General features: G+C 44.3%; 1 protein-coding gene and 1 long non-coding RNA gene across 2 annotated transcripts; one reads left to right on the top strand and one right to left on the bottom strand.

Moving 5' to 3' along the window:
- The first annotated feature begins 16790 nt into the window (after nt 1-16790).
- LOC149320269 (uncharacterized) lies at nt 16791-29095 on the top strand. Its single transcript, XR_016272695.1, has 4 exons — nt 16791-16977; nt 18246-18399; nt 21637-21928; nt 28586-29095. It is a non-coding gene; the product is annotated as an uncharacterized LOC149320269 (long non-coding RNA).
- Nucleotides 29096-34156: 5061 nt separating this feature from the next.
- Nucleotides 34157-60492, bottom strand: LOC149320270 (vomeronasal type-2 receptor 26-like). Its single transcript, XM_089499265.1, has 4 exons — nt 60384-60492; nt 59312-59603; nt 35377-35503; nt 34157-35073 (listed from the first exon to the last, which is right to left on the bottom strand). The coding sequence occupies exons 1-4, from the start codon at nt 60389-60391 to the stop codon at nt 34157-34159; spliced, it is 1344 nt and encodes a 447-aa protein (XP_089355391.1). The 5' UTR covers nt 60392-60492.
- Nucleotides 60493-62603: the final 2111 nt, after the last annotated feature.

Below are 62603 nucleotides of genomic sequence, written 5' to 3' on the forward strand. Positions count from 1 at the left end.
TTGTATCCCAAGGTGATGTTTGGTAAGAGTTTGGGGTTCTGGTTGATCTTCTGAATGGCAAGCCAGAAGGCCGGGATCTGCATCCTAATTGTACCCGAATAACTGCAAATACAGAAAGAAACAAATGAAAATAACTCACCTTTTGTTTCCATAATTTGAAGGATTTGTCTTGGCAATAAAGACCACTTGAGCTAACTATCACAGTGAAACAGGTTTGAGCAGATGGCTGATCAGTTTTTGTGCATCAGTGTTTTGCAAAATGCCAAATATTGAGGGCACCAGAAGGTCTTGAAATACTTTGCTTGAATCCAGCCCTGAATCAGAAAGCGTAAAGAAGGGATAGAAGGTGTGAAGCTCAGGAACATTCCAGCGAAGAGGACCCAGAACAATGGATGCAAGCTCCAAGAAAAGAGATTCCACCTCAACATTAGGCAGAACTTTCTGTTTGACAGGGAAGAAACTACTTCAATGGAGGAAGGTGGCATCTCCTTCTTTAGAGATTGTTTTTAAACAGAGGCTGGATATGGCCATCTGTTGGGGATGCTTTGGTTGTGAGTTCCTGCATGGCAAAAAGGGGTTGGACTGAATGACCCTTGATCTCTCTTCCAACTCTATGGTTCTATGAAATGAGGAAGAACCATTTAAAGCAGATATTGAAGATATCTAACGGGGTATTCAGAGAAGAGAGAGCCAGTTTGTTTTCTGCAGACAGAAACCAATGGACAGTCTTACCCTGACTCACACAACCCGTCCCGTAAAGATTGAGTAAACAACCACTCTGAGATAAGGGTGAACTGGTAGCCAATAGTCATCCCCAACAGGCCTCCTAAATGAGTTCCAGCTGGGCTAGCCCACAATTTCTGTCCTGGTGTATGCAGATACCTTTTCATGTAGATAAAAGGAGGGCCTGCAAAGGAGTTGGGTCCAACCGCAGAGTTTGCAGCAGGCACAATCCCACCAATGAGCTGATCTCCTGGCCTGAAAAAATTGAAAAGGTCTGATGAATCGCTTTCTAAAATCAGAGGGCACTTGGCCTTTGCAGTCATTCCCCAGGATGCAGAGGAACAGAGAAAGAAGTGTAGAGGAAGAATAAAGACCATTTGGGCCATGAAGATGCTGCAGCATTTGAATCTTGGCTGCTGTGGAGAAAAGCAAGTCAGCAACCAGGGTCTCTGCTGTTGCAGATGCAAGTCCAGCCAAGTCTTCTGACCCAAAGGGACTGGATTATATTAGCATAACAGCACCAGTACTATCTCAGCCCTCCCTAAACCTCAATATCCCCCTGCCCCAAGTCTCCATGGTGCAAGTAGTATTTATCCTTTCTTTCTTTCAGGCTCATTGCAAGAAATTGCCTCCTCTTGCATTAGATTCTGATTTGTAATCTCTGGGTCTCATAATCACTGTCTTGGGAAAATCAACTGAAGCTAAATCTAAATCAACAAGATAATTATAGTGGGGGAAATAATTGGCTTTGCCATGTCCAGGTATCTCCAAACGCAAGTGTACAGCTGGAGGGGAAAAACATGTTTGTCAGGTCCAAAGAAGTTTCAGATGCTGAAAGTGGTGCTCATTTCCATAGATTATATTGAACAGGGGAACTGAACTTTTTGTTCCACTCAACTCTAACTTCCTTAACATCAAAGGCAAAGCTTTCCAAAAAGTATTGGTAAACTAGACTTATTGTTTTGCCTTAGAATCATAGAATAAAAGAGTTGGAAGAGACCGCAAGGGCTATCTAGTCCAACCCCCTGCCATGCAGGAAATCCAAATCAAATCATCCCCAACAGATGGCCATCCAGCCTCTGCTTGAAGACCTCCAAGGAAGGAGACTCCACTACACTCCATTGAGGGAGTGTGTTCCACTGTCGGACATGTCAGGGATTTGAAGGGTTAAAACACAGCACACAGGGAAATGCTTGTGTGTTTGGCCATGAGCATTCAGCAGAGCGGCAAGGTTGATCAGCACAGCTGAAGCTCATTGGCTCAAGGACACTTCAATGCCCAAGAGCATGTAGCCATGGATGATGAAACCATGGCCTGTTACAGACAGCCAAAATAAAGCTGCTTTGAGTCACAGTGGAGGTATGGTGTTTCAATGATGCAAGAGTCCAGAAGCCACACCAAAGCCATGCTCCAGTCCTTAGGGCTGGAGCGTGGCTTTGGTGCGATTTCTGGACTCTTAGGACGCATGCATCATTGAAACACCATACCTCCACTGTGACTCGAAGCAGCTTTATTTTGGCTGTCTGTAACAGGCCCATGTGTCTAAATTGCACAGGAGACACATGACATGGTTACACACCTGAACTCACTGGGTTTGAGAGACCACATGGTCTGGAGACTATATAAGCCCAGGGGTTGCAAGGGTGTGGTGTGGGTTTGTAGAAGGAGTTGGATTGGTGTGGTTTGGAGTTTTAGAGATCTGGTTTTGTATAATAGCACTGTGAATAAAGAGCACTTTGGGAGACTTAGTTTCTCGGGTGGTTTATCAGAAGAAGCTATATCATCAGTTTGCTGTGTGTCCCCGGAGGTTCCTGCATTGCTGCAGTTCCTGGAAGACATCCAGTTGCTGTCATCCCAATTGGACTTTGGAGCCACGTTTCTCCTTCTGGAAATTTGCCAGCTCTGCTCCAAGAGTCTGATTTAACTCCAGGACTCGTGTGAGTTGCTGACAGTGGTTGTTGGACCTGACAGGACAGCCCTTACTGTCAGGAAGTTCCACCTAATGTTGAGGCGGAATCTCTTTTCCTGAAGCTTGCATCCATTGTTCCGGGTCCTAGTCTCTGGGCCAAGTGAAAACAAATCAGCTCCCTTCTCAGTATGGCACCCCTTCAAGTATTTAAACAGGGCTGTCATATCACCTCTTAACCTTCTTTTCTCCAGGCTAAACAAGCATGGTTTCCAGACCCTTCACCATTTTAGTTGCCCTCCTTTGGACACTCTCCAGTTTCTCAATGTCCTTTTTGAATTCTAATTGAACTGGATTGAATTGAATTCAGCACTGGACACAATATTCCAGGTGGGGACCAGAGCAGAATACAGTGGCACTCTCACTTCTCTTGATCTAGACACTATACTTCTATTGATGCAGCCTAAAATTGCATTGGCCTTTTTTAGCTGCCGCATTGCACTGTTGACTCATGTTCAACTTGTGGTCTACTTGGACTCCTAGATCCCTTTCACACGTAGTTTCATTCAGCCAGGTGTCCCCGATCCTATATTTGTGCTTTTTATTTTTCTGCCCTAAGTGCAGTACGTTACATTTCTCCGTGTTGAATTTCATTTTGTTAGTTTTGGCCCAGCTTTCTGATCTATTCAGGTCATTTTGAATTTTGACCCTGTCCTCAGGGGTATTAGTTACTCATCCTAGTTTGGTGTCATCTGCAAATTTGATAAGTATGCCCCCAATTCTGTCATCCAATTCATTGATAAAGATGTTGAATAGCACTGGGCCCAGGACAGAGCCCTGTGGGACCCCACTGGTCACTTCTCTCCAGGATGAAAAGGAGCCATTGTTGAGCACCCTTTGGATTTGGCCAGTCAGCCAATTACTCATCCATGTAACAGTTACTTTGTCTAGCCCAGGGATAGGCAACCCTTTTGAGCCGGGGTCCGGGTTGCTGTCCCTCAGACAACTGGGGGGCCGAAGCCAAAAATTAAATAATTAAATAATTTTTAAAAAATTAAATAAATAAATAAACCAGGACAAATGTAGGACAAAATTTTCAAATGGAGGGCACTTTTTAAATAAAAAATGGAGGACACACGAAAAAATTTGCTGATTTTTAAAAAAAGTTAAGATAAATGCATGTTTCTGAGGCTTCCATAGACAATTGCCCCACCATGCCCCTCGCGTGAGACGCCAAAGGCCCCGGTGGCAATCGGCGGCAGGACCAGGCTGGGGCCGGTCCCAAGGCCTTGCCGGGCCGCATCTGGCCCGTGGGCCGCAGGTTGCCTACCCCGGTCTAGCCCACATTTCACTAGCTTGTTTGGAAGAATGTTCTTTGCAGAACAGATGACTACAAACTCAGAAAGGAGTTTGTGATCCTTGTCATAAGGAAGCAGTGGTTAGCCCACTCCTAAAAAAGCCCTCCCTGGACCTCCTGGACAGAACTAATTATGGGCCAGGATCATTCTTGCCATTTTTGAGCAAGGTGATCGAGAGGGCAGTTGCTAATCAACCAAAAGATGTCTTGGAAGAAACTGATTTTCTGGATCCATTTCAACCCCGATTCAGTGTGGGATACGGAGTTGAGACTGCCATGGTCGCCTTAGTCAATGATTTTCATCTGGGCATCAACAGAGGAAGTGTGACCTTGTTGGTGCTCTTGGACCTCTCAGCGGCCTTCGATACCATAGACCATGGTCTGGAATGCCTGAGAGAGTTGGGTATCGGTGGCACTGCATTGCAGTGGTTCTGTTCCTTACTCTTGAGTAGGTTACAGATAGTGTTGCTTGGGGACAGTTGTTTGGCCAAGAGGGAACTCAAATTGGGCCTCCCTCAAGGCATGATTCTGTCTCCAATGCTGTTAACATTTACATGAAACCGCTGGGGGAGGTCATCCGGAGACATGGGGCGGGGTGTTATCAGTACACTGAAGACACCCAAATATATTTCTCTATGTCTCGGACTGATGCAGTGACTAAGGATGGCATCTCTCCTCTGAATGCCTGTCTTGGGGTGGTAATGGACTGGATGAGGGAAAACCGTCTCAATTTGGAGCCAGGTAAAACTGAGGTACTTGTAATAGGGACCTCTGATCTGGGAATGGAGTTATGTCATCCAGTTCTGGATAGGGTAGGACCAAGAGATAGGACTGGAACCACTGCAAAGCAGAGCCTCTAATTCCCAACTCCCTCAGGCGAGCACCAACAGGGTGACACTTCCAGAAGGAGATCATCGACTAAGGAGACTAAGGCCGTCTTAATTCCATAGCCCGCCCTATTATCATTATCATTATCATTATCATTATAATAATAATTATTATTATTGTGATGGATGACTTCAACTATCCTGATATTTGCTGGAAGTCAAACTCACTTACCTGGAAGACAATTTCATTGTCCAAAAGGTGGAAGACGCAACAAGGGGGTCAGCTATTTTAGATCTGATCCTAACCAACAAGGATGACTTGGTTAATGGGATGCAAATGATAGGATCATTAGGTGGAAGTGACCATGTTCTCCTCGAGTTTGTTATACAATGGAAAGGAGAAGCCAGGCATAGGAGAGCGGATTTCAGTAAAGTTAGAGAAGTATTGAGGGTGATCCCATGGTCAGAAATACTAAAAGATAAGGGGTTCAAGATGGATGGGAGCTTCTCAAAAGGGAGATTCTGAAGGCACAATTTCAAACAGTTCCAGTGAGGAAGAAACATGGGAGATGTCTCAGGAAACCAGGATGGATGACTAAGGAACTTTCAGCTGAGCTAAGATTAAAAAGGGACATGTATAAGAAATGGAAAAAGGGGGAAATCACGAAAAAGGAATTCAAAGAAATAGCAGGCATTTGTAGGGGTAAAGTCAGAAAAGCTAAAGCACAGCCAAGGAGAAGCCAGGCATAGTCAGACAAGCATTCAAAATTTTAGGAAATCTGATTTTAATAAACTTAGAGAAATACTGGGAGTGATCCCATGGTCAGGAATACTAAGAGAGAAGGGAGTTCAAAACTGTCCCCTCCTCTTGGTTGAAGCATTGGTCTACAGCCCTGGAGACCAGGGTTCGAATCCCTGCTTGCCCTTGAAACCCCCCCTAGATGACCTTGGGCAAGCCACACTTTCTCAGCCTCAAGGGGAAGGAAATGTCAAACCACCTCTGAACAAACCTTTCCAAGAAAACCCTGGGATTGGTTCACTTCAGGGTCACCATAAGTTGGAAACAACGTGAAAGCACACAACAACAACATGCCACCAGGGAGGCTTTTATAGGGTGTGTATGTTCTGTTCACGTTTCTTTAACCTTTGCATTTTTAATACAATTTTATACTCTTTTAACGTGATCTTTTAAATGTTTTTTAATTTGTATTGCTATTTTTTAAAAATCATTTTTTTCTGTGAGCCGCCTTGGGTGCCTTTCTGGGAGATACATTGCCTATAAATAAAATGAAAATATTAAAAATATTAATTAATTGAGGTGTGTCTGTATATCTGTATGATGCACACACAAGCCAATATTTTTGCAAAGTCAAACTGATTTTGCACAGTTTTGCTTTTCACAAATAAAGAACGTGCAAAATAACACTTTTACTTTGTAAAAATGTTGGATTGTGTCTGCATTCCACAGACATAGTTGTTGTTATTGTATTTATTTATATCCTGCCCTTTCCTTAAAGCTGGGACTCAGGGCAACTTGCAATACTAAAACCAGTATAATTAAAATCATACAAAAATGAAATATTAAAATAGAATTACAGTCGTCCCTCCAACTGCCATTCGCGGTTTCGATTATTTGCGAATGGCAAGCCTGCAGGACAACTCCTCCCTCCTCCCTTATCTTACTGAGGCAAGGCCTCAGATGGCACGGCCTTCTTTGTTCCGGCGCAGCCTTGCCTTGGCTGAGGCAAGGCCTTCCTTAGGCCAGAGCGGCCTTCTTCTGGCTGGAGTGGCCTTTGGCTGTGCCAGCCAGAAGAAGACCGCGCCAACCAAGGCGACCTTCTTCCGGCCAGCACAGCCTATTTCCCAGCCGGCGCGGCCTTTCCTCGTCAGGAGCAAAGTGGCACCAGCTGGCTAAAGGCCTCTTGGTCAGAAGAAGGCCACTCTGACCTAAGGAAGGCCTTGCCTCGGCTGGTGCAGCCATTTTCCCAGCCGGCATGGTCCTGCTCCGGCCAAGGCAAGGCCGCGCCAGCCGGAGGAAGACTGTGCTGGCCGAGGCCTTGCCTCTGTAAGGGAAGGAGGGAGGGAGGACTTGAGACTTCGCAAATACTCAAGTTCCCATTGTCCCCAATGGCGGCACACCATTGGGGACGATGGGCCTTGAACATCCACAAAATTTCAAATTCGTTGGGGTCCCTGGAACAGATCCCTCACGAATTCGGAGGGATGACTGTAAATTATTACAATATTAAAACAAATTACATCTTAAAAGAATAAAATACAGTTAAAAAGATTTTTAAAAATGTGGAAAACACTTTAAAGCAGTTAATATACCACAGTTAATATATTTTATTAATAGTATAGTAATAATAAAAGTTTGAGGGTTTTTTTTTTACATTGTTGTGAACTACTCAGTTCTTTCCTACTAACAGAGCAGCACTTTCTGGAGAGAGAATTAATTACTGTTTTGAAAATTAACCTGAGCATTGAGTTTTATAAAGTGGCATAAAAACTGGGTTTATTGTGACGCAGGTGTTTAAGAGAGGAAAAATCCAACTAATGCTCTTTCAAGTAAGAGAAACTCTTCAGGGAAATTGCAAGGTGCCAGAGAGCGCAGGTGTGTGAGAGTCTGCCACCGCGAAAACAACACTTAGGATCTTTAGAGATTTGGCGAATTGAAAGAGATTATCAATTAGATATTTGCAGCAGCTCTGAGCTGATGTGAGGAAAGATTAATCTGCTAAGAGAGAAACAAATAAGACAATATGTTAGAGAGATCTTGCAGCACCTTTGAGACTAACTGAAAGAAAGAAATTGGCAGCATCAGCTTTCGTAGACTTCAGTCAGCTCCCTCCGATGCATTTGGGGGAGTGGAGCCTAATTGCAGGACTAAAGGTCATCCGACACAGGGAGCGTTTCCTGAAACTGGCAGGTGGATTTGCCCCTGGGACGCAGAGGGAAAATGAGGTCATTCGAGAAAGAAACGCAAATGCAAAAATGCCCCGACAAAAGATGTTGAACTGAATGTGTCACTTTTTGCAATCAGTTAATCAATTGGTCATTCAACCTGCTGGGAGAAATCATCCGCAGACATGGAGTAGGGTGTTACCAGTATGCTGATGACACCCAAATATATTTCTCCATGTCTCAGTCATCGGCAACGACAACAGATGGCATTTCTCCCCTCAGTCAGTATCTTGACGCAGTAATGGACTGGATGAGGGGGGAAAAGCTCAAGTTGAATCCAGACAAAACAAAATAGGGCTCCCTAAACCAGGCATCTGGGTGCAACCTCCAGCCCTAGAGGGGTTCACGCTCCTCAAAGGACTGTGCTGACATTCTGGGGGTGCTTCTTGATCTGTCACTTCACATGAGAAATCAGGTGAATGCAGCAATGGTCAAGAGTGTCTGTTATCAGCTTCGGCTGATACACCAGCTGCACCCATTCCTAGAACCGGGTGACCTCAAAACATGCACTGGTAACCTCAAGACTTGACTATTGTAATGCAGTCTAAATGGGGCTACCCTTGTGCCTAGTCTCAAAGCTGCAACTGGTACAGAATATGGCAGCCAGGCTGATTAATGGAACATCTAGGAGCGACCATATTACACCAATATTAAAGTCACTCCAATATTAAAGGCACAGTCCAAGGTGTTGATAATCACCTTTAAAGCCCTACATGGCGGCCATCTTTTCTTCCCCCTCAGGGGATTTTGGCCCTCCTGCCGTTTTAGTTTTGGCGGGAAAAAATCCGCCATTTTGTTTTGGCGGGAAAATCCGCCATTTTGTTTTGGCGGGAAAATCCGCCATCAATTTAGGCACTATCCTCTGTGCTGCTATTGCCAGGTCTTGCTTTTAATTTTGAGTCTTTGCAAGCTTTGTTCTTTTGTTTTGACTATAGGACATTGCTTGTTGTGGTGCCTCTGTCCAGTATTAAAATAATGCCTCCTAAAAAGTCCAGGACTGGCAGGGGCCAGAGCTCAGGAGCTGTGCAGCGGCTCAGATTGTCGGTCCCTCCAAATGTTGGGATAGGTCCCAGAGACATCTCTCCCAGCTCTAGCAGTGGGTCTGGGGAGAGGCAACGGCCTCCTTCTAGACCACCTGGGGACACATTGACGCAGCCAGATGGGGCTACTGGTTTGTCGGGCGAATCTTTGGCTGTACTGTCAAGATCCATTGCTGAGCTCATTCAGAAAGCTACTACCTCTAGCCAGCTTGCCAGCTCGTCGGCATCTGCGACACGTGAGCCTCAGTTATCCGGACGTCAGGTTCCCAGATCATCGGTTCCTGCATCGACATCTTCGGGCGGTCAAGGCTCCAGTTCATCGGTTCCTTCATCCCGACATCGCGTCCGGCAGGTGTCCAGTTCGTCCAGCTCATCGAGCTCGAGTTCGTCCTCCACGTCATCAGCTGAGCGTCAGAAGGAGAAGAAACGTAAACGCAAGGCCAAGAGGAGACGTCGCAGAGCGCGTCGAGAGGGAGTTCTTCAGCCTGACGTGGAAGGTGGAGATCCTCATGGGGTGCCTTTTGGGAGGGACGGTTTTTGGGTTGAGCATGCTTTGGTTCCTGGTTTGCCCAAGTGGGCCATCAAAAAGAGGGCTTGGCGCCCAGGTCTTCAGGGTGTGTGGGTGGATCCGCGTGCAGCGGATTTTCCTATTTGCTCTCCTGGAGAGCGTCCTCCTGGTGCACATTTATCGAAGAAAGTGCGCAAGAATATCCTGAAGGGTTGCTATGTAGACGTTTTTACCCTTCTTCAACCTAAACGAAAAGATGCTGTGGCTGTCACTTCAACAAAGGCTAGTAAGCACGAGCCAAAGGCAGTTCCTGCTGAGCCCACCTTTTCCAATTGGTTAGAGGGCTTTGTTATCTTCAAGGCTGTGGTTTCCATGGCCTTCCCTGAACGTGCTTGGCATTTGGACAGCCATTTTTTGAATGTTCTGCGTGCAAGGACATTCGCAGGTGATGCTGCTGCCATTGCCTACGATGCGGCCTTTCGTCAACATGCATCGCAGAATTCACGGGAGCGTTGGGACTTGCTCCATAACGAAATTTGGCTGCTAGAGGTGGGCACCCTTGCTAGGTTCAAGGGCCCACAGAAAGGACAGGTCAAGAAGGACGCAAAATTGTCTTGTTGGGACTATAATGCTGGACGTTGTTCTCGCACAAATTGTAAATTTGAACATTGTTGTAGCAGTTGTAGAGGGTCTCATCCTAGGTCATCGTGTTCCCGCCCTGCTCCAGCCGCTCAGCCCTTTCGAGCTGGGCGCCCTGCCTCCGCGACCACCGGCAAACGAGAAAGTTCGGGGGGCCCAGATGCCGGTGCTGCAGGGGGCCAAAAATGAACAGGTCGCTAAGGTTTCAACCCAGGTATCAGCCATGGCTTTTACGCCCGTAAATACCAGTGCTCTTCTCCCTTTATTGTCAGCATACTCTAATAAGCAAGCTGCTTCTTATTTGGCTGATGGTTTTTCCTTTGGATTTAGGATCCCGGTTCAAGCCCCACTTTCGCATCATTTTCCTAATAATTTGTTGTCTGCTAGATCCATGCCTGAGGTTCTTAGGGCCAAGATCAACAAGGAAATACAGGCGGGACGCGTGGCCGGTCCCTTTGATGTTCCCCCTTTTGATAATCTTCATATTTCTCCCCTTGGTGTGGTGCCTAAGAAAGCACCTGGGGAATTTAGAATCATTCATCACCTTTCTTACCCTCCAGGGTCTTCGGTGAATGATGCGATCCCAGAGGAGTTGTGTTCCGTCAAATATGCTTCCTTTGATCATGCGGTCCGACTTGTTCGGGCGTGTGGAAAGGGTGCACTTATGGCCAAGTGCAATATTCAGTCGGCCTTTAGACTCCTTCCGGTTCATCCTGAAGATTTCAAATTTTTAGGCTTCCAGTTCGAAGGAAAATTTTATTTTGACATGGCCATGCCTATGGGCTGCTCTATCAGCTGTGCAGCCTTTGAGTCTTTTAGCACCTTTTTGGAATGGGAGTTAAAACGCAGGGCCTCTTCCCCTTTGGTTACCCACTATCTGGATGATTTTATGTTTGTGGGTCCTGCAAACTCCACCAAGTGTTCTGATCTGTTAAATGCCTTCACTGGGTTGGCAGCTGAGGTTGGGGTTCCCCTGGCAGCAGATAAGACGGAAGGCCCTGCTATGGCTATGTCTTTTTTAGGTATTCATTTGGATTCTGTTAAGGGCTTTTCCTCTTTGCCTCAAGAAAAGGTTGCCAACCTGTGTGGTTTGTTGGACCATGCCTTGGCTGCTTCTAAGCTTAAGTTAAAACAAGTTCAGTCTTTATTGGGGCATCTGAACTTTGCTTGCAAAGTGGTGGCTCCTGGTAGAGCCTTTTGTGCCAGGCTTGCTAGATCTCTGGCTGGCCCCACGCTTTTGCATCATCACGTTCGCATTACCAGACAAATCAAAGAGGACCTGAGAATCTGGTTACAATTTTTAAATGGCTTTAATGGTATTGCCATCTGGCAAAAATCTTGGTGTCTAGAAGATAAATTGCAAGTTCACTCTGATGCTGCCGGAAGCATCGGTTTTGGTGTTTATTTTCAAGGCCATTGGTGTGCCGAAAAATGGCCTGCAGAGTGGCATGGGTCAGATATCTTAAGAGATATGACCTTCCTGGAGCTTTTTCCCATTGTTGTAGCAGTCATCATTTGGTGTGCCGAATTTTCCAACAAAAAGGTGTGTTTTTGGTGCGACAACCAAGCTGTGGTGGCTGTCCTTAATAAGCAAACCTCTAAATCCACTAGGGTCATGGGTTTGGTCAGGAAATTTGTTTTGTGTTGCTTGGTTTACAATATTTCTTTCACAGCTCGACATGTCCCAGGATTAAAAAATGATATTGCTGATGCGATTTCTCGATTCCAGGTTCAGCGGTTTCGTCTGTTGGCCCAAGAGGCAGATCTTCAACCTACCCAGTTTCCGGTGTCCATGTGGGAGGTTGGATGTCTGAAATAATAGAAGGCATTTTGGGTTCCATTGCTCCATCTACTTTTAAGAGCTATAAGAATGCTTTAAAGAAACTCTTTCAGTTTTTTGGTGAATCAGCTTTACAGCCTTGTTGGCCGGTTACCACAGAAGTGGTTTTGCAATTTTTGGTTTGGCTTAGGCACAATAACATTGCTCCGAAAACTATGGCCATTCATCTCGCTGGCATTTCTTTCTTTTCAAAGGCAGGAGGTTTTTGTGACCCTTGCGCTTCTTTTCTGGTAAAAAGGGCTGTCGAAGGATGGAGAAGAGCTCATGCGATTACTAACGATGTACGTCGCCCTATATGTTTTCAATTGTTATGCAAGCTGTATATGCATTTACCTGTTGTTTGTTCATCTCGTTTTGAAATCAAACTGTTTCGTGCAGCATTTACAGTGGCTTTCTTTGGTGCCTTCAGATTGGGAGAATTGGTGGCTGGGTCCAAGAGCGATGTGTCAGGGCGGGCGTTGGGTGCCTCTGACATCACTTTTTTAAAGCACGGTGTTTCTTTTACGGTTCGCCGGTCCAAGTGCGACCAATTGGGAGCTGGTCAGACTGTGGTGTTATATCGCTTACTTGGCTCACCTGTCTGTGCTGTTAAGGCCCTTCGATCTTATTGGAAGATTCGGCCTATAGGTTTGGATTTGCTTTTTGTTCGTTTGGATGGATCACCGCTTACCAGATACCAATTTGTTTCGGTGCTAAGAATGACTTTAAAAAATTTGGGGCTCCCAGCTGAGAAATTCGGAGGTCATTCTTTTCGCATAGGCGCTGCTACGGCTGCTTCCAGGGCAGGCTTGCCCGAGCAGGACATCCAAAAAATCGGAAGGTGGAGATCTAAGGCCTACGCTGGTTATGTTCGTCCGCACTTGGACCTATGCACTAATCATTAGCATCGCTCTTGGCAGGGTTGGCGGTAGGCCTTCGGTGTAGGCCTTTTGTGGCGGCAGCATAGGCCAGGATCGGCACGGTGTAGGTACCAGGGCCATGGTGCTCTGGTCTGGGAGTCACTAGGTACCCGGGGGCGAATTGGGCAGGCGTATGGCCATTGCGGGGGCCATAACGCGGGTGCGCCTCCCGGTGACTAGGGGCTTAGTGAATATGTGAACGCATGGCATGGTTTGCGGTCAATTTGTGTTCCTTAGCCCCTAGGTCATCCCAAGCGCCTGGTGGGTGCCAGGTTGGTTAATCAGACAACATCGGGTTGTTTGATTTCGCAGATCCTGACCTCATGCTTTGTGCCAACCCATACCAATGGCTTGCTAATAAAGTTGTGGCCTTTCTTCCAAGCTGGTGTTGTGTGGTTTTTTGCAGCAGCATCTAAGGCAATTGCAGCCTATAAAGACTAGGCTGGCTGCAACCTCCCTGAGGACCTTTTCTGCAACCGCTCCCACTCTATGGAATGGTCTGCTGGATGGGATCCGTCAAATTATAGAATCATAGAATTATAGAATCATAGAGTTGGAAGAGACTCCAAGGGCCATCCAGTCCAACCCCATTCTGCCATGCAGGAACTCTCAGTCAAAGCATCCCTGTGATGTCCTGCCAGGACTGATTGAAACTTTCCCCTGCATTTTCTTTCACATTGGTTCAGGCCATAGTATGTTTAGTGTAGGAAAGTTCATTGTATTAGTTTGTGGGAGGAGCTGTAGGATCCCATGCATTATTTCCAGGCTTGGTTTGCCCTTTCCCAGCATGCTCTGCTGTAGCTGGAAGCCTTTAGTTTGGGAGCAGTCTTTGCTGCGAGCAGGCAGAGAGATGTCTTTTGGTGGCAAACAGGCCCAGACAGCCGGAAAGGGCATTTCTTACACTTTAGCCATTTTAGTTACCAAGTTAGCCAAATAAGTTACCAAGTTAGCCATTTTAGTTACTATCAGCAAGAAAATAGAGGAATTCAGGAGCTGAAAGACCCTGCACCAGCTCCATTGAGTGAGGAGAGCAAACTAACATCAGACCCAGAAAGATGACAACCTGAAGATTGCTGCAACTGTAAAGTACCTTTTGTTTAGAGCTGGGGAGGAGAAAACTCTTTATTTTGTCCTTTAAATTAAATTCCCCCCTTTTGAGCTTTACATTCAGCTTCAGAGCCTTTTTTGGGTAAAGAGTTTGATCTCACCAGGGTACCGGCGTTGCACACCCAAACCTGCCACCGCCTTTAGTTGGGTGTGTCTTCACAATCCCCGACAGATGGGCATCTGCTTAAAGACCTCCAAGGAAGGAGACTCCACTGCACTCCGAAGAAGGAGTGTGTTCCACTGTCTAACAGCCCTTACTGTCAGAAAGTTCTTCCCATTTATTATTATTATTATTTATTAACCTTTATTTATAAAGTGCTGTAAATTTACACAGCGCTGTACATACACTCTTTTAGTTAGACGGTTCCCTGCCCTCAGGCTTACAATCTAAAAGACACGAAACAAAAGGAGAAGGGAGTGGTGGTGGGGAATGGGATCAGGTCCAGCAGTTCTTCTCCACCTCCGAGGCCTGGACCAAGGCAGATGGACTGGAGGAAGGGCTTGGCTTCTTAATGGACGCTTAAAAGGAGGCTTCCTGGGTCAGAGAGGGGCTCGCCTCTGGGAACGCTTCTCTAAACAATATAGTCTTTATATTTTTCCTAATGTTGAGCTGGAATTTCTTTTCCTGTAGCTTGCATGTAAAGTAATATTGTGTTGCAATGCATACAATATATTGTATGCAAGGTAATCCTACAGGATTTGCCTTGCATTGATGCGACTTTGCTTAGCATGCAATGCAGTGCAGGATTTGCCTTTGCATGCAATGATATTGCCATGCATGCACTGCAACACAGGTTTGCCTTGTATGCTGTGTGATATTGCCTTGTGTGCATTGAAATGCAGGATTATTATTATTATTATTATTATTATTATTATTATTATTAATTTTGCATGAACCAATGTTTGCATTTATTTGAACCCTCAGAAAGCAAAGGTGTCACTCTCTCAGCCACCAGTGAAACATACTTTGCTTTTTGGAATATATCCAAAGGGAAACTCAACCTGTATATCTTTACATTTTGTTAGTTTGTGTGGTCTGTGGGGGTATTGTCTTTTATGTTTGCAGACTGGATGTGGTTTTTCTTTTCTTTTATAGAATCATAGAATCATAGAGTTGGAAGAGACAACAACAAGGGCCATCCAGTCCAACCCCCTGCCATGCAGTTGGGAGATATAGTTTCACCCTATATCTTCTTTTATATTATTAAAGTTTATATATTACTTTAAAAGTTATACAGAATATGTGCATATGTGATATATATAATAGATAGATAGATTTGCATTAATTTGTCTTTATCTTTGGCATTGTTTTATCTCTTTACTGCACACTAAATTACATACTGAAATGCAGATACACAACGATTTTGTTATTTATTTATTTATTTATTTGTACCCTGTTTTCCCCCAAACAATTGGGACTCTAAGGGAACCTTATCAAAGGCCTTACTGAAATCAAGATATACTATATCCACAGCATTCCCTTCATCTACCAATCTGGTAATTTTATCAAAAAAGGAGATCAGGTTTGTCTGGCATGACTTCTTTCTCTGAAACCCATGTTGACTTTTTGTGATTGTGGCATTGCCTTCTAGATGTTCACAGACTCTCTGTTTAATGATCTGCTCCAGAATCTTTCCTGGGATTGATGTCAGACTAACTGGAGGATAATTGTTGGGATCCTCTTTTTTCCCCTTTTTGAAGATGGGGACAACGTTTGCCCTCCTCCAGTCTGCTGGGACTTCTCCTGTTCTCCAAGAGTTCTCAAAGATTATTGCCAATGGCTCCAATATTACATTTGCCAGTTCTTTTAATACCCTTGGATAGAGTTCATCTGGTCCTGGAGCCTTATATTCATTTGGATTAACCAGGTATTCCTGTAAAGTCCGCCCTCCCCATACATGTGGGATCTATTCTGGACCCCATACCCACATATGGGGAAAAGAGGGTATGCTCAAGTCCCATAGAAAGTAATGGGGCAAATGCTCGCGACGGTGCACAGTGTGCACGGCATGAGTACGCACCCCATTATTTCTGCCGGGGATTGCCTTCCGCGTAAGCTCAAATCCGCAGAAGGCAAGCCGGCCTATAAGGAGAGCCAACTGTACTATCTATTTATTCTGGGCTGAAATTCCCCTATTCTGTCCTCGGCTCCATTATCCTCAGCTTTTTTGGTAGCGTGCACCCATTATTCCGTGTTGTAGTCTCTGAAGCAGCAGAAAACAAGCTTGCTCCCTCCTCAATGTGACACTCTTTCAAATACTTAAACAGGGCTATCATATCACCTCTTACCCTCCTCAGAACATGGTTGTGTAAAAACCAATGTTTCTGGTGTATTTGACACCATCTCACCATTTTAGAAGGAAACTCTCCTTCAACTAATAATAATAATAATAATAATAAATCTTTATTTTTATCCCTCTTTTCTGTGACGAGACAATCAAAGCAGCTCACAACACATTAAAATATCCACATTCTGTGGCCGGACACTTTTATTCAGGAAAGGCCTGCCAGAAGACATCCGTCTTGACAGCTTTTTAAAAGCTGTCTAAGCTTGCAATTTGACGGATCTCATCAGGCAGGCTGTTCCCTAGTCTGGGAGCCATTGCAGAGAAGGCCCTCTGGGAGATAGCAGTTAGTATGGTTTGATTCCTCCCAGAAGACCTGAGTATGCGGGGTGCATTATATGGGAGTAGGCGATCACTCAGATAGGTTGGATCCAATCCAGGTAGGGCTTTAAAGGTTATAACCAAGACCTTGTACTGTGCCCGGAAACTAATAGGCAGCCAGTGAAGAGATTTTTGGACAGGTGTTATTCGGTCACTCCTAGTTTTTCCGGAGACCAGCTTGGCTGCCATGTTTTGCACTAGCTGAAGTTTCCAGACTAGGCACAAGGGTAGTCCCATATAGAGCGCATTACAGAAATCGAGTTGTGAAGTTACAGTGCATGTACTACAGTTTCTAGGTCCTTTATTTCCAGGAAAGGGTGCAGCTGGCGTATCAGCCGGAGCTGATAACAGGCGCTCCTGATCATCGCATACACTTGGTTCATCATGTGAAGCAACGGATCTAGGAGTCCCCCCAAACTGTGAACACAGCCCTTTGTGGAGAGCATGACCCCATCTAGGACTGGAGGTTGCAACCCTATACCTGGTTTGGGGAGCCCTACTGTAAGTATCTCCGTTTTGTCTGGATTCAGTTTGAGTTTGTTTTTCCTTATCCAAACCATTACTGCCTCAAGACACTGATTGAGGGGAGAAATGCCATCTGTTGTCATTGCTGCTGACCAGGACATGGAGAAGTATATTTGGATGTCATCAGCATACTGATAACACCGTCATAACATGACCGTGGATGATTTCTCCCAGCAGCTTCATATAAATATTGAATAGCATCAGGGACAGTATGGTGCCTTGAGGGATGCCACATTTGAGCTCCGTTTTCGATGACCGACTGTCCCCGAGCATCACCCTCTGGAATCTACCCAAGAGGAAGGACTGGAACCACTCTCCCAGGCATTCCAAGAGGATGCCATGGTCTATTGTACTGAAGGCCACTGAGAGGCCTAGAAGCACCAACAGGGTCATGCTTCCTCTGTCGATGCCTAGATGAAGTTCGTCAGCCAAAGCAACCATGGCAGTCTCCACCCCACATCCCATCCTGAAGCCGGTTTGAAATGGGTTTAGATAATTGGTTTCATCCAAGATGACTTGGAGTTGAAGGGAGACAGCTCTCTCGATCACATTGCTAAAAAATGGCAGATTCTGCCTATGCAAACATCTCTCTCTTTATTGCTTTTTGCCAATGGCCATTGCAAAAATCAAAGTAATATTACAATATACATAAAATTTCCCTAAAAACAATATACAACAGATTGTACCAAATAGTAAAAGTTTAACATTGACAATTGTGGATAACTTGAATAACATGAATATGTTAAGATTCACAGTTGGACTCTTTTAGATCAAATTATCTCCATTTCTCCCTAGTATTTTTAGCAGCAAAAGCAAACAATGCTACGCACCAGGTCACATATTTATCTGTGTCCATAAGGAGGTAAAGTACTGTTTCTTGAGAGTTCGAAAAGAAGTTATTATTAATTCAAGGTAAAATGAAACGGTCCCCAGGAGCTTTATAAAAAGGGCAACAGGTTACATAATGTACCAAATCCTCTGAATAGGGGCAGCCAACAATACATCTAAGTTCATTTTTCGGAACTTTTTTAAACCTCCGATCCCTTTCAGCTGAATCAAACATGTTAAGCCTCAGTTCTGTGAAGGCTTGACGCAACTGGGCGAAAGTGAGGTTGTCGAAATAATCGGGATGAATTGTCTGAAGCTATAATATAAATGGGCACATGGGGATTCATGGACAGTATGTAAATCTGCAAGGGTAGTAACTTCTAATATTGTATTATTTATTTTTACCTTCCTTGCAGGATAATCTAACCCTCAAAAATGGCAGATGAGAAAACGGCCTGTAATTCTGTTAAGGAAAAAGCAACATGGGATATACAGTGAAAGAAATAAAACATGTATGTGAGAGTCAGGGTGACTCAGCAGAAGCAATTAGAAGCCACACAGGTGTAAGAGGTAATGTAATTTACAAGTCCTAAATGCCAAGGACAGAAATGCAAAGTGGATAATTGAGAACACCTGAGAATTGTTAAGTGGTCAAGGCTGAGATGATGAAATCTTTAATTGTGGGTAGTAGTTGTGGGTAGTATTGGAGTAGTGTGGAGTTGTGTTGGATAGTTTTGGAGCTGTATATAGTAGAATAAAGTAGATCTTTTATATACGACTACTGAGTTGTCTGGTGTCTTGGGTGAAGATACAAGAGCCAGCAGGATCCTGAAGAAGTGGGAAGACTTCTGTGGAAGCAAGAGTGAGAAGGCTTGGAGAGTTTGTCAGGGTCTTCAGCCTATTCTCTGTAACTCTGCTGCTTTAGAGCAAAGCTTTAACCACTGGCCAAAACTGGTCAGCGCCGGTGCGTAACAAGGTGGTGAGTTCGAGCCAGAGGTGAAGAGCTACAACTCCCATCATCCCTGACAAATTCTTCATATCCAGGGGGTCCAGGGAAGGTTTTTTCAGGAGCGGTCGAACAACCGCCTCCTTTAAGCAAGTTGGAACAAAACTTTCCCTAAGGGATGCATTGATGACATCTCTAAGAAATGCCATCAAAGCATCACTCCCTGGACGGCCAGCCATGATTGGCAGGGATCGAGGGGACATGTCGTCTTCTTCACAGTTCCAAGGATCTTGTCCACATCATTGGTATTCACGAACTCACACTGATCTAGTTTAATCTCAGTAATGGGTTTACTGGACACCTCATCAGTCGATTCTGTCATAATTCTGGCGTCCAAGTCGGCTCTTATCTGAGAGATTTTATCTGCAAAGCAGTTGTTAAAATCATCACTGCAGGCTGTTGTTGGGTTCAGTAAAGGGTTCTGCACAAATAGAACCTGTGTCAGTTCCCTTACTATCCTAAACAGCTCGGCTGGACGGTACTCCGCAGACGCAATACGTGCAGAGGAGAAAGATATCTGCACTACATGTATCGCCTCTCTATAGGAACGAAGAAATTTCCTATGACGAGTTCTGTCAGATAAGAGTCGAGTGTCACGCCAGTAGCACTCTAGTCATTGTCCAACCCACTTCATTTTCCTCAGATCTTCCATATACCATGGTTTGTGATTAGAAGCCAGTTGGAAAGGACGCTTGGGAGCAATTGTGTTGATAGCCTTGGCAAGATCGGTGTTCCAGGTATTAACCAAAGCGTTGACAGAATCACCGGTGTTACCCACCAAAGAACCCTCTAAGGCTTTCTGGAATCCATCTGGTCCCATTAACCTTCGAGGGCAGACCATTCTCATGGGTCCTCCACCCCAGACGGGGCGGACTGTGGCTCTTAGTTCAACCTTGACCAGGGAATGATCCATCCACGACAGTGCGGTGGTACTAGTTACCTCCGGCCATGGATATTCCTGCTCTGTACTGAAGACCGTGTCAAAGGTATGACCCATGCAATGCGTTGGCCTGGAAACCAATTGGGATAGGCCCATGTCTGTCATGGAGTCCATGAACTCCCGAGCTGCACCTCTTAAACTGGGATATTGAAGTCGCCCAGAATTATAAGTCTGGGTGACTCCAACAACAACTCTGAGACCAGCTGTGTCAGCTCAGATAGGGAGTCTGTTAGACAACCAAATGTTGCTGATGTAGTGTTGAGTGTGTTCAAGGAGCAATCCTTTTTTGTTGGAGTCCATATATAGGCCATTAGCTCTGAGTGCATATCACTGGTTTTCTGGTGAATACATTATTGTGAAAGTTTTTTCATTGAATCACACCCACTTTGGGGAAAAGGTGGCAAATATGTGAAATGAAATTAAATATTATAGAACATAGAACATATAATTCATGTCACATAAAAGCCACTGTTCCCCAGAGTGGGAAATAATACAATATAAATACAAAATGTAAAATAAAATAAAATGATCTACGCCATTGAAAGATAAACTCAAAGTAGTTCATCAACACTTTTTGGAAAACTATACCTTTGATATTAAGGAACTTAGAGTTCAGTGGAACAAAAAGTTGAATTCCCTTGTGCAAATTAACTGATGGAAATGTCCAACTTCTTTGGACCTCACAAACATGTTTTCTCTCCAGCTGAACACCTGCGCTTGGAGAATTCAGGACACGGCAGAGATAATTATTTTCCCCTTTATAATTATCTTGATGATTTAGTTTTCTTTTTGCTAAAGTTGTAGAGTTTTCCCCTGAGACCCAGAAGTTATGCATCGGAATCTGATGCAAGAGGAGGCAATCTCATGATAAATACAGAGACCTAAGGGACGAGTGGCTTAAGGGAGGGCAGGGGAAAGAACTAGTGTTGCTCCTCTTGGTGGCATCCAGATCCTTTGGATCAGAAGACCAGACCGGGCTCCTGTCTAAAAGAGCAAAGGCCCTGGTTGCTGACTTGCTTTTGCCCAGAGCAGCAGGATTCAGATGCCGCAGCACCTTCAGGGCCAGCATGATCCTGATTCTCCTGCTGCGCCTTTTTCTCCACTCCTCTGCCACATGGGCCATCATCCCAAAGGCAAAGTGCCTTCTGAATTTAGGAAGAGATCCACCAGACCTTTTCAGTTTTTACAGGCCGGGAGACCAGCTCATTGGTGGAATCTTGCCTACTTTTAATACTGTGGTTAAACTTGACTCCTTTGCAGTCTCTCCTTCTATCCACATGAAAAGGTATTTAATTGCCCAGGGGCAGAAATGGTGTGCCAGTCTACCTGGAACGAATTTAGGAGGCCTGGAGGAAAGGGGCATTGGGTACTGGCCTGGACCTATCTCTGACCTTTATTTTTATGGGACGGGTGGTCCATCGCTTCATGTCCTAGTCTCTGGAGCAAAAAAGCTAGCTCCATCCTTTTTATAATACCCTTTTAGATACTATCCTATCATCTCTCTAATCCATTTTCCTTCCTCCAAGCTAAATCTACCCAGCTCCCTTAGTTGTTCCCCTTGTAAATATCCTTCCTGAATGGTAGTTCTTCATCTCCTAAGCTTCTCCCTTTCCATCTATTCTTTTAGCTTTTCAGTTCCCAGCCTGAGCCTAGCAAAAGTCCCGGCATTAAGAGTTTCAGACTCTTCTGTCTCCATCGGTGCAAAACACAGATGCGCCAAGACTGACACCCATCTGCCCAAGCCTTTCTCATTCGGATAGTCAGCTCAAGTGGGACAAATGCCTCAGGTTACAGAAATGTGGTATGTTTTTTACCAAGGGGATGGTACAGCTGGGGTTTTCTTTTCTTTCTGTATTTACAGGCAACTAAGCCCACTTCAGACTGACATCCCGACCTTCTGCCTTGCCATTCAGGAGATCAACCAGAACCCCAAACTCTTACCCAACTTCACCTTGGGATACAACGGCTTTGACAACTATTTCAATGCAAGGATCACATATGATCTCTTGCTGGATATGCTTGCGGTTAAAGGTCAGAACATCCCAAACTACAGCTGTGGAAGACAGAAGGAACTGCTAGCAGTTGTTGAAGGGGCTGATTCTGAAATCTCCATCCATATTTCAAACATGCTGTCCATCTACAAAATCCCTCAGGTATGGATCACCATAGAGGGGCTTAGTCCTGATGACTGTGTAATATATTTGTTGTTGTTGTTTGTTGTTAACTGTCCTTGAGTTGATCTTGACTCATGGCAACCCTATGGCTGAGACATCTTCAAGACCCCCCTCTGTCCTCCCCTGCTCTGCATAATCTCTGAACCCCCCCCCCCAAACCCTTGGGACCTCCATCGGAGAGACCCTCCTCCCTCTGGCCTGGGGCCTTCCTCCTCCTTCCCTCCACCTTCTCCATTGCTATGGCCTTTAAATATTTGAAGGGATGTCATATTGAGGAGGGAGCAAGCTTGTTTTCTGCTGCTCCAGAGACTAGGACTCGGAGCAATGGATGCAAACTGCAGGAAAAGAGATTCCAGCTCAACATTAGGAGGAACTTCCTGACAGTAAGGGCTGTTCGACAGTGGAACACACTCATTCCCTGGAGTGCATTGGAGTCTCCTTCCTTGGAGGTCTTTAAGCAGAGGCTGGATGGCCATCTGTCGGGGATGCTTTGATTGTGATTTCCTGCATGGCAGGGGGTTGGACTAGGTGGCCCTTGTGGTCTCTTCCAACTCTATGATTCTATGAATCTATAAGAAGAAGATTGGTTGGTAAAGTTGTATGATGCATTAGAAATGGATATTAGCAAATGTTGTCCCCATCTTCAAAAAAGGGAAGAAAGAGGATCCCAACAATTATCCTCCAGTTAGTCTGACATCAGTTCTAGGAAAGATTCTGGAGCAGATCATTAAACAGAGAGTCTGTGAACATCTAGAAGGCAATGCCATAATCACAAAAAGTCAACATGGGTTTCAGAGAAACAAGTCATGCCAGACAAATCTAATCTCTTTCTTTGATAAAATTACCAGCTTGTTAGATGAAGGGAATGCTGTGGATATAGTATATCTTGATTTCAGTAAGGCCTTTGACAGGGTTTCTCATGACATTCTTGCAAACAAACTTCTAAAATGTGGGCTAGACAAGGCAACTGTTACATGGATCTGTAATTGGTTGACCGGCCGAACCCAAAGGGTGCTCAACATTGGCTCCTTTTCATCCTGGAGAGAAGTGACCAGTGGGGTCCCACAGGGCTCTGTCCTGGGCCCAGTGCTATTCAACATCTTTATCAATGACCTGGATGACAGAATTGGGAGCATACTTATCAAATTTGCAGATGACACCAAATTAGGGGGAATAGCTAATACCCCAGAGGACAGGATCAAGATTCAAAATGACCTGAATAGACTAGAAAGCTGGGCCAAAGCTAACAAAATGAAATTCAACATGGAGAAATGTAAGGTACTGCACTTAGGGCAGAAAAATGAAATGCACAGATATAGGATGGGAGACACATGGCTGAATGAAACTACGTCTGAAAGGGATCTAGGAGTCCAAGTAGACCACAAGTTGAACATGAGTCAATAGTGCGATGTGGCAGCTAACAAGGCCAATGCGATTTTAGGCTGCATCGATAGATGTATAATGTCTAGATCAAGAGAAGTAATAGTGCCACTCTATTCTGGTTTGGTCAGGCCCCACCTGGAATATTGTGTCCAGTTCTGGGCACCATAATTTAAAAAGGATGTTGAGAAATTGGAGTGTGTCCAAAGGAGAGCGACTAAAAATGGTGAAGGGCCAGGAAACCATGAAGCCCTATGAGGAGAATCTTAGTGAGCAGGATATGTTTAGTCTGGAGAAGAGAAGGTTAAGGGGTCATATGATAGCCCTGTTTAAACATTTGAAGGGATGTCATATTGAGGAGGGAGCAAGCTTGTTTTCTGCTGCTACAGAGATAAGAACATGGAACAATGGATGCAAACTACAGGAAAAGAGATTCCACCGCAACATTAGGAGGAACTTCCTGACAGTAAGAGATGTTTGTCAATGGAACATACTCCCCTTAAAGAGTGGTGGAGTCTCCCTCCTTGGAGGTCTTTAAACAGAGGCTGGATGGCCATCTGTCAAGGATGCTTTGATTTGGATTTCCTGCATGGCAGAATAGGCTGGACTGGATGGCCCTTGTGGTCTCTTCCACTTCTATTCTATGAGCTTATCCATATTTAAATCTCTAGATATCAGTTAAGTTGAAAGTATCTATCTATCTATCTATCTATCTATCTATCTATCTATCTAATCTATAACTATATCTATATCTATATCTATATCTATATCTATAATTAGACCAGGTTTTGAAATGTTTACAAAATCCTGCATTTATTTTATTTCAGTATCTTTCAGTTTGCAGGTTAAGGAACTCATTACAGTCTTTGCATAATCCAAATCTGAAATGGAATTTCTTATAGCAAATTGCGTAAATTGGTGTCCTGTTTTCTACAGGACCATGAATTCCCACAGCCAAATTCTTTAATCCTTGAAATTGTCAGTTGTTGGATATATGATCAATTCCTCTCAATGTATATGCCTAGCCCTCATCTCCTCTTATGCCATTCTCTTCCAGCACCACCTTCCCACCTCTTTCTTCTTCCTTTATCTTTCTTTCTTTTTTGTTAACACACTTTAATAAAACCAATAAAGATATATATAATAAATAGTGAAATGAACAGATTTCTTATTTTTCCCATGTGGAAAAATAATAATAAATAATAATAAAAGCTATTGTGGGGTTTTTGGGCTATGGATGCCAGCCATGAAAGCCTTCCGACTCCACAATGAAAGCTTTATTTTTATCCTGCCTCTCTGTCAAAAAGACAATTGAGATGGCTTACAATTAAAAAGAAGCATGCACTACCCAATGTCCCACTTATTCTCTCCCTTCCCAAAACATCAATTAAACACATTAACCATTAAAACAATACATTAAAATAATCAGAGACTGGCAAATGGGGCTACTGAGTACACAGTGAGATGGTGGGTTCAATTCAATTGATGACCGGGTTTGCTCTTCAGGAAAGGCCTGCTGGAAGAGATGCGTCTTGACAGCCTTTTTAAAGCAGTCTAAGCTGTTAATATGACGGCTCTCCTCTGGAAGGCCATTCCATAATCTGGGAGCGGTGGAGGAAAAGGTCCTCTGGGTGGTTGCCGTCAATTGGGTCTTTATAGGTTGCAAGAAATTCCTCTTAGAAGACCTGAATGTGCGGGCAGATTATACCGAAGGAGACGATCCCGTATATTCTATCTCCCATGCTTTTTAACATTTGCATGAAACCGCTGGGAGAGATCATCCGGAGACATGGGGCGCGGGGTTATCAGTACGCTGATGACACCCAAATAGTCTTCTCTATGTCTCCGACTGATGCAGTGACTGAGGATGGCGTCTCTCCTCTCGTGGCCTGTCTGGAGTCAGTAATGGGCTGGATGAGGGAAAACCGACTCAGACTGAATCCAGAGAAAACGGAGGTACTTGTGATAGGCTCCCCTGGTCCAGGAATGGCGGTGGTTCCACCTGTCCTGAACGGGATCACGCTTCCTGTGAAGGACTCCGTGCGCAGTCTGGGGGTGCTTCTCGATTCGTCACTTCACCTCACGGCTCAGGTGAATGCGACGGTCAAGAGCACCTGTTATCAGCTTCGGCTTATTCGCCAGCTGCGCCCATACCTGGCCCAGAGAGACCTTGAAACGGTAGTACATGCTCTGGTAACCTCTCGATTGGATTTCTGCAACGCGCTCTACATGGGGCAACCCTTGTACCAAACCCAGAAACTACAGATGGTACAGAATATGGCAGCCAGACTGGTCACTGGTACCTCCAGGACCAGTCATATTACACCTGTACTTAAAGATCTACATTGGCTGCCCATCCGCTTCCGGGCACAATACAAGGTGTTGGTGATAACCTATAAAGCCCTACATGGCTTGGGCCCAGGATACCTGGAGGACCACCTCTCCCCATACATTCCGCCCCGCACCCTCAGAACATCGGGGCAGCAACTTTTGAGGGTCCCAGGGGCTAGACTGGCCTCCACAACAAGGAGGTCATATACCATCGTCGCCCCGACCCTCTGGAATACGCTGCCCTTAGAGCTCCGCTCAGCCACCTCCCTGGCCCAGTTCAGGAGGGAGCTAAAAACCTTCCTGTTCAGGTTGGCGTTCCCTGAAATAAATCCCAGCTAGTCTCCCCCTACCCTTCGACAGCGATGGCAGCTGGCTGTTGGGGTTTTAAAGTTGATGATGTGTTCAATGTTTATTTTAATATTGTTATTGATATATGTATTAGTATTTTATTGCATTAGCTGTTGTACACCGCCCTGATCGCTGGAAGGGTGGTATATAAATAAAACTTTATTATAAACTTTATTATCAATGATAATTGTTAGTAATAACAATAGTTGCAGTTGGCTACTATGCCCTTTCAAAAGGAGACGCTGCTGGATATTATTTGTGATCTGTTGGCAGACCACTCCAGATCCATTACACTGAAGGTGGCCCCTTTTTCAGGAGCAGCCCAAAGGATCCACTGCAAATGTCTAAAAACATGCGCAGAGGACTGCAAAGGGGACCGAGTTGCTGCAGCCCTCTTGTTGCCCTGGCATCTCTCCTTGCGTTTGAATCTGTTTTATTCTCTTTGTATTTTGTAGATACTTTTTGTGAGATATAAAAATCCACTTTCCAATTTGTTGAACTAAAGACAAGAAGGACTTAAGAAAACAGTCAAACAAATAATCAGGTGAAAGCTCAATAAGCCATATTTATTTGAACAAAATCATCAATTCTGCAGAATAGGGTGCAATCAATCTATCAGCAAAAATAAGTAGAGAGAGAGAGAGCATGAGTTTACATAGAGTTCGCGCATATTTATACAGTTCTTTATATCATCATATTTTTCAGTGGCCAGATCAAGACATGCGATTAATCTTAAGACCTCCTTTGCATGTATGTAACCTCATATCATACATCTCATGACCATATAAATTAGGGGTCATTTATGTATAGGAGGTGCCGGATTATGTATTATCCTTATTAAGCATGCTCAGTTAAAAAAATTTGTGAACTTTAAGTCACCCTTTTATTAAAAAAAAGTATTCTTGTCAATTAGTGAGAATAAAACTCCTTTATCTCTTGATTTATTTCTCCCTTGTAACATTGCCCTTGATTTGCAGGTGCAGACAAAGGTTTCTTTCCTTTGAAGCTTCTTTGTCTATTTTAATTGCTAGATTTCTAATGCAAGCCTATTTCATTATTTTTTTTAAAAAACCGGACACTAGCCATCTTAATAGTCTTGATATAGCCAAACATTACTTATTCAGTCTATGTTTTATAAAATAACTAAACCCAAAATATTCTAGAATCGCAGAATCATAAAATAATAGGGTTTGAAGAGATCCCAAAGGCCATCCAGTCCAACCTTTCTGCCATGCAGGAACTCTCCATCAAAGCATCCCCATTGACAGATGGCCTTCCAGCCTCTGCTTAAAGACCTCTAAGAAATAAGTGTATCATGTTTATTTATCAAACATATAAACCCCATTAATTCTTACAAAACTATATATTTAATAGATAACAGTGTTCAGGTGTGCTATATATTTAATAATTGAAGTCCAATATACTTTTATAAAGTGAGCATAATACAAAGCTTATCTAAAAACTATTTCTTTTACTAACTTATATTTTGATAAAATTCCCTTTCAATAAAAGGGCCTCAACTGACCTTTATTCAATCCCATTAGATATATTGATTATAATAATATTCATGTATAGATGTGGTTTTTATCCTATCTATATATGTAATCTAATTATAATATACGATTATATAATCCTTTCTACTCTAGTCATGTGTTTCTAACTCTTTTGTTAAGTCCTATGTGTTTGATTCAAATCCATTTCTCTCACTTTTGTGGAAAGCATGCTGGTTGTATTAGTCTAATTTCCCTGCAGTGCTTTGTAATATTTTGTAATGTACGTTGTACCACAAGCAAATAAACCTGATGATGATGAATAGTAGTAGTAGTAGTAGTAGTAGTACAGCAGTTGGCTACCATGCCTCAATTTCCATTGGCCAAAGCAGGGAGGAGGGTGTGCTTCTTGGCCAGACAAGGGAAGCCTCTAGTAGAAATAATGCAGCTTGGTGCTACTTTTCCTGCCGTGGCTCCATCCTACAGACATCTGGGATTTGTTGTTTTGGGAGGCCCCAGCACTCTTTCGCAGAGAAGGCTAAAGCCCTTGCAAAACTACACATCCCACAGGACAGAGCTAGAGCACTTAAAGTGCCAAACTGTGTACTGTAGATGTACCCTAAGCCATGGACACTTAAAGATGCCCACGTTTGCAGAGTGGCCTTGCAGATGAGCCCCCAAATGCTGCCAGCCTCCCAAACCCATCCTGGGCCCTTCCTCCTCATGCGCCCATCGAGGGGCATTTCTGACCCACTGCTGCTGGGGCCCAGCATCCCAGGAGACACCCTTTTTGCAGAGGAGAAGAAAGACCCCTTTTTCATAGGCTCTTTTCTGGCACTCCTGCATCTCTCAGTAATAAATTCCTGCCAGAAAGGATGTAATATGATTTAGGGTTTAAAATAAGAGTGATGGGATTGTTTAAACATGTGGCTTTAGACTGTGGGAGAGAACAAGTGTAAATGTGCTTCTAAGGCTAAGAATTTGCTAGAGGTAACTAGAGAAGAATGCAGAGGAGTGATTTGCTTGCTTTTAGAAAAGGAGAATGATTGGGAGACAATTAGCAGACACTAATCCTCTTTTGCATTAGCCTCCCAGCCTGAGGCCGGCCATCAACACAGAGCAAGACACATGCAAATCACTCCTGCCTTCCCAGGATCACACAGGAGATAGACACCCACTTTTTCCAGGCAGAGCATTCTCTGAAGATGCCAGACACAGATGCTGCTTGTGAAACGTCAGGAAGAACATCTTCTAGAACATGGCCACAGAGCCCCCAAAACCCACAAAAAACCATGGATGCCGGCCATGAAAGCCTTTGACTTCAGATCAGGGGGAGGTTTATAATGTTTGGTTTAAAGCTGTTTTAATATGTATCTGTGCTTATATAGTTTTATATTGTTTAGAGATATAGATTGTTGTTATATAATTTAAAGCAATAGCTGCAAGTGTCTCTTGTTCAAGATTGTTCAGACTAAATGCTGGTGAGAAAGAGTTTGTTCAATGCAGGGAAATATAACCAATTGTATTGTTACTCCAGGTTGTGGGGTGGGGTTGTCATGTACATCTGTAAAAGTGCCATCTATGTATTTTCCCTTTAGACTTGACAAGAGAGTCACAGATCTGTCTGTTATGATTCCTTTTCTGCAATAAAAGCTCTTCTTTCAAAAATCTTTTTTTTTTAAATGTCTGAAAGAGATCTGTGGATTTGGGGCTTTCTGACAACCTCTCCCCCAACTTTTCTGGTGGCCATAAGTCAAGAGGGGACAGGGAGGTGCCTAGATTTGCACCCAGGCCCACCCTTTGCACCCAGCCCTGCCAGGCCCAATGCAGCCATGTCAGTTGCTGCAGATTAGGAACCAAAGCAGCCTTGAAATGAGAGGAAGTTTGGCTTCCTCTTGGCTGACCTCAGCTGCTTGGACCAGACCCATTTCTCTCTTTGCTCCCCCTGAAAGTTTGCTGAGCCTTCCAGCTTGGTCCAAGTGTTGGGGAGCGAAATCGAATCCTCCCCTGCTGCATCTGTCTGGTTTCCCTGCCAGGGATGATGGAGGAGGGAGGAAAGAGGAAGATATGGGGGGCAAGTGACCCCATGTGGGCCCTGAGAGGCTTCCCTTTTGTGGCCAGGAGGCTTCCGACTATGGCTACCTGGCGTATGTCCACCTGCGTCAAGGGTGGCCTATTTCAGATTGCAAAGGGGTCCCTTGCAACACCTTGGAGACTTAACTGTGGGAAAGAAGTTGTAACATGCGCTTTTGTAGACTTACATGCCACGCATTGGGGAGGACGGGGCTAAGTCTATGAAGGATGTCCTGCAACCTTTATTTTATTCATTGATTTATTTCCAGGATCCTGCCTTTCTCCCACGGTGAGACCTTTCACCCCACAGTTAGTTTCAAAGGGGCTGCAAGATCCCTTTGCAGAGCGGATGCATTTTTTGCATCGGAGGAATTTTTTAAAAAACTTCATATTTTTAAACTGTTTTAACTTAGATTGTTTTAAGTTTGTTAGCTGCCTTGAGTCCCTTTATTGGGAGAAAGGCGGGATATAAATAAACATAAAGATGATGATGATGATGATGATGATGATGATGATGATGATGATGAAATACACTTGCGGCAAAGAAATGAAATGCCTGGATACAGGATGGAGGACACCTGGCTTGACAGCAGTCCATGTGAAAGGGATCTGGGAGACCTAGTAGGCCACAAGTTGAACATGAGTGTCAGAACCAGTGGACAGTGGGGCTGTTAATGGCCGGTCTGAAGAGCCCCTCGGTTCCCAATGGCCAGAATAACATTGTGATTGAAAAGAAAGACTTTCATTTCAGACATTAAGACAGAAGTTACCAGCTCAGGGAGGATCCCTTTCCCCTCCCATAGTATTAGAATACAATCAGTCCACCCCCGTTTTCCTGGCTGTTGCTGCCCAGCCTTTGATCCTGGTCAAAGCAAATTCCAATAGTCCCTTCTTCCTCTACATCCCAGGATCGATGCAGGAAGGACAGTGTCATAAAACTATAAATCCCATCACCCTGTTTACCATTTGCCCCCTGCCATTTGTGCACTCCTATTTCTTCTTCTCAGACCCCATACATGATTCATACATACATTTCAGTATTCAATACCCTTCAATATTCGATGCTTAGGTCCTTTTCCATAAACCACACAAATCATGGCAGAACCATGCCTATGGATTCTGACAATGACTCAACATTGTGATGCGGCAGCTAAAAAGGCCAATGTGATTTTAGGCTGCATCAATAGAAGAATAGTGTCTAGATTCATGTTGGTGAACCTATGGCCTGCGTGCCACTTCTGAGGACACTCTGTGAGGGCATGGCAGCTACCAGTGGAAGGGGCAAGAGGTGTGGCAGGAGCGCACATGCGCACATCACCCTGCTCCTTGTACCATCCCAGTTTGTCCCTGAAAAACCAGAGCACAGCAAGGAAGCACGGAGAGACACATGTGGTGGGCCTACTCCTTGTTGCAGCCTAGCTGTCCATTGTAGAACCAAGCCCAGACCATTCCTGTTGGCAGCCCCCCCCTCCCCAATGAGGTATTAGGCCCTGGGGGACGCCATTTTGTTCTTGCCCTCCTCTTCTTCCCAGACTTGGGTGTGTGTGCGGTGTGTCTTCATGTCTTGGAAATTCTTTCAAACAAGATTTGCTGTTTTCCTCCCTCCTCTTCTCCCCTTTTCTCAGTTTTCCTTCCCTTCCCTTCCTGTCTCCCCTTCCCTGCTGGCGTCCTACACGTCCTCCCTCCCTTTCCTCCTCTTCCTGTCTCCCCCTTCCCTGCTGGCGTCCTACATGTCCTCCCTCCCTTTCCTCCTCTTCCTTCTCTTCTTTTAATAATAATAATAATAATAATAATAATAATAATAATAATAATTCTATTTCCCACCTCTCCCAATGGATCGAAGCGGGATTACAAGCATGAAACCACAATGACATCTAGATTACAATAAAATATCATCACTTAAAAATACAATTCAGGACAATAAAAACATCATCGAACATGCAGTATTACAGCCAAAAGTAGGATTTTCTTTAGGTTCTTCATAGAAGATCGGGTGGGTAATAAGGAGACCCTGGTCTGGGGAATTTATCATTAGCTCAAATAGAGTAGCGGCCTCTGTCCTATGAATACAAAGGTAGCCAAGGTAATAGGTCAATGGAGACAAGTTTTCTAGAAACTGAATACTGTTTGTTATTCACACACACATAAGACAAGCATTCACTCACACAATCACCCAAGAACTCAGGGATATAGTAAGTTAGCGTTGGATGGATAACATGAGGCTTTCTAATGGCAATATTCACCTGTTTTGGCGGTGCTCCAGGTCCAGATTGATGAAGACTCAGAAACACGGAGGGGAAGTGAACTGGAACTATATCAGAATCTGACCGACATGAAGCCTGTCTGGATTCTAACACAGAACAATTACAAAAGATTTGAGGGACCTTAAATAGGCAAAATCTTGTCTCAGGAGAAGAGATGTTTCCATATTTCAAAGCAAAGCCAAATCTACATATTAAAGATTGCTTGATCTATAGAAGTCTTCAAGGTGAGAATGGTCATCCAAGGTGAGAATGTTTCTGGCCTGGCAAAGCATCCTGGCCATAAATCTGCCTCAAAGGTGTGAATGACTCTTTTCTGTTGGCAACTCCTATCTGGGCCTCTTTGATCTATGTTTCAATAGCGTACGTGACCTGTCCGTCTTGCAGTGATGGAGAACTCTATGTCAGGTATCCCATCAGGCACTCTGCAGAGGGTCATCAGAAGAAAAGTCATCCACATTTAGGATTTTAAGGCTCCAATGCTGGTAACAGGTGGGTAAGTCCACCGGAAGAGATCTATCTTTAGTGCCTTCTTGAAGGCATCTAAGGTAGTAATGAGGCGGATCTCTTCTGGCAAGTCATTCCATAATTTGGAGGTTATGGCGGAAAATGCTCTGTGGGAAGTTGTTGTTAACCTAGTTTTTGCACCCTCTAATAATTTCTTCCCAGATGTCCTGAGAGTGTGGGGCAGATTGTGTAGGAAGAGGCGTGCCCTCAAGTAACTCAGGCCCAAGCCATATAGGGCTTTAAAGGTAATAAGCAACACTTCGTATTGGGCCCAGAAGCTGATCTGCAGCCAGTGAAGAGGTTTTAATATTGGTGTTATGTTCCAGTGACCAATCTGGCTGCAGCATTTTGAACCAATTGAAGCTTCCAAACTTGGTACAAAGGCAGCCCCATGTAGAGCGCATTACAGAAATCTAAACGAGAGATTACTAGTGCAAGTAACACTGCTTCAAGGTCCTTTTGGTCCAGGTTGGCATATCAACCGAAGTTGGTATCAAGCATTCCTAGCCGTTGCATCTACTTGAGATGACAACTGCAGAGACAGATCTAGGAGTACTCCCAAACTGCGAACTTTGTCTTTAGTCCAGGACAGGTTGGCAAACTTCCCTGCCTGGGCCTAGGGATCCTATCACTAGTATCTCCGTTTTCTCTGGATTAAACCTGAGTTTGTTTTCCCTCATCCAGACCGACTCAAGGCAGGCATTCAGAGGAGAGATGCCATCTTTGGTCACTGCAAGAGTCGGAAGCATAGAGAAACATATTTGGGTGTCATCAGCATACTGATGACACCGCGCCCCATGTCTCCAGATGATCTCTCCCAGTGGCTTCAAGTAAATGTTGAAAAGCATGGGGGACAGAATGGCGCCCTGGGGAACGCCAGATGTCAGCTGTCTTTTACGAGAGCAGCTGTCCCCATCTGGAATCTGCCCAAGAGGTAGGAATTGACCCACTGGAGTGCAGTGCCCCCAATACCTAACTCTCTCAGGCGTTCCAGAAGGATACCATGGTCTATGGTATTGAATGCCGTGGAGATGTCCAAGAGCACCAGCAGGGTCACACTTCCCCTGTTGATGCCCAGACGGAGAGCATTGACTAAGGCGACCATGGCGGTCTCAACTCCGTATCCCGCCCTGAAGTTGGTTTGAAATGGGTCTAGATAATCGGTTTCATCCAAGACAGCTTGGAGCTGATCACCTTGTCCTGGTGCAATGGATGGCGCAAGCTTGTTTTTTTCTGCTCCAGAGAACAGGACCCGGAACAATGGATGCAAGTTACAGGAAAAGAGATTCCACCTCAACATTAAGAGGAACTTTCTGACAGTATGGGCTGCTAGACAGTGGTGGAGTCAAATGTTTAATCTGATTTTAAAAAATGTTTTCAATTGATAAAATAATATAATTAATAGTTTAAGTACTTACAATTAATGAAATGATACAATTGGTACCTTAAACCTCGCGAAACCAGGGATAAGAGTGCTTTCCACTGAAATGAATGGCATCTGGCAGAGATTGACCATTCAGTTCTGCTGGAGGATCTAGAGAGATTCCTAGAGATTCTCTAGGCATTTCTAGGTCTTCCGGTGCAACCCTACGGACAATAACCATAGAATCATGCTTGAAGACATAGACAATGCTTACAGATAACATACTTTTTCGAACATGGGTAAGTAAAAATGGAGTTACTGGTGCCATACATACAGAGGATGTACTTTACATTATTTAATGGGAAGAAAAGTGTCTTACCATACTAACACCTAAGGAGCTATATTCCTATGAAAGACATGTGTGTTTTGTTACTATGCATTGAAAAAAATATTTTCAGAACCAGATGCCATGTTTAGTTTTTGTCATTAGATGCTCCTTAATATTCAGGTCTGGTCTCAGGAGAAGGATGTAGCACTTGGGAATAAAGATGCATCCCAGGAGCCCAGCGCTGGAGGCCAAGATGGAGAAGATCTGGACGGCCACCATGTACTTTCCCTTGGTGCTCAGGTAGGCCGGCACAAAAGAGATCCAAATGCTGCAGAAGACCAGCATGCTGAAGGTGATCAGCTTGGCTTCGTTGAAGGCCCCAGGGAGGTTCCTGGCTAAGAAGGCCACCGTGAAACAGATGGCGGCCAGGAAGCCCAGGTAGCCAAGAGCACTGCAGAACATGGCCACAGACCCTTGGTTGCATTTGAGGATGATTTCTCCAGGCTGGGAGTACATATCAGAGTCAGGGAAGGGAGGATAGACACCAAGCCAGATGGAGCAGATGAGAAATTGGACAAACGCAGGGCAAATGACAATGGAGTTTGCAAGACTTTTCCCCAACCATCTCCTTGCGTTGCTCCCAGGCTTTGTGGCCAGGAAGGCCAGCACCACAGTGATGGTTTTAGCCAAAACGGAAGAGACAGCAATTGAAAAGATGAGGCTGAAAGCTGTCTGTTGGAGAAGGCAAGCTCCTTTGCTTGGCCGGCCAAGAAAGAGGAAGGAGGACAGGAAAGAAAGAAGGAGGGAGAAGAGTAGAAGGTAGGAGAGGTCCCGGTTGTTGGCTTTGACCAGTGGAGTTTCATGGTTTTTAATGAAGATTCCTAAGACAAAGCAGGTGGTTAAGGACAAGAAGAGGGCAAAGGAAACCAGGATTTTCCCCAGAGGTTCTTCATAGGACAGAACGTTTATATCCTTGGGAATACACATATTGTGGTCGTTGTTGGGGTGCTGATCATCTGGACATCGGGAGCATATATCTGCATCTGTAAAGATGAAGAACCAAAAGAGTGATTTTGGCATTACCTGTATCTGTCCTCCACTGGATCACTTAGAAGATCCTTTATTGTAACCAAGAACTGTCATGTCTCCAGTCTACTATACACTCCTTTCTTTCTTAACCCTTCTAAAGAGACAGTTCCCCTCCCTCCCAACATCACTTTGATTCTGACCTTTGTTTGTTACTGAGGCACAAGAGAGATCCTGCTTCTATCTGCTGAACACCATTAAGAAGCCATCTTCATCCCACAGTCTTTAAGAATCAGTAAATCATGGAAAACAACTCTTACCTTTCTGGGCAGAGAAGGTCCCTTCTGGGCAGGGAAGACAGTCGTAGCAGCAGATGGGCTCTCCTTCCTGGACTGCCTTGTGCAATCCGGGTTGGCAGCTTTCCACACACCTGGCCTGGGGCAGGCTCTACCCATGAAGAGAAGGAAGGGCAAGGTTGAAGATGTTAAGGTAGAACTGGAGGGCAATGAGTCATAGATCTGGGAAGGGAAAACAGTCTCCAGTTCCCAGGTAATCTGGCCTTCAGCTTATATGTAGCTTTGAGTGAAGAGGACCAGCTCAGGTCCTTGCTGGTCATTCTCTCTTTCTCACTCAGACCTACAGAAAAACCCATTTTCATTTGGCAATGCAGAAAAACATGGACAGAAGATATTGAGAGATGGCAACGAAGTTCTGTGCCCCTACCCTTCAGACTTAATCTATTTGGATGCCTTCAGATGGGAAGGAAAGTGAGCCAATATCCATGGTGGAAAAATGGATTTGGCTGGAGTTTTTGGAGTGGTGCAGAGAGTTGGATGAGAAGGAAGGGCAGGCCCTACCTTTAGGCAGAAAAATGGGGTGATCACTGCTTTTATGATAGAGGGAGGGTTGGAGTTCTGGGTTTTTTAAATTGTAATTTGTAATTGTTTGATGTTTTATTTATATTGTTGGAATCCACTTTGATTCATTTGTGAAAAAGCAGAATACAAATTATTATTATTATTATTATTATTATTTCCCTTGCATTGGAAAGGCAGCACATTGTTCAGTCATTACTTTTTCATAAAATCATAGAATCGTAGAGACCCCAAGGGCCATCCAGTCCAACCCCATTATGCCATGCAGGAACTCTCAGTCAAAGCATCCCCTGTCAGGACCATGGTAAATAGGTCTGTGAAAATGACATGGATGTGGCCACTAGGTGGAGCTGTTGTGCAAGTTATTTACAGCTCTAGTGGCAGCATTTCAAACAGTGCATCAATGGAATGTTGATGCAACTGTCACTGAGGGAGAGTGAGACAGTTGGTGCCTCTGAGTCGGTTGTTACTGGTGTCAGTTATGACGGTTGGTGTTAGAGTAACGGCATCTCTGTTTGTTGTTATGGTTGTTTGGTTGGCAAAGTAACTTATTTATTAAAGCCCTCATGTAGAGTGAAGGCTTGAAGTGCTCTTGTCATTATTTCTCAAGCCGGGAGCTCAAGGCCGTTTCCAGTGGAGAAGGACTATTTTCCTTCTTAGCCTGAATACCTTTGCAGACATCTCCTCAGATTCCTTGTCCCTGGCGTCCTGTCGACGTGGTTCAACTCTGCAGGTGGTCGTGGTGGACACAATGCGTCTTTCTATGCCCCAACATGCCTGACAGATGGCCATCCAGCCTCTGTTTAAGACCTCCAAGGAAGGAGACTCTACTACACTCCAAGGAAGGAGTGCGTTCCACTGTCGAACAGCCCTTACTCTCAGGAAGTTCCTCCTAATGTTGAGGCGGAATCTCTTTTCCTGGAGCTTGCATCCATTGCTCCATTGGGTCCTAGTCTCTGGAGCAGCAGAAAACAAGCTTGCTCCCTCCTCAATATGACATCCCTTCAAATATTTAAACAGGACTATCATATCACCTCTAAACCTTCTCTTCTCCAGGCTAAACATCCCCAGCTCCCTGAGACTTTCCTCATAGGACATGGTTTCCAGACCTTTCACCATTTTAGTCACCCTTCTTTGGACACGCTCCAATTTCTCAACATCCTTTTTGAATTGTGGCGCCCAGAACTGCACACAATATTCCAGGTGGGGCCTGACCAAAGCAGAATACAGTGGAACTATTACTTCCCTTGATCTAGACATTATACATCTATCGATGCAGCCTAAAATCACATTGGCCTTGTTAGCTGCCACATCGCACTATTGACTCATGTTCAACTTGTGGTCTACTTGGACTCCTAGATTCCTTTCAGACGTAGTTTCATTCAGCCAGGTGTCACCCATCCTATATCTGTGCATTTTATTTTTCCGCCCCAAGTGCAATACCTTACATTTCTCTGTGTTGAATTTCATTTTGTTAGGTTTGGCCCAGCTTTCTAGTCTATTCAGGTCATTTTGAATCTTGATCCTGTCCTCAGGGGTATTAGCTATTCCCCCTAATTTGGTGTCATCTGCAAATTTGATAAGTGTGCTCCCAATTCTGTCATCCAGGTCATTGATAAAGATGTTGAATAGCACTGGGCCCAGGACAGAGCCCTGTGGGACCCATTGGTCACTTCTCTCCAGGATGAAAAGGAGCCATTGTTGAGCACCCTTTGGGTTCGGCCGGTCAACCAATTACAGATCCATTTAACAGTTCCTTTGTCTAGCCCACATTTTACAAGCTTGTTTGCAAGTATGTCATGGGAAACCCTGTCAAAGGCCTTACTGAAATCAAGATATACTATATCCACTGCATTCCCTTCATCTACCAAGCTGGTAATTTTATCAAAGAAAGAGATTAGGTTTGTCTGGCATGACTTGTTTCTCTGAAACCCATGTTGACTTTTTGTGATTATGGCATTGCCTTCTAGATGTTCACAGACTCTCTGTTTAATGATCTGCTCCAGAATCTTTCCTAGAACTGATGTCAGACTAACTGGACGATAATTGTTGGGATCCTCTTTCTTCCCCTTTTTGAAGATGGGGACAACGTTTGCCCTCCTCCAGTCTGCTGGGATCTCTCCTGTTCTCCAGGAGCTCTCAAAGATTATTGCCAATGGCTTCGATATTATATCTGCCAGTTCTTTTAATACCCTTGGATGTAGTTCATCTGGTGCTGGAGACTTAAATTCATTTAGATTAACAAGGTATTCCTGTACTATCTCTTTACTTATTCTGTGCTGAAATGCCCCTATTCTGTCCTCTGCTCCATTATCCTCAGGTTGAGCACCCTTTGCCTTTTCTGAGAAGACTGAGGCAAAGAAGGTGTTGAGTAATTCTGCCTTTTCTCTGTCTTCTGTTAGAATTTTGTCATTTTCTCCATGCAATGGCCCTACTCTTTCCTCATTGTTCCTTTTGCGGCGGACATATCCAAAAAAGCCCTTTTTATTGTCCTTAACCTTTCTAGAAAGCCTGAGTTCATTCTGTACTTTGGCTATTTGTTTGAATTCACCTTTGGTGATTTCCCCCTTTTTCCATTTCTTATACATGCTCCACTTAAAACTTAACTCAGTTGATTTTTTGTTAATGAAAGACCCTGGGCTTGTGTTTCTGCAGAATACAAAGGTGGGGGCAGGGAGACTTGTATGTAGGTTAAAGGAAGACAAGATCACTCTACTGCAAAAAAACCCACATCTGGAGCATTTCATTGGTTAAAGGTTACTGAATCATGGGAATACAATAGTTATTATTCTCTCTTATTTCTATCAGAAGTGTAAGTAACACAGAGAGAGAAACCAACATTTACTCCAAAGAAATGGAAGGGTATTTTGGCTGAATGAATGCCAGTCTTGGCTGAAGTTTCCAGAAAAAGTAGGGGGGGGGGTGGCTCATGATGGGAATTATGTTGTCACGTTTAATTATTATAATTACTATATAGCAAAGAAGGGTTTTATTTTTGAATTGTTTGTACTTGATTTTAACTTCTACTGTGTGCATGTGGTCCCTTGTTGAAAGAAAATCCTCCATCATAATTAATAATGAAGCAGCGCATTTTTATGGTTTCTTGAGACATCTCCCATTTTTCTCTCTCACTGGAACTGTTTGAAATTGTGCCTTCAATATTGTTAAGGAAAAAGCAACATGGGACATACAGTGATTGAAATAAAACATGTATGTGAGAGTCAGGGTGACTCAGCAGAAGCAAATCAAGAGCCACACAGGTGTAGAAGGTAATGGAATTAACAAGTCCTGAATGCCAAGGACAGAAATGCAAAGTGGATAATTGAAAACACCTGAGAATTGTTAAGTAGACAAGGCTGAGATGATGAAATCATTAATTGTGGGTTGAACCAAGAGAGCCAATGAGAGTGGATGTACACGCCTACTGGGTGGAAACTGACAACAGTGGGTGGTATTTTACAAATGACTATAATAATGGCTATGAATCCCAATGTATTTTGTGGGTAGTAGTAGTGGGTAGTGTTGGATAGTTTTGGAGCTGTATATAGTAGAATAAAGTAGATCTTTTATATAAGACTACTGAGTTGTCTGGTGTCTTGGGTGAAGATACAAGAGCCAGCTGGATCCTGAAGAAGTGGGAAGACTTCTGTGGAAGCAAGAGTGAGAAGGCTTGGAGAGTTTGTCAGGGTCTTCAGCCTATTCTCTGTAACTCTGCTGCTTTAGAGCAAAGCTTTAACCACTGGCCAAAACTGGTCAGCGCCGGTGCGTAACAAGGTGGTGAGTTCGAGCCAGAGGTGAAGAGCAACAACTCCCATCATCCCTGACAAGGGTTACGGGCCCAGTTACTGCAGCACCCAGCATCCACAGAAGCTGAAAGTTCCAGAGAGTGGAAGACAGATCAGAGCAAGCTGTTTACGCTGCACTGATAAGCTCCATGAGTAACTCCTCCTGTGTTTTGATTAAGCCCGAAAGGGGTCAGCTGTGCATACTCAGAAGGACTGTGTCAATTGAGTCACTGCACAAATTAAGATGGAAACTTTGAAGTTTAGTAAATTGAAAAGAAGCAACTACTCCACCTGGAAGATTTATGCCCAGTCTCTGCTTGAAAAAGGATAAGCTTTATTTCCTGGAAGAAAATGTTGATAATTATAAAGTTGAGAATGCTAATAGTATTGATAATGTGCCAATGCACAAAGACTGCATACATGAGCTGCATAGAAAATTTGGCCATGCAAGTTTTAAGTGTTTAAAGAATTTAATAAGCATGTGTCCAGATCTAAAAGTGGCAGAATGTAAAAATCATTTAGACTGTACAGTTTGTAATCAAGTGAAGGTCAGAGCTTTTCCAGTTGCTAAGAGGTCCAAAAGAATTGCTCAAAGACCATTTCAATTTGTACATGCTGATGTAGCCCAAGCTAATTGTTTATCATTAGGAGGAAGCAAATATTTCCTAGTAATTGTGGACAGATTTTCAAGATTTGCTTTTGTAAGAATATTGAAAAATAAGTCTGACGCTGGGCAAAGTTTAAAAGCATGGGTAAGAATGGTAGAAAGACAATTTGATAGCAGAGTTGGGACTATTGTTACAGATAGAGGTGGCGAATTTTTAAATAACCAGCTATACAATTGGTTTCAGAAGGTGGGGATAAGACATGAAACCACTAATCCTGCTTGTCCAAGTGAGGATGGTTTAGCAGAAAGAAAAATCCAGGACATCAAGAGGATTTCTGCTTGTCTGATGGCAGATGCAGGAGTAGGTGATAGCTTTTGGGGTGAAGCTACGCTGACTGCAATACATATAAGCAATAGACTGTTTCATTCAGAGATTGAAGACATTCCCTACAGGGTCTTGTATGGGAGAGTGCCAAATTTCAAGTATTTAAGAGTGTTTGGACAATATGCACATGTGTACATACCTGCCTGTTTTAGAAGGAAAGGAGAACCAAAAAGCAAAAGGCTTAGATTTCTAGGTTATTCAGGGAACAGCTATAAGTTTCATTTGGGAGGAAGAGAAGTACAGTACTCTAGGTCTGCAAATTTTGAAAGACATGCTGGCTGGGACAAGCTGCATGCCAATAAAGAAGTGTTCTTGAGGTTAGGTAGCTCAAGTGAGCAAGAAGCCCAGACTGAACCAACTTCAGGAAACGGAGGGGTTTCAGTCAAGCCAGAAGCCTCTACTAGCAGTAGTGGTAGTACCTCAGATGGGGAGACACAAACAAGACCAATAACCACTAGGATGACAGAGGACAAGAGATTTAGCAAAAAGACAACATCTTCTAGTGCAGACAGTGATGAAGAGAGAGGCAGAACAACAGAATTCATACCCAGGCGAAGTCACAGAGTTAGAAAGTCGCCAGATAGGTTTGTTGTGACACAGGCAAGAGCTTGTACAGTAGTAGAAGAGCCTGAGAGTTTTGAAGAGATAGAAACTTTTTCTAGGGAAGAACAGGAAAGATGGTGTGAAGCAATGGATAGTGAATTTAGTTGCTTGGTGAACAAAAACGTTTTTGAAGTTGTGGATAGACCCAGAGATAAGAAAGTGATTGGTTGTAAATGGGTGTACAAGAGAAAGGAAATGCCTGATGGAAGCATTAAGTACAAAGCAAGATTGGTAGCTAAGGGTTTTGCACAACAGCAATATGAGAATTTTGACAAGACTTATTCTCCAACAGCAAAGCCAGAAAGTTTGAGAATGGTGTTAGCTGTAGCAGCAAGAATGAATCTAGTTGTGGAACATTTTGATTTTGAAACAGCTTATTTAAATGCAAATTTGGATGAAGAAATTTTTATGGAACAGCCACAAGGTTTTGAAGAGAATGGAAGTCAGAAAGTTTATAGGTTGAAGAAGGCATTGTATGGTTTAAAACAGAGTGCCAGAGCTTGGAATTTGTGTATTAATGATGAGTTAGTTAAGCTAGGATACAAGAGAAGCGTTGCAGATGCTTGTGTTTATACAAAAGGAGACATAGTGCTAGTGATTTATGTGGATGACTTGTGCGTGGCAGCAAAGTCAAAACAGGAAATAGAAACAGTTAAGAGAGAATTGTCTGAAAAGTTCGTTTTAAAGGGCCTAGGTTTGTTGAAGTCTTATTTAGGCATTAATGTTGAATGGACAGAAGAAGGACATTGTTTGTTAAACCAGAGAAAGAAGATAGAGAACTTGATAGAAAAGTGTGGATTACAGAATGCTAAGACAGTTAGAGCTCCAATGACAACTGGTTTCGTTTCTGAACCAACAACAAGAGATTTTGAGGACAAGACATTTTTCAGGAGCATAATAGGATCTCTACAATTCATTTCTTGCCACACTAGACCAGACATTTCGTTTGCTGTTAACGTTTTATCTAGAAGAGTTTGTAATCCTAAGGTTGAGGATTGGACAGCTGTGAAACACTTGTTAAGATATTTGAAAGGGACTATAGACAAAAGGTTAATCATCAGAAGCAGTAATGCAGATTTAGATTGTTTTGTAGACAGTTCGTTTGCGTCAGAATTAGGAGACAAGAAGTCAGTCACAGGAATGATCATCAAGTATAGTGAAAGTCCAATACTATGGAGAAACAGAAAACAAACAAACGTAGCGTTGAGCACATCTGAAGCAGAATTTGCAGCCTTGAACGAAATTGTGAACGAGGTACAATGGCTTGAACAATTGTTAAATGACTTGAACGAAAATTTCAGAGTACCTGTAGAAATTCAAGAAGACTCACAATCATGCATAGCGATGGCTGAAACAGAAAGTTTAAAGAACAGAACCAAATATGTGGGTGTAAGATACCAAAATGTAAGAGACATGGTTCAAAAAGGAGAAATAGAGTTGAGGTACATAGAAACACAAAATAACATAGCAGATTTGTTTACAAAAGCTTTAACAGTGGAAAAACATGAAAGGTTTACACAAATGGTTGGAATGACATTGTAAGCCACATACAATATTTTATTTCGGAGGGGATTGTTAAGGAAAAAGCAACATGGGACATACAGTGAAAGAAATAAAACTTGTATGTGAGAGTCAGGGTGACTCAGCAGAAGCAAATCAAGAGCCACACAGGTGTAAAAGGTAATGGAATTAACAAGTCCTGAATGCCAAGGACAGAAATGCAAAGTGGATAATTGAAAACACCTGAGAATTGTTAAGTAGACAAGGCTGAGATGATGAAATCATTAATTCTGGGTAGAAACAAGAGAGCCAATGAGAGTGGATGTACACGCCCACTGGGTGGAAACTGACAAGAGTGGGTGGTATGATCCAAGGACTATAATAAAGACTATGAATCCCAGTGTGTTTTGTGGGTAGTAGTTGGGTATTATTGGAGTTATGTTGGATAGTTTTGGAGCTGTATATAGTAGAATAAAGTAGATCTTTTATATAAGACTACTGAGTTGTCTGGTGTCTTGAGTGAAGATACAAGAGCCAGCTGGATCCTGAAGAAGTGGGAAGACTTCTGTGGAAGCAAGAGTGAGAAGGCTTGGAGAGTTTGTCAGGGTCTTCAGCCTATTCTCTGTAACTCTGCCGCTTTAGAGCAAAGCTTTAATCACTGGCCAAAACTGGTCAGCGCCGGTGCGTAACAAGGTGGTGAGTTCGAGCCAGAGGTGAAGAGCTACAACTCCCATCATCCCTGAGCTATTGAGCTAAAACTCCCTTTTGAGAGACACCTATCCGTCCTCATCTCCCTTCTTTTTTAGTATTTCTGAAAATGGGATCACCCTCAATATTTCTTTAAGTTTACTGAAATCTGCTCTCCTGAAGTCTAGGATGCATGTCTGATTCTGCCTGGCTTTTCCTTTCCACTGTATAACAAACTCCAGGAAAACATAGTCACTTCCACCTAAGGATCCCACCACTTGCACCCCATTAACCAAATCATCCTTGTTGGTTAGGATCAGATCTAAAATAGCTGACCCCATTATTGCCTCTTCCATCTTTTGGACAATGAAATTGTCTTCAAGGCAATTTCCACATTCCAATCATGAGACTCATCCCACCAGGTTTCAGTGATGCCTATTATATCATATTTGCTTTGTTGTACTAGGAGTTCAAGTTCATCTTGCTCATTTCCCATGCTCTGTGCATTAGTGAAGAGACATTGCAGACCATGGGTCCCTTTTACTTGCTGCCTGAGCAAGTTCTTTTGCCTCCCACTGCTGGGTCCTTGCACTGTTTGCCTTGTTTCCTCTGTGTCAGTTTGACTATTTTCGCCATCCCTTTCGCCTTCCTTAATATTGTCTCCCTTCCCCTCGGAACTGAGTTTAAAGCCCTCCTGATCAAGTTCTTGAGACTGTTGGCAAAAACATTTCTTCCAACTGGCGTGAGATGCAACCCGTCTGTTGTAAGAAGTCCCTCCTCATGGAACCACATCCCATGATCAAAGAATCCAAATCCATCTTGGTGGCACCATCTTCGGAGCCAGTTGTTCACATCCACTATTTTCGTCTCCCTTTCTGGACCATGCCCTTCAACTGGCAGAAGAGACGAGATGACAACCTGTTCATCCATTCCTTTCAGCTTCCTACCAAGCGCCTTGTAATCCCTTCTAAAGTTCTGAAGGCTGTGTCTTGCAGTATCATTGGTTCCCATGTGGACCAAAAGGAAGGGCTATTGGTCAGTAGGCTTGACCAGTCTTGTCAGCCTCTCTGTCACATCACGGATCTTTGCCCCTGGAAGACAACACACGTCTCGAGACATCTTGTCAAGCCTACAAATCACTGCTTCTGTACCCCTCAGCAAGGAGTCGCCCACTACGACCACACGCCTCCTCCGAGGCTTAGCAACGACTGTTTCCTTGGGTGGGACTCTCAGGCTCCCCTGCTCTGTCCCTGAAGTCTGTCCATGCTGCTCTTCTTCATCCTCCTTGATAAGGGAAAGAGCTTCGAATCGATTCTCTAGCTTCAAGCTCCCAGAACAATCCCTTGTTGGCCTACTTCTCTGTGTGACATTCCTCCAGCTGTCTGTCTCCTGTGAATGTGAAGTGACCTCCTCTGCCCCAGCAACTAGGGTCCTAATATGCTGAAAAGGACTCCAGCTGCTGTACTTTCTCCCCCAAGAGTGCTGCCAACTTGCACTTGGTGCATGTGAAGTTCTCCACAGCTATAGGCAAGAAGGCAAACGTCCCGCAAGTGTTACAGGTGACTGCAGCAGTTCCCTCAGTGTCCATATTGAGAAGTCTTAAGTAATTACTGAAACAGGACTGTGGGCTTCCTCCAGCGTTAAGGTCTCTGATGACCTGGCCTTTTCACCAATCTCTGGCGGTAAGCTCAATCAACTTAGCCTCTACTATAGTTCTCCTAGGATAATTCTCTCCTTCTCCTCTCTGTGGCAGGAAGTGCTCTGGAAAGGCTCTGGGAGGAGCTATATAGAGCTAGTCTGCTAGCGCAGTCCCCTAGTGACTCACAGAAGCTCCACCCCCTAAACAACAACCACACTCTCCACTCAAAATGGCAGCCCAGCTACTTCTTTCCTTCTCTTCTCTGTGGCAGGAACTGCTCTGGAAAGGCTCTGGGAGGAGTTATATAGAGCTAGCCTGCTAGCTCCCCCTAGTGACTCTGCCCCCTAGTGACCTTTTGTTACAGAAAGAGCTGTTTTGTGCCATATGTAACTCTAAAACTGTCCCTCTGGTGATGTGTAGACCCTCCATACCAAATTGAACGCTCCCCTTTCTGCACCTGGTTCATCCCTCTGAGCCACAAGAGGGCACTCTCCTCAATCTTGAGGTTTTGGGCTGCTGATTCTTGCCTCTTCAGACTCCCAAATTTCACTCCGGCAACTGAGCCATTGGGCCACACTACTGTATTCCAGATATCAAAGTTGGCAGCCAGTTCCCCATCTCCATCCAAGTACACTCCATCCATGGACACATTGTAGACCCCAACATTTCTCAGGAAAGGGTGAAGCTGGAAGGACAAAGAGAAGTCTTGGTTATCTTAGCAAAATCTGTTTTGGTTCTTGCACGAGTCAGGATCAGGAGATCCCAAAGGCAGGATCAGCACATGTTCAGTGGATGAGTGCTTTGGCAACTTTTAGGATACTACGTTAAATAGGGCAAGTGAATGGTCCTCATTCAGTTCAGATTTCTCCCAGGTCTCCCAGGGTGTGAGACAGTAATTCATGTCTTCAAATAAAGCCACATCCTTGAGTCACATCCTTCCAATTTTCACTGGAGTTCCTGGGGAAAGCAAGTCTGCTCAGGAGTCATCTCTTGCTCTTGGTGTATGAAAGGGTCATGAAAATACAGGTTAAAATCCCTCCTAGAAGACCTGATTCTGTGCCAGACACAAGTTGTGTTTCCAAAATCTAGAGGGTCATTGGTGGGGAAGGCACTGTCCCATCACTGGGGCAATGGTTAGGCCTCCTCCCTCCCAGTTTACCTCTCAGAACCAGATTATTGTTGGCTGGGGGATTCTGGCCCAGACAAAACAAAAGGTAACTCTTCCTAGCAATAGATAGGTTAGTGATGGAAAAGGACATACCTGCCATGATTGTAGTTGGGGAAGGTCTCGCCCATCTCTCCTGCCCACTGTTGTCATTCTCTTGGGCCTGGATGAGAAGGCGGCATGCAAAGCTTGTCCTACAGCCAGGACACTATAGTAAACTTGGTAGCCATCTTCCGTCACGTGGAGTTCCAGGACGTCCAGAGGGAAATCCTCTACCTGCTCACACCTCGTTCGGCCTTTCACAGAGAGCACAGACTTTGAATAGAAACAATTAAATGCATTAGCCAGGGTCTGGTCATAGGTGTAATCATTTTTGGGCCTCATGTTCATCTGGATTGAGAAGTACAAGAACCATTGGCTCTGATGGAAATGTAAAGAGTATCTGGAGAGGTTTGAGGTGAGGTCCAGTGAGGCTGTGATGATCCAGACTTTCCCTTCAGTTGACTTTAACATATTTTCAAACAAACGGGTTAGAAAGCGTATATTTCTTAATAAAGAGCGAGTGTCTCCATAAAAAACAAGGACCTTGACTTGCCTCCATATGTGAATCTTGTCAAAGGTGAATCTCACTTCAGGCACATTAATTTCTGGAAGCATCCCTGAGACAACCAGACAGATCCCATGCCGGGTGAGCTGAGGCGTCAGGGCTCTCATGAACCTTTCTCCGTTGTCATTGTCTGGAGCAAAGAGACCGATCCAGGTCCATCCAAAATGCAGGAGGAGTTGAACAATCCCTGGGTACAAGGCTTCCTCTCTGGGAATCATCTGGTAGTAGAAGGGGAACTGGGTCTTATCATGAAGGTCACGGGAGATAAAACCATAACTCACCTAGTAAGAAATAAACAGCAATAGCAATAGCATTTACATTTCTTTATCAGTGAACTCTCTAAGTGGTTTACAACTATAAGCCAATTGCCCCCAACAAGCTGAGGCCTCACTGGAGGACAGTCCCTGGGTACAAGGCTTCCTCTTTGGGAATCATTGTGTAATAGAAAGGAAGTCACGGGACATAAAACCATAACTAACCTGGTAGTAAATAGAAGGAACCGGTGTCATCTTTTTCCTCACGACAAAGGTAGGAAATGGTTAACCTGGATTTTTACAAAACATAGAATCATAGACTCTGTCATGCCCAGCTTGGCTGAGGTCTCAGGGGAGGATGCTGACCCTGAGCCTGAATCGGAGCCTCAGCTTGGCCATAGCAATGCCCTGAGAGCCCCAGCAGAGTCTGTGGCCTCAGAAGAGACTCAGCAGCCAAACCTCCAGAGCCTTTAGGAACTTTAGACATGGAGGAGGAGGAGCAGGCACCAACATACATACCTTCAAGCTGAAAACCAGCTTTTCAAGGTGGTTAAGAAGTTAACACAGACTCCTTCTGCCTTGAACCCGTTATTACAACCTACTGAGGCCTCTGTGACACTTTCATTGACTATTTAGCAGATAAAATCTCTCGGATAAGGGCCGACCTAGACGCCAGCCTTAATCCAGAAACATTAAGAGAGGCGCCCAGTGACTCCGTCAATGAAGTTAATTTGGATTAACTCCAGTCTTTGAGTACTGATGACGTAGACAAGTTGCTTGGAAAGGTCAAGAAGACCACTTGCCCTCTCAATCCCTGCCCCTCATGGCCGGCCATCCAGGGAGGGGAGGCAACTATGAACTTACTAAGATCAATAATCAGTGTCTCCCTGACGGAAGGCTGCTTTCCAGCCAGTTTAAAACTGGCTGCGGTTAAACCTATTCTCAAAAAGCCTTCCCTTGATACACTGGAGAAATCTAACTATCAGCCAGTATCTCTTCTATGATTCTTCCGTTTTTGGGAAAGGTGATTGAGAAGGCAGTTGCCAAGCAGTTCCAAGCGGTCTTGGTTGACACTGATTATCTCGATCCATTTCAAACTGGCTTCAGGTCAGGATACAGAGTGGAGACTGCCCTGGTCACCTTGGTCGATGATCTCCGTCTGGACACCGACAGGGGAAGTATGGCCCTGTTGGTGCTCTTGGACCTCTCAGCGTTTTAGAGAGCAAGAGGATTCCCTGGACATAATGGAACTAATGATCTGGGACAAGTACTATGCATGCAGAGGAAGTTGTTGGGATGGAGGAGGTCACTTCCCACACAGGAGGCAGACAGCTGGAGTAATGTCAGACAGAGAAAAAGGCCAAGAAGGGATTGTTCTGGGAGCTTGCAGCTAGAGAATTGATTTGAAGCTCTTTCCCTTATCAAGGAGGATGAGGAAGAACATCATAGACAGACTTCAGGGACAGAGCAGGGGAGTCTGAGAGTCCCACCAGAGGGAACAGTCACTGCTAAGCCTCGGAGGAGGCGTGTGGATGTAGTAAAGGGGACCCAAGGTCTGCGATGTCTCTATTCTAATGCACAGAGCATGAGGAATAAGCAAGATGAACTTCAACTCCTAGCACAACAAAGCAAATATGATATAATAGGCCTCACCGAAACCTGGTGGGATGAGTCTCATAATTGGAAGGTGGAAATAGAGGGGTATAACCTTTTTAAGAGAAATAGGCCAAACAGGAAAGGAGGAGGAACAGCCTTATATTTCAGGGACATTTACACCAGTGAAGAGATCCAGGACATCAATCCTGGAAGCCAGGTGGAGAGCATCTGGATAAGAATCAAAGGGGAGGGAAACAAGGATGTTATGGTGGGAGTCTACTACAGACCCCCAAATCAGACTGAGGAATTGGATGATGCCTTTCTAGAACAGATGACCACACAGTCAGAAAAGAGAGATGTAGTAGTGATGGGCGACTTCAACTACCCTGATATTTCCTGGAAGTCAAACTCAGCAAAATCCTCAAGGCCTAGCAGATTCCTCACTTGCCTGGAAGACTATTTCATGGTCCAAAAGGTGGAAGAGGCAACAAGGGGGTCAGCTATTTTAGACCTGATCCTAACCAACAAGGATGACTTGGTTAATGGGGTGCAAGTGGTGGGATCCTTAGGTGGAAGTGACCATGTTCTCCTGGAATTTGTTATACAATGGAAAGGAGAAGCCAGACATAGTCAGACACGCATTCTATACTTTAGGAGAGTGGATTTCAGTAAACATAGAGAAGTATTAAGGGTGATCCCGTGGTCAGAAATACTAAAAGAGAAGGGAGTTCAGGACAGATGGGAGTTTCTCAAAAGGGAGATACTGAAGGCACAATTTCAAACAGTTCCGGTGAGAAAGAAAAAGGGGAGATGTCTCAAGAAACCATAATCACAAAAAGTCAACACGGGTTTCAGATAAACAAGTCATGCCAGACAAATTCTTATCTCTGACTTTGATAAAATTACCAGCTTGGTAGATGAAGGGAATGCTGTGGATATAGTATATCTTGATTTCAGTAAGGCCTTTGACAGGGTTTCTCATGACATTCTTGCAAACAAGCTTGTAAAATGTGGACTAGACAAAGGAACTGTTACATGGATCTGTAACTGGTTGACCGGCCAAACCCAAAGGGTGCTCAACAATGGCTCTTTTTCATCCTGGAGAGAAGTGACCAGTGGGGTCCCACAGGGCTCTGTCCTTGGCCCAGGGCTATTCAACATCTTTATCAATGACCTGGATGACAGAATTGGGAGCATACTTATCAAATTTGCAGATGACACCAAATTAGGAGGAATAGCTAATACTCCAGAGGACAGGATCAAAATTCAAAATGATCTGAACAGACTAGAAAGCTGAGCCAAAGCTAACAAAATGAAATTCAACACAGAGAAATGTAAGGTACTGCACTTAGGGCAGAAAAATAAAATGCACAGATATAGGATTATGGGGAACACCTGGCTGAACATGATTTATACATGTGAAAGGGCTCTAGGAGTCCAAGTAGACCACAAGTTGAGCATGAGTCAACAGTGTGATACGGCAGCTAAAAAGGCCAATGTGATTTTAGGCTGAGTCAGTAGAAGTGTAGTGTCTAGATCAAGGGAAGTTATAGTGCCACTATATTCTGCTCTGGAATACTGTGTCCAGTTCTGGGCACCACAATTCAAAAAGGACATTGAGAAACTGGAGAGTGTCCAAAGGAGCGCGACTATAATGGTGAAGGGTCTGGAAACCATGTCCTATTAGGAACGTCTTAGGGAGCTGGGGATGTTTAACCTGGAGAAAAGAAGGTTAAGAGGCAATATGATAGCCCTGTTTTAACGTTTGAAGGGATGTCATATTGAGGAGGGAGCAAGCTTGTTTTCTACTGCTCCAGAGAACCGGACCTGGAACAATGGATGCAAGCTCCAGGAAAAGAGATTCCACCTGAACATTAGGAGGAACTTCCTGACAGTAATGGCTGTTTGACAGTGGAACACACTCCCTCAGACCTTCTTTGGAAGTCTTTAAACAGAGTCTGGATGGCCATCTGTCGGGGATGCTTTGACTGAGCGTTCCTGTATGGCAGATTTGGGTTGGATTGGATGGTCCTTGTGGTCTCTTCCACCTCTATGGTTCTATGATTCTACATGTCCCAAAATCATCAAGGGAATTTGGATGATTAAAGCAAAAGGCCACACTTCACTCCAAAATGAATATTTACATGTAAAATGGATGCTCTGTTGGGGGAACACACCAGTGGGACTCAAAAGAGCACAGTTCTTGAAAACACACCCCTGGGGCGAAGACAAAGTGGTCCCACTCCTCCTTCTTAGCCTCCCTGAACTTCAGAGCTGTGAAGCTCAGATCCAAACCGAATGCTGAGTAGTGAAGGACTTCTTCCCTCCTCCGAGTTCTACCAGCCTGGAAACCCTTAAAACACTCCACCCTGAAAAACAGGGTTGTGACCATCACTCCCTCAGGGAATCTCCAAGACACACAAAAGCCATCCTTAGTGGTCAGGGGTCCTGAGACGAGTTTGGAGAGAGGTCACATGTAACCCCAAATCTGTATTTTGCGCAAAGAAAATGGCCACAGCTTGTCACATTAAAACAGATGGAAAAGCTATGCCAGTTGACTCATTGTTTTTATAATGTGCATTTTAGATGTTATTGTTATTGTAAGAATATTTTACGGTTAAAATTATTATTATTATTATTATTATTATTATTGATCTGACAAGGATGGGGCCTATTCTTAGCGGTCGGGGGTTCTGAGACGAGTTCAGAGAGGGTTCACATGCACCCCCCAAAACCATGTTTGGCACAACCAAAATAGCTCCCTTCTTGGGGTTCAATGGAGGTTCCTATGGAGCCCCAAAAGATGGAACCCTAAAAGTTGGTACCCCAAAACCTAGAACCCCCTAAAGATAACACCCCAAAAAGTTGACACCCCAAAACCTTGAACTCTCCAAACAAGGAGGTGGGACTAAGACCAAAAAGGGGGCGGAGCACCTGTCACTTTTGATTTGACTAAAGGAATGGGTATTATACTACCATTGGATTTTTGAAACGATTGGATTTTTAAAGTATGTTTACAAAATACAAAGCTGAAAGAACAAAAAGGAAGTGAAAAGACAGAAGAGGGAGGCAGTGAGACAAGATGAATCTGGACCATATATGCCCAAAAAATGTTTCCTGGAATTTGGATATCTATCAAATACATCGCTAAAGCAGTCAGATCTTCTGACCATTGAACAACGAATGCTAGATGTTTCTCTTTCCACCGCTGGTGTCTAAATCTTTTGGAAACATTAAAGGTACACATAATCCCCCCAAAAGTGGACTTTCTCTCATTCAACATGATTTAAGAGAGGAGGAGTAATCTACAACTGTCCATAATTCTTTTAATACAAAAGAAGACATCCAACTGGAAAGGGGTAACCACTGAAGACACTCACCTTTGCACCACAAAAATGTGGATTACCTAATAACTAAAATGACAAATTATTGTTGAGAATGGAAATGGAGGAAGAGTTGCTGAATATCTAGTGAAATGGGCTCAGACAAAAAATAAGGAACAGTTCCCCAAGATATGATGGCAGCAGTGAAAGTAATTTGAGCATAAGTGGAATGAGACCGTGATACTTTTGCATGAAGAGAGCATATTAGACATATAATTTTCACTGAAATAGGGAGCCAGTGTGGTGTAGTGGTTTGAGCGTTGGACAAGGACTGGGGACCAGGGTTCAAATGCCAGCTCAGCCATGTAAAGCCACTGGGAGACCTTGGGTAAGTAACACACTCTCAGCCTTAGAGGATGGCAATGCCAACCACCCTCGGAAGGAACTTGCCAAGAAAACCCCACAATAGGTTCACTTTAAGGTCGCCATAAGTTGGAAAGGACTTGAAGGAGCCCAGCAACACTGGAGACTTTTAAAGAAGAATGGAAATTCATGGGTGACTGAGATAGTGACACCTTTCTTTTATAATGGTTCCATGTCCAAAAACTTTGTTTCATTCACAAAAATATTCAAACAATTTTATGTAAAATTACCCTCAGTCTTTTTCAAAGATATTAAATATAAATGAATTGTGTGTTTAGAATTGAGCCTCATCTCCAAGACCGCTCATTATTTATGTATATGAAACAGAGGCATTTCAATATCCAATAATATTTGGAATTCAAACCACTTCTGATAATGGAGACTCAGCCTCTATCAGGTTTTGAAGCTTACATTGAATCATTCAATATGGTAGAAGTCAGGGGATAATATCTCACTGGTCAACTATCTCACTACTTTAGATGGCCTTAGATAAAGAAGAATTATTATTAACTATAACTATTCACCAGAGAGTTGCAAGTCCTAGATTTCTCTAGTGTTTTAGTGTGTCTGTTGCATTTTGTTCATTGTGTATTGTGTTTGATCGGAATTAATTTAGTTAGATTAGTTTGTAAGGTGTGTTCCTTCTAATATAGTAGTAGTAGTAGTAGTAGTAGTGATTTATATTTATTTATATTCTGCCTTTCTCCCAAGACTGGGACTCAGGCTGGCTTACAATATTAAAAAAAAGGTACATTTAAAACCATACAAAAATAGTACATTAAAACAGAATGAAATTGCTATAATATTGAAACAAATTGCTTATTAAAATGTCAAATACAATTTCAAAATATAAAGAATATTTAAAACACATGAAAACAATGTAGTTTCATGCTTTTAAATGTTTGGGTTAAGAATAGTACTTAAAATAATAAAGTACACCACACACTGGGTCTAAAATAGTGACCTTACCCTAAGGTTTTCTTGGCCACGTTTCTTTAGAGGAGGCACTCCATTGCCTTGTTCTGAAGCTGGAGGAGAATGATTTGCTCAAGGCAACCCTATGGGTTCCCATGGCTGGATGGGGATTCGAACCCTAGTCTCTTGCTGTCACAGACCCCGAGCCTTTTCCAGCTCTCTGTCTGCTGGAACCCTCCCTCTTGCAATAGACGTTAACACCTGGAGGGAGGACGTTTGCATCTCAATCTTGTGAAGTAGGGACACATTTGAGCACAAAAGAGTATGCCACTGAGCACTAATGTTAGAATCATCCAAGGCATTGTATGCTCCATCACTATGTACAGATGTGAGAGCTGGAGAGTGAAGAAATCAGATAAGAAGACATGGGGCTGGGGAAGAGTGCTGAGGAGACTGTGGAGAGCCAGGAAGACCAACAAATGGGTCCTTGAACAGATCGAGTCTGAATTTGGAGATGATCACATTGATAATAATAATAAATAATAATTTGTTTTATTTATATACCGCTATTCCAAAGATCATAGCGGTGAACAGCAAGTAAGTTAATTCGCAAGTAAGCTAATTAGCCCCCAACAGTCTGGGTACTCATTTTAGCTCCCTCCTCGGAAGGATGCAAGCCTGAGTCGAGCTTGGGCCCTTTAGCTGGTCTTGAACTCGCAACCTTGTGGTTTTGAGTGAATGGCTGCAGTATAGGCATTTAACCACTGCGCCACCAGGGCTGCTGATCAAATGGAGGCTGTTGAAGGAAAGACTCATTGGAAAAGACAATAATGCTGGGGAAGGTGGAAGGCAGTAGAAAGCAAGGATGTCCACATACCGGGTGGATGGACCCAATCTGGGAGGTCCTAATAATAAAACAAACTATTTGTATTGTCCCCCCTCTCCCAGGTGGAGCCAGGTGGGATTACAACCTATCTTAAAATGCAATACACACAATCAATAAAATACATAAAAATTACAGTTAACATCAAGATTTACAAGCGACAGTGAAGCAAAGATGTTCTCATCATAATCAAGGAGGTGGGTCTATATCTTACATAAGAGCAGGTGGGAACGCTCTCTGGAAGAGTCTTAATGCTAGAAAAGGGAGAAGGAGCGGAAAGAGATGAACCCCACATGCTGCCTGTATCTACAAGACCAGAGCAGTGGAGACAGGGAGGCTTGGAGATGTCTCTCGAGTTGAGGTTGATCCAAGGGCAGCTAATTCCAACAGCAAGTCTCATCTGGCCAGGTCTCACCTGGAAGACTGTCTCCATTTTCTGGTCACCAGAATTCAAGGGGAGTGTGGACAAGTTGGAGTGTGTATGGGGAAGGCAACCAAAATTGCAGAAGGTCTGGAAACCATAATAATGCCCAGTGAGGAGGAGCTTTGGGAGCTGGGTATGTTTAGCTTTGGGGAGAGAAGGTTAAGGGGTGGCATGACAGCCATGTTTAGATATTTAAAGGGGTGCTATATTGAAGAGGGAGCAAGCTTGCTTTTTGCTACCTCAAAGAATAGGACACAAACCAATGGATTCAAGACTCCATCTAAAAATTAGGAAGAAGAAAGAACTTCCTGACAGTAAGATCTGTTTGACAGTGGAAAACGCTGCTTCTGTGGTGTTTCCTTCTTCTTCAAAAAGAAGAAGGCTGCTAAAGAAGATTTTTAAACAGAGACTGGATGGCCATCTGTCGCAGGGAGACCTTCAATGGTGTCTTCCTGAAGGGGATTGTCCTGGATGCCTTGGTGGTCTCCTGCAACTCTATGATTTTATGAAGCCTAACCTATAAAACGTTAGGAAAGGAGCAGATTCTCAAAAGGTGTGCCATGCGAGGAACAATCGATAGCCCCCTTAAAAGTGTGGTCTTTTAAGTTAGTACAAATATATACAGAACAGAAGACGGAGAAACAGAATGCTTCCCAATGGGCAAATTGGCAAAGGGATCAGACAAGGCTGTATCCTTTCACCCTCTCTGTTCAACTTGTATGCAGAACATATTTTAAGAAAAGCAGGCTTGAAGGAGGAGGAGTAAAAACAGGAGGAAGGAATATCAACAAGGAATCATTCCCATTTGATATTAAATCGGTTTAAATTAGTTTTTAATTCACATTGAAAACAGGTCATGAATTCTATTGACAACGAATCAAGTTCCCGCTATGGATTTGAATTATGCCCTTATTCCATGTCGTTCCCACTAGTGGTAATGAGCCCATGCTTCAAAATGGAGAACGCTTTTGGACAGAAAGCTGAAAGGGAGGACTGTGGCCTGGAAAGGGAGGATCTGTGGTTGCCCAGTGTGGAAGCCACTAAGCCCCTGACTGCAAGTGGGCTTCCCTGCCATCCCCACACCACTCCAGGGGGCCCTCCTCTCCACCACAGGCTCCACATCCGAGGCCACCACAGCCAGCCTTACCCACACTCCCTCGGGTGGCTGGATGGCAGGATGGGGGAAGGACTCAGGCACCTCACCCGCAAGGGGTAGCCCTTCCACATGCCTCCTCCATTCTTTGGAGGTGAACGGTGGTGCGTTGTAAGATGAATGAGCGAGTTCTGACTTAAACACCGAGCTGAAGAACCAAAGAACCAAGGAACATGGCCTTAAAACAAGCTAAAGAACCAAACAAGATGGTTCCGCGCAGAGCAATGATGTGAAGGTGGGGTTTGGCAGTAAAAGCGGAGAATGCTGAGGAATTTGGAAGCCGAAGTGAGGTGCTGTTCAGGTGTGATGAACAACAATGGCCAGGGAGTTTTCCTGAGCTGCAATGAGGTGAAACTGACAGGACAATGGACTACTTTGAACAGCATGGACCGCTTTGTACAGCATGTCTTCTCCAGAAAGAAGAAGTTGAGTAATGGGCTGCAATATTGCAAATTCCAGCAACTAAGAAGCCAGAGAGAGAAGAAAAGTATAAAGACCCTTGGCTTTTTCTCTAATTTTGTTGGCATCAACTGCGTGGCTACATTGTCATCCCCAGCCTTTGAGGGCAACTGATCATTGCTCAGCGGAAGGAAAGTGTGTGTGAGTATTGTATGAATGTGTGAGTGAATGAAAGAGCTCTTGATAATCAATGTTTGTATTGTTGTTACATGCATAGTGTCTAAAACCAAATTTGGTGTCTCTCTGTTTGTATCAGCCCTGCTCTGAATAAGTCCACACAATGAGAAATTTTCATCACACACTCTCAGGTTAAATAGGTTGCCCTTACAAACTTGGGTATGACAGTGTCACGTCCTGGAGGGCTTCAAACGCCTGAAGCATTTCCCTCCAACCTCGGTGAGAAGGTGGACGAGAAAGGGAGACAGCCGCCCAGGGAGGATTGCGCTTCAGCCACCCCGCTCCTCCTCAGAGCGCCTCACCGGGAAGGCCTCCAGGGCTTGGGCAGCCATGACAGCCTTGGATGCTGAGCCTGTAGCAGATGGGAGGCCCCCAGGCGTGGCACGAGGATGGGAGGGAGGGCGTCTTCCACCCAGTTTTGTCTCCCCTGACCTGAAAACCGATTGGACCACCAGGGTCAAGGTGTCCTGGGAGGACCGTGCTTCAGCCACCCCTGCTCCTCCTCAGAGTGCCTTGCCAGGGAGGTTGCCTGTCAGTTGTGAATTGAATCCATCAAAAAAACTAATGCTTGGAAAGAGCGATTTATTTGCATTTGACACGATTCCAAGCATATCTAAGCAGGTGCTTCTGAAACTGTTTCCAAATCACACTGGGACTGACCTCTAAGATACGCAAATGACACTGATAGTACTAGCAGAAAACCTCAAAGATGTGGAACAACTGCTAAGGAAGATCAAAGAAGAAAGTGCAAAGGCAGGCTTAATGCTGAACAGACAATGAAGAAATAGAAATAGTCAAAGAATTCCCATACTTGGGATCAAACATTGAGAGAAATGGGGACTGCAGTCTGGAAATCAGAAGAAGACTAAAGGGCCATTCAGACTACATTTTACCCCGGTTCCCAAACCGGTTTAAAAGTTGGAAGTTCTCACTCGCACCGATTTTTACACAACTCAATCAGGGGCTTGCACAACAGATCCAGGGAAAATCCCCCTTAGTGCGTTTTTTCTGAAAGCAGACTTTTTCCTCTTTCTTTCTGGAAAAACCGTTGTTTCTCTGCTGCCGGCAAATTGACCCCAGTCATGATCGGGTCAAGTTCAGGGAGGGATTTAGGTCAGAGGATCATGCCTCCCCTCTCCCCTCGGCTTTTTGCAAGCAGCTTTCCCCCCTTTTTGTCATTTTATTGGCAGATTATGTGCATGCTTGTGCTACAGATGGGTACATAGGAATGTGTATGCTTGTGCTACATTTCCCTTTCCCTTACTTGCTGCTGCCCCCTCCCCAATGTCAGCCTCGCTACTCTCATTGTGGTAGGCAGCAGGGGAGAACCTCTTCTGTCTTCTTCCCCCTCTCTTCCTCCTTCTCCTCTTCTTCCCTGTTACCGCTGCTGTGGCTCTTCCTTCTCCTCTTCCCTCACCTTCTCTGCCATCCTCCTCTCCCTTATAGCCCCCTCTCACCCTCCTGCCTCTGCTTGCCCTCCTTTTCTCCCTCCTCCTCTTCCTCTTCTCTGCTCTTCCTCATTTTTCTTCTCCCTCCTCCTCCTCCTCTTCCTCTGCCAACGCCACCCCCCCTGCAGGCTCTTTCTTCTTCTCTTCCTACTCTTGACCTCCTCTTCCTCCTGCTCTTCTTCCTCCTCTCCCTGCTTCCTCTGCACCTGCAGCTGAGGAAGAGGAAGAGCAGAGTAGAAGAGGGGGAAGGAAAAGGAGGCCAAGTGGCAGCAGCATGACGGAGTGGGGAAAGGGAGCAGGAGGAATGCACTGGAGGTGGGATGGGCTGGGAGTGACCCCCAGGAGCCGAAGAGCAGCAGGCTCGCCTGACCCTCGGCTCCTAAGGCAGGCGGGCAAGGCAGGCCAGGAGGGGGGCCTCGGCTGCTCAGCCAGCCAGCTTTCCATCCCTCCGGAGAGGCCAAGGGCCAGGTAGAGCAGAGCGGAGTGGAGCCAAGTGGAAGGTGGTGACAGAATATGCGAACGCTGCCACCAGTTTAAAAAGGAGGGGGAAAAGCCCCATTCTGTTGGGCAATGGTTGTAGGAGACATTACCTTTGACAAAAGCGAAAGTGAATTTGATTGACAAGAAAGAAGGCTCCATTTTAAACCAGTACCGCAAATGTGAACTTCAGAGGGGCAAATTGCCCCAATTGAGGTAAAGGGTAGTGGGCACTTGTTTCTGAACAGATTCGAGAGGAGGAACCCGGATCTGCCCAGTTCTATCCAGGGCAAATGGGTGAGTGGGAATGGGGCATAAGAATGGGGAGGGTGGCTATGAAAGAACTACAAAAGATTCTAAAATGCAAAGATATACAACTGAGCACAAAAGTCAGAAATGTACAAGCCATTGTATTTCCTATTGGCATGTATGGATGTGAGAGCTGGACAGAGAAAAAAGAATACAGGAGGAAAATCAGCTCAAGATGTGGGGCTGGAGAAGAGCGCTGAGAATCTCATGGACAGCCAAAAAGACAAACAAATGGGCCCTAGAGCAGATCAAGCCGGAAACCTTCCTGGAAGAAGCCAAGATGACCAAACTGAAGCTTTCGTACTTCAGACACATCCTGAAAAGGAAGGACTCACTGGAAAAGACAATAATGCTGGGAAAGTTGGAGGGAAGGAGGAATGGGTTTTATTGGGTTGCAGGAGAAATGAAGCAGAGCAATGGGGGGCAGAGGAGGGTCTTGGAGATGTCTCAGCCATACGGTTGCCATGGGTCAAGATTAACTCGAAGCCAGTTAACAACAAACAACAACAACAAATATATTACACGGACATCAGTACTAATCCCCTCTATGGTAATCCATACCTGAGGGATTTTGTAGATGGACAACATGTTTGCAATATGGATGGAGATTTCAGAATCGGCCCCTTCGATAACTGCTAGCAGTTCCTTCTGTCTTCCACAGCTGTAGTTTGGGATGCTCTGACCTTTAACCGAGAGCATATCCAGCAAGAGATCATATGTGATCCTTGCATTGAAATAGTTGTCGAAGGCGTTGTATCCCAAGGTGATGTTCGGTAAGAGTTTGGGGTTCTGGTTGATCTTCTGAATGGCAAGCCAGAAGGCCGGGATCTGCATCCTAATTGTACCCGAATAACTGCAAATACAGAAAAAAACAAATGAAAATAACTCACCTTTTGTTTCCATAATTTGAAGGATTTGTCTTGGCAATAAAGACCACTTGAGCTAACTATCACAGTGAAACAGGTTTGAGCAGATGGCTGATCAGTTTTTGTGCATCAGTGTTTTGCAAAATGCCAAATATTGAGGGCACCAGAAGGTCTTGAAATACTTTGCTTGAATCCAGCCCTGAATCAGAAAGCGTAAAGAAGGGATAGAAGGTGAGAAGCTCAGGAAACTTACAGAGAATAGGACCCAGAACAATGGATGCAAGCTCCAAGAAAAGAGATTCCACCTCAACATTAGGCAGAACTTTCTGTTTGACAGGGAAGAAACTACTTCAATGGAGGAAGGTGGCATCTCCTTCTTTAGAGATTGTTTTTAAACAGAGGCTGGATATGGCCATCTGTTGGGGATGCTTTGGTTGTGAGTTCCTGCATGGCAAAAAAGGGTTGGACTGAATGACCCTTGATCTCTCTTCCAACTCTATGGTTCTATGAAATGAGGAAGAACCATTTAAAGCAGATATTGAAGATATCTAACGGGGTATTCAGAGAAGAGAGAGCCAGTTTGTTTTCTGCAGACAGAAACCAGTGGACAGTCTTACCCTGACTCACACAACCCGTCCCGTAAAGATTGAGTAAACAACCACTCTGAGATAAGGGTGAACTGGTAGCCAATAGTCATCCCCAACAGGCCTCCTAAATGAGTTCCAGCTGGGCTAGCCCACAATTTCTGTCCTGGCGTATGCAGATACCTTTTCATGTAGATAAAAGGAGGGTCTGCAAAGGAGTTGGGTCCAACCGCAGAGTTTGCAGCAGGCACAATCCCACCAATGAGCTGATCTCCTGGCCTGAAAAAATTGAAAAGGTCTGATGAATCGCTTTCTAAAATCAGAGGGCACTTGGCCTTTGCAGTCATTCCCCAGGATGCAGAGGAACAGAGAAAGAAGTGTAGAGGAAGAATAAAGACCATTTGGGCCATGAAGATGCTGCAGCATTTGAATCTTGGTTGCTGTGGAGAAAAGCAAGTCAGCAACCAGGGTCTCTGCTGTTGCAGATGCAAGTCCAGCCAAGTCTTCTGACCCAAAGGGACTGGATTATATTAGCATAACAGCACCAGTACTATCTCAGCCCTCCCTAAACCTCAATATCCCCCTGCCCCAAGTCTCCATGGTGCAAGTAGTATTTATCCTTTCTTTCTTTCAGGCTCATTGCAAGAAATTGCCTCCTCTTGCATTAGATTCTGATTTGTAATCTCTGGGTCTCATAATCACTGTCTTGGGAAAATCAACTGAAGCTAAATCTAAATCAACAAGATAATTATAAAGGGGGAAATAATTGGCTTTGCCATGTCCAGGTATCTCCAAACGCAAGTGTACAGCTGGAGGGGAAAAACATGTTTGTCAGGTCCAAAGAAGTTTCAGATGCTGAAAGTGGTGCTCATTTCCATAGATTATATTGAACAGGGGAACTGAACTTTTTGTTCCACTCAACTCTAACTTCCTTAACATCAAAGGCAGAGCTTTCCAAAAAGTATTGGTAAACTAGACTTATTGTTTTGCCTTAGAATCATAGAATCATAGAATAAAAGAGTTGGAAGAGACCGCAAGGGCCATCTAGTCCAACCCCCTGCCATGCAGGAAATCCAAATCAAATCATCCCCAACAGATGGCCATCCAGCCTCTGCTTGAAGACCTCCAAGGAAGGAGACTCCACTACACTCCATTGAGGGAGTGTGTTCCACTGTCGGACATGTCAGGGATTTGAAGGGTTAAAACACAGCACACAGGGAAATGCTTGTGTGTTTGGCCATGAGCATTCAGCAGAGCGGCAAGGTTGATCAGCACAGCTGAAGCTCATTGGCTCAAGGACGCTTCAATGCCCAAGAGCACGTAGCCATGGATGATGAAACCATGGCCTGTTACAGACAGCCAAAATAAAGCTGCTTTGAGTCACAGTGGAGGTATGGTGTTTCAATGATGCAAGAGTCCAGAAGCCACACCAAAGCCATGCTCCAGTCCTTAGGGCTGGAGCGTGGCTTTGGTGCGATTTCTGGACTCTTAGGACGCATGCATCATTGAAACACCATACCTCCACTGTGACTCGAAGCAGCTTTATTTTGGCTGTCTGTAACAGGCTCATGTGTCTAAATTGCACAGGAGACACATGACATGGTTACACACCTGAACTCACTGGGTTTGAGAGACCACATGGTCTGGAGACTATATAAGTGCAGGGGTTGCAAGGGTGTGGTGTGGGTTTGTAGAAGGAGTTGGATTGGTGTGGTTTGGAGTTTTAGAGATCTGGTTTTGTATAATAGCACTGTGAATAAAGAGCACTTTGGGAGACTTAGTTTCTCTGGTGGTTTATCAGAAGAAGATATATCATCGGTTTGCTGTGTGTCCCCGGAGGTTCCTGCATTGCTGCAGTTCCTGGAAGACATCCAGTTGCTGTCATCCCAACTGGACTTTGGAGCCACGCTTCTCCTTCTGGAAACTTGCCAGCTCTGCTACAAGATTGTTCCGGGTCCTAGTCTCTGGGCCAAGTGAAAACAAATCAGCTCCCTCCTCAGTATGGCACCCCTTCAAGTATTTAAACAGGGCTGTCATATCACCTCTTAACCTTCTTTTCTCCAGGCTAAACAAGCATGGTTTCCAGACCCTTCACCATTTTAGTTGCCCTCCTTTGGACACTCTCCAGTTTCTCAATGTCCTTTTTGAATTCTAATTGAACTGGATTGAATTGAATTCAGCACTGGACACAATATTCCAGGTGGGGACCAGAGCAGAATACAGTGGCACTCTCACTTCTCTTGATCTAGACACTATACTTTTATTGATGCAGCCTAAAATCGCATTGGCCTTTTCAGCTGCCGCATCGCACTGTTGACTCATGTTCAACTTGTGGTCTACTTGGACTCCTAGATCCCTTTCACACGTAGTTTCATTCAGCCAGGTGTCCCCCATCCTATATTT

Source organism: Sceloporus occidentalis, unplaced genomic scaffold (assembly GCF_023333645.1).
Source record: "Sceloporus occidentalis isolate IW3139 unplaced genomic scaffold, rSceOcc1.0.p SCAF_1, whole genome shotgun sequence".
Classification (NCBI taxonomy): Eukaryota; Metazoa; Chordata; class Lepidosauria; order Squamata; family Phrynosomatidae; genus Sceloporus; species Sceloporus occidentalis.

Coding starts and splice junctions, on each gene's coding strand:
- LOC149320270 (XM_089499265.1), bottom strand. Junction 35,504..59,311: donor CCATCTACAAAATCCCTCAG/GTATGGATTACC, acceptor CTTCATGGGTAG/AGCCTGCCCCAGGCCAGGTG. Junction 35,074..35,376: donor GACCTTCTCTGCCCAGAAAG/GTAAGAGTTGTT, acceptor TCATCTTTACAG/ATGCAGATATATGCTCCCGA.